The sequence below is a fragment of the Aegilops tauschii genome, chromosome 5, assembly GCF_002575655.3.
Source record: "Aegilops tauschii subsp. strangulata cultivar AL8/78 chromosome 5, Aet v6.0, whole genome shotgun sequence".
In the NCBI taxonomy this organism is placed as follows: Eukaryota; Viridiplantae; Streptophyta; class Magnoliopsida; order Poales; family Poaceae; genus Aegilops; species Aegilops tauschii.
Window position 1 is genome coordinate 153,997,635 of NC_053039.3, and position 72,089 is coordinate 154,069,723.

Consider the following 72,089-nt stretch of genomic DNA (forward strand, 5'->3'; position numbering starts at 1 on the left):
TCAACTCTAGTGTAAAATTATTTGTACTAGGCTATAGAGCTTGTTCAACTCTAGTGTAAAATTATTTGTACAAGCTTAGAGAGCTAGTTCAACTCTAGTGTAAAATTATTTGTACTAGGCTATAGAGCTAGTTCAACTCTAGTGTAAAATTATTTGAACTAAATTATAGAGCTAGTTCAACTCTAGTGTTAAATTATTTGAACTAGCTTATAGAGCTAGTTCAACTCTAGTGTAAAATTATTTGTACTAGCCAATAGAGCAAGTTCAACTCTAGTGTAAAATTATTTGTACATGGTTATAGAGCTTGTTTAACTCTAGTGTAAAATTATTTGAACTAGCTTATAGAGCTAGTTCAACTCTAGTGTAAAATTATTTGAAGTAGCTTACAGAGCTAGTTCAACTCGAGTGTAAAATTATTTGAAGTAGCGTACAGAGCTAGTTCAACTCTAGTGTAAAATTATTTGTACAACCTTATAAAGCTAGTTTAACTCTGGTGTAAAATTATTTGAACTAGCTTATTGAGCTAGTTCAACTCTAGTGTAAAAATATTTGAAGTAGCTTATAGAGCTAGTTCAACTCTAGTGTAAAATTATTTGTACTAGATTATAGAGCTAGTTCAACTCTAGTGTAAAATTATTTGAACTAGCTTATAGAGCTAGTTCAACTCTAGTGTAAAATTATTTGTACTAGCCTATAGAGCAAGTTCAACTCTAGTGTAAAATTATTTGTACAAGCTTATAGAGCTAGTTCAACTCTAGTGTAAAATTATTTGAACTAGCTTATAGAGCTAGGTCAACTCTAGTGTAAAATTATTTGAAGAAGCTTATAGAGCTAGTTCAACTCTAGTGTAAAATTATTTGAACTAGATTATAGAGCTAGTTTAACTCTAGTGTAAAATTATTTGAACTAGCTTATAGAGCTAGTTCAACTCTAGTGTAAAATTATTTGTACTAGCCTATAGAGCAAGTTCAACTCTAGTGTAAAATTATTTGTACAAGCTTATAGAGCTAGTTCAACTCTAGTGTAAAATTATATGATTTAGCTTATAGAGCTAGGGAAACTCTAGTGTAAAATTATTTGAAGTAGCTTATAGAGCTAGTTCAACTCTAGTGTAAAATTATTTGTACTCGATTATAGAGCTAGTTCAACTGTACTGTAAAATTATTTGTACAAGCTTATAGAGCTAGTTCAACTATAGTGTAAAATTATTTGTACTAGGGTATAGAGCTTGTTCAACTCTAGTGTAAAATTATTTGTACAAGCTTATAGAGCTAGTTGAACTCTAGTGTAAAATTATTTTTACTAGGCTATAGAGCTAGTTCAACTCGAGTGTAAAATTATTTGAACTAAATTAGAGCTAGTTCAACTCTAGTGTTAAATTATTTGAACTAGCTTATAGAGCTAGTTCAACTCTAGTGTAAAATTATTTGTACTAGCCTATAGAGCAAGGTCAACTCTAGTGTAAAATTATTTGTACAAGCTTATAGAGCTAGTTCAACTCTAGTGTAAAATTATTTGAACTAGCTTATAGAGCTAGTTCAACTCTAGTGTAAAATTATTTGAAGTAGCTTACAGAGCTAGTTCAACTCTAGTGTAAAATTATATGTACTAGTCTATAGGGCTAGTTCAACTCTACTGTAAAATTATTTGTACAACCTTATAAAGCTAGTTTAACTCTGGTGTAAAATTGTTTGAACTAGCTTATAGAGCTAGTTCAACTCTAGTGTAAAAATATTTGAAGTAGCTTATAGAGCCAGTTCAACTCTAGTGTAAAATTATTTGTACTAGATTATAGAGCTAGTTCAACTCTAGTGTAAAATTATTTGAACTAGCTTATAGAGCTAGTTCAACTCTAGTGTAAAATTATTTGTACTAGCCTATAGAGCAAGTTCAACTCTAGTGTAAAATTATTTGTACAAGCTTATAGAGCTAGTTCAACTCTAGTGTAAAATTATTTGAACTAGCTTATAGAGCTAGGTCAACTCTAGTGTAAAATTATTTGAAGTAGCTTATAGAGCTAGTTCAACTCTAGTGTAAAATTATTTGTACTCGATTATAGAGCTAGTTCAACTATACTGTAAAATTATTTGTACAAGCTTATAGAGCTAGTTCAACTCTAGTGTAAAATTATTTGTACTAGGCTATAGAGCTTGTTCAACTCTAGTGTAAAATTATTTGTACAAGCTTATAGAGCTAGTTCAACTCTAGTGTAAAATTATTTGTACTAGGCTATAGAGCTAGTTCAACTCGAGTGTAAAATTATTTGAACTAAATTATAGAGCTAGTTCAACTCTAGTGTTAAATTATTTGAACTAGCTTATAGAGCTAGTTCAACTCTAGTGTAAAAATATTTGTACTAGTCTATAGAGCAATGTCAACTCTAGTGTAAAATTATTTGTACAAGCTTATAGAGCGAGTTCAACTCTAGTGTAAAATTATTTGAACTAGCTTATAGAGCTAGTTCAACTCTAGTGTAAAATTATTTGAAGTAGCTTACAGAGCTAGTTCAACTCTAGTGTAAAATTATTTGTACTAGACTATAGGGCTAGTTCAACTCTACCGTAAAATTATTTGTACAACCTTATAAAGCTAGTTTAACTCTGGTGTAAAATTATTTGAACTAGCTTATAGAGCTAGTTCAACTCTAGTGTAAAAATATTTGAAGTAGCTTATAGAGCCAGTTCAACTCTAGTGTAAAATTATTTGTACTAGATTATAGAGCTAGTTCAACTCTAGTGTAAAATTATTTGAACTAGCTTATAGAGCTAGTTCAACTCTGGTGTAAAATTATTTGTACTAGCCTATAGAGCAAGTTCAACTCTAGTGTAAAATTATCTGTACAAGCTTATAGAGCTAGTTCAACTCTAGTGTAAAATTATTTGAACTAGCTTATAGAGCTAGGTCAACTCTAGTGTAAAATTATTTGAAGTAGCTTATAGAGCTAGTTCAACTCTAGTGTAAAATTATTTGTACTCGATTATAGAGCTAGTTCAACTGTACTGTAAAATTATTTGTACAAGCTTATAGAGCTAGTTCAACTCTAGTGTAAAATTATTTGTACTAGGCTATAGAGCTTGTTCAACTCTAGTGTAAAATTATTTGTACAAGCTTATAGAGCTAGTTCAACTCTAGTGTAAAATTATTTGTACTAGGCTATAGAGCTAGTTCAACTCGAGTGTAAAATTATTTGAACTAAATTATAGAGCTAGTTCAACTCTAGTGTTAAATTATTTGAACTAGCTTATAGAGCTAGTTCAACTCTAGTGTAAAAATATTTGTACTAGTCTATAGAGCAATGTCAACTCTAGTGTAAAATTATTTGTACAAGCTTATAGAGCTAGTTCAACTCTAGTGTAAAATTATTTGAACTAGCTTATAGAGCTAGTTCAACTCTAGTGTAAAATTATTTGAAGTAGCTTACAGAGCTAGTTCAACTCTAGTGTAAAATTATTTGTACTAGACTATAGGGCTAGTTCAACTCTACTGTAAAATTATTTGTACAACCTTATAAAGCTAGTTTAACTCTGGTGTAAAATTATTTGAACTAGCTTATAGAGCTAGTTCAACTCTAGTGTAAAAATATTTGAAGTAGCTTATAGAGCCAGTTCAACTCTAGTGTAAAATTATTTGTACTAGATTATAGAGCTAGTTCAACTCTAGTGTAAAATTATTTGAACTAGCTTATAGAGCTAGTTCAACTCTAGTGTAAAATTATTTGTACTAGCCTATAGAGCAAGTTCAACTCTAGTGTAAAATTATCTGTACAAGCTTATAGAGCTAGTTCAACTCTAGTGTAAAATTATTTGAACTAGCTTATAGAGCTAGGTCAACTCTAGTGTAAAATTATTTGAAGTAGCTTATAGAGCTAGTTCAACTCTAGTGTAAAATTATTTGTACTCGATTATAGAGCTAGTTCAACTCTACTGTAAAATTATTTGTACAAGCTTATAGAGCTAGTTCAACTCTAGTGTAAAATTATTTGTACTAGGCTATAGAGCTTGTTCAACTCTAGTGTAATATTATTTGTACAAGCTTATAGAGCTAGTTCAACTCTAGTGTAAAATTATTTGTACTAGGCTATAGAGCTAGTTCAACTCGAGTGTAAAATTATTTGAACTAAATTATAGAGCTAGTTCAACTCTAGTGTTAAATTATTTGAACTAGCTTATAGAGCTAGTTCAACTCTAGTGTAAAATTATTTGTACTAGCCTATAGAGCAAGGTCAACTCTAGTGTAAAATTATTTGTACAAGCTTATAGAGCTAGTTCAACTCTAGTGTAAAATTATTTGAACTAGCTTATAGAGCTAGTTCAACTCTAGTGTAAAATTATTTGAAGTAGCTTACAGAGCTAGTTCAACTCTAGTGTAAAATTATTTGTACTAGACTATAGGGCTAGTTCAACTCTACTGTAAAATTATTTGTACAACCTTATAAAGCTAGTTTAACTCTGGTGTAAAATTATTTGAACTAGCTTATAGAGCTAGTTCAACTCTAGTGTAAAAATATTTGAAGTAGCTTATAGAGCCAGTTCAACTCTAGTGTAAAATTATTTGTACTAGATTATAGAGCTAGTTCAACTCTAGTGTAAAATTATTTGAACTAGCTTATAGAGCTAGTTCAACTCTGGTGTAAAATTATTTGTACTAGCCTATAGAGCAAGTTCAACTCTAGTGTAAAATTATCTGTACAAGCTTATAGAGCTAGTTCAACTCTAGTGTAAAATTATTTGAACTAGCTTATAGAGCTAGGTCAACTCTAGTGTAAAATTATTTGAAGTAGCTTATAGAGCTAGTTCAACTCTAGTGTAAAATTATTTGTACTCGATTATAGAGCTAGTTCAACTGTACTGTAAAATTATTTGTACAAGCTTATAGAGCTAGTTCAACTCTAGTGTAAAATTATTTGTACTAGGCTATAGAGCTTGTTCAACTCTAGTGTAAAATTATTTGTACAAGCTTATAGAGCTAGTTCAACTCTAGTGTAAAATTATTTGTACTAGGCTATAGAGCTAGTTCAACTCGAGTGTAAAATTATTTGAACTAAATTATAAAGCTAGTTCAACTCTAGTGTTAAATTATTTGAACTAGCTTATAGAGCTAGTTCATCTCTAGTGTAAAAATATTTGTACTAGTCTATAGAGCAATGTCAACTCTAGTGTAAAATTATTTGTACAAGCTTATAGAGCTAGTTCAACTCTAGTGTAAAATTATTTGAACTAGCTTATAGAGCTAGTTCAACTCTAGTGTAAAATTATTTGAAGTAGCTTACAGAGCTAGTTCAACTCTAGTGTAAAATTATTTGTACTAGACTATAGGGCTAGTTCAACTCTACTGTAAAATTATTTGTACAACCTTATAAAGCTAGTTTAACTCTGGTGTAAAATTATTTGAACTAGCTTATAGAGCTAGTTCAACTCTAGTGTAAAAATATTTGAAGTAGCTTATAGAGCCAGTTCAACTCTAGTGTAAAATTATTTGTACTAGATTATAGAGCTAGTTCAACTCTAGTGTAAAATTATTTGAACTAGCTTATAGAGCTAGTTCAACTCTAGTGTAAAATTATTTGTACTAGCCTATAGAGCAAGTTCAACTCTAGTGTAAAATTATCTGTACAAGCTTATAGAGCTAGTTCAACTCTAGTGTAAAATTATTTGAACTAGCTTATAGAGCTAGGTCAACTATAGTGTAAAATTATTTGAAGTAGCTTATAGAGCTAGTTCAACTCTAGTGTAAAATTATTTGTACTCGATTATAGAGCTAGTTCAACTCTACTGTAAAATTATTTGTACAAGCTTATAGAGCTAGTTCAACTCTAGTGTAAAATTATTTGTACTAGGCTATAGAGCTTGTTCAACTCTAGTGTAATATTATTTGTACAAGCTTATAGAGCTAGTTCAACTCTAGTGTAAAATTATTTGTACTAGGCTATAGAGCTAGTTCAACTCGAGTGTAAAATTATTTGAACTAAATTATAGAGCTAGTTCAACTCTAGTGTTAAATTATTTGAACTAGCTTATAGAGCTAGTTCAACTCTAGTGTAAAATTATTTGTACTAGCCTATAGAGCAAGGTCAACTCTAGTGTAAAATTATTTGTACAAGCTTATAGAGCTAGTTCAACTCTAGTGTAAAATTATTTGAACTAGCTTATAGAGCTAGTTCAACTCTAGTGTAAAATTATTTGAAGTAGCTTACAGAGCTAGTTCAACTCTAGTGTAAAATTATTTGTACTAGACTATAGGGCTAGTTCAACTCTACTGTAAAATTATTTGTACAACCTTATAAAGCTAGTTTAACTCTGGTGTAAAATTATTTGAACTAGCTTATAGAGCTAGTTCAACTCTAGTGTAAAAATATTTGAAGTAGCTTATAGAGCCAGTTCAACTCTAGTGTAAAATTATTTGTACTAGATTATAGAGCTAGTTCAAATCTAGTGTAAAATTATTTGAACTAGCTTATAGAGCTAGTTCAACTCTGGTGTAAAATTATTTGTACTAGCCTATAGAGCAAGTTCAACTCTAGTGTAAAATTATCTGTACAAGCTTATAGAGCTAGTTCAACTCTAGTGTAAAATTATTTGAACTAGCTTATAGAGCTAGGTCAACTCTAGTGTAAAATTATTTGAAGTAGCTTATAGAGCTAGTTCAACTCTAGTGTAAAATTATTTGTACTCGATTATAGAGCTAGTTCAAATCTACTGTAAAATTATTTGTACAAGCTTATAGAGCTAGTTCAACTCTAGTGTAAAATTATTTGTACTAGGCTATAGAGCTTGTTCAACTCTAGTGTAATATTATTTGTACAAGCTTATAGAGCTAGTTCAACTCTAGTGTAAAATTATTTGTACTAGGCTATAGAGCTAGTTCAACTCGAGTGTAAAATTATTTGAACTAAATTATAGAGCTAGTTCAACTCTAGTGTTAAATTATTTGAACTAGCTTATAGAGCTAGTTCAACTCTAGTGTAAAATTATTTGTACTAGCCTATAGAGCAAGGTCAACTCTAGTGTAAAATTATTTGTACTAGGCTATAGAGCTTGTTCAACTCTAGTGTAAAATTATTTGTACAAGCTTATAGAGCTAGTTCAACTCTAGTGTAAAATTATTTGTACTAGGCTATAGAGCTAGTTCAACTCTAGTGTAAAATTATTTGAACTAAATTATAGAGCTAGTTCAACTCTAGTGTTAAATTATTTGTACTCGATTATAGAGCTAGTTCAACTCTAGTGTAAAATTATTTGTACTAGCCTATAGAGCAAGGTCAACTCTAGTGTAAAATTATTTGTACAAGCTTATAGAGCTAGTTCAACTCTAGTGTAAAATTATTTGTACTAGCCTATAGAGCAAGTTCAACTCTAGTGTAAAATTATTTGTACAAGCTTATAGAGCTAGTTCAACTCTAGTGTAAAATTATTTGAACTGGCTTATAGAGCTAGGTCAACTCTAGTGTAAAATTATTTGAAGTAGCTTATAGAGCTAGTTCAACTCTAGTGTAAAATTATTTGTACTCGATTATAGAGCTAGTTCAACTCTACTGTAAAATTATTTGTACAAGCTTATAGAGCTAGTTCAACTCTAGTGTAAAATTATTTGTACTAGGCTATAGAGCTTGTTCAACTCTAGTGTAAAATTATTTGTACAAGCTTATAGAGCTAGTTCAACTCTAGTGTAAAATTATTTGTACTAGGCTATAGAGCTAGTTCAACTCGAGTGTAAAATTATTTGAACTAAATTATAGAGCTAGTTCAACTCTAGTGTTAAATTATTTGAACTAGCTTATAGAGCTAGTTCAACTCTAGTGTAAAATTATTTGTACTAGCCTATAGAGCAAGGTCAACTCTAGTGTAAAATTATTTGTACAAGCTTATAGAGCTAGTTCAACTCTAGTGTAAAATTATTTGAACTAGCTTATAGAGCTAGGTCAACTCTAGTGTAAAATTATTTGAAGTAGCTTATAGAGCTAGTTCAACTCTAGTGTAAAATTATTTGTACTCGATTATAGAGCTAGTTCAACTGTACTGTAAAATTATTTGTACAAGCTTATAGAGCTAGTTCAACTCTAGTGTAAAATTATTTGTACTAGGCTATAGAGCTTGTTCAACTCTAGTGTAAAATTATTTGTACAAGCTTATAGAGCTAGTTCAACTCTAGTGTAAAATTATTTGTACTAGGCTATAGAGCTAGTTCAACTCGAGTGTAAAATTATTTGAACTAAATTATAGAGCTAGTTCAACTCTAGTGTTAAATTATTTGTACTCGATTATAGAGCTAGTTCAACTCTAGTGTAAAATTATTTGTACTAGCCTATAGAGCAAGGTCAACTCTAGTGTAAAATTATTTGTACTCGATTATAGAGCTAGTTCAACTCTACTGTAAAATTATTTGTACAAGCTTATAGAGCTAGTTCAACTCTAGTGTAAAATTATTTGTACTAGGCTATAGAGCTTGTTCAACTCTAGTGTAAAATTATTTGTACAAGCTTATAGAGCTAGTTCAACTCTAGTGTAAAATTATTTGTACTAGGCTATAGAGCTAGTTCAACTCTAGTGTAAAATTATTTGAACTAAATTATAGAGCTAGTTCAACTCTAGTGTTAAATTATTTGTACTCGATTATAGAGCTAGTTCAACTCTAGTGTAAAATTATTTGTACTAGCCTATAGAGCAAGGTCAACTCTAGTGTAAAATTATTTGTACAAGCTTATAGAGCTAGTTCAACTCTAGTGTAAAATTATTTGAACTAGCTTATAGAGCTAGTTCAACTCTAGTGTAAAATTATTTGTACTAGCCTATAGAGCAAGTTCAACTCTAGTGTAAATTATTTGTACAAGCTTATAGAGCTAGTTCAACTCTAGTGTTAAATTATTTGAACTAGCTTATAGAGCTAGTTCAACTCCAGTGTAAAATTATTTGTACTCGCCTATAGAGCAAGGTCAACTCTAGTGTAAAATTATTTGTACAAGCTTATAGAGCTAGTTCAACTCTAGTGTAAAATTATTTGAACTAGCTTATAGAGCTAGGTCAACTCTAGTGTAAAATTATTTGAAGTAGCTTATAGAGCTAGTTCAACTCTAGTGTAAAATTATTTGTACTCGATTATAGAGCTAGTTCAACTGTACTGTAAAATTATTTGTACAAGCTTATAGAGCTAGTTCAACTCTAGTGTAAAATTATTTGTACTAGGCTATAGAGCTTGTTCAACTCTAGTGTAAAATTATTTGTACAAGCTTATAGAGCTAGTTCAACTCTAGTGTAAAATTATTTGTACTAGGCTATAGAGCTAGTTCAACTCGAGTGTAAAATTATTTGAACTAAATTATAGAGCTAGTTCAACTCTAGTGTTAAATTATTTGTACTCGATTATAGAGCAAGTTCAACTCTAGTGTAAAATTATTTGTACTAGGCTATAGAGCTAGTTCAACTCTAGTGTAAAATTATTTGTACTCGATTATAGAGCTAGTTCAACTCTACTGTAAAATTATTTGTACAAGCTTATAGAGCTAGTTCAACTCTAGTGTAAAATTATTTGTACTAGGCTATAGAGCTTGTTCAACTCTAGTGTAAAATTATTTGTACAAGCTTATAGAGCTAGTTCAACTCTAGTGTAAAATTATTTGTACTAGGCTATAGAGCTAGTTCAACTCTAGTGTAAAATTATTTGAACTAAATTATAGAGCTAGTTCAACTCTAGTGTTAAATTATTTGTACTCGATTATAGAGCTAGTTCAACTCTACTGTAAAATTATTTGTACAAGCTTATAGAGCTAGTTCAACTCTAGTGTAAAATTATTTGTACTAGGCTATAGAGCTTGTTCAACTCTAGTGTAAAATTATTTGTACAAGCTTATAGAGCTAGTTCAACTCTAGTGTAAAATTATTTGTACTAGGCTATAGAGCTAGTTCAACTCGAGTGTAAAATTATTTGAACTAAATTATAGAGCTAGTTCAACTCTAGTGTTAAATTATTTGAACTAGCTTATAGAGCTAGTTCAACTCTAGTGTAAAATTATTTGTACTAGCCTATAGAGCAAGGTCAACTCTAGTGTAAAATTATTTGTACAAGCTTATAGAGCTAGTTCAACTCTAGTGTAAAATTATTTGAACTAGCTTATAGAGCTAGGTTAACTCTAGTGTAAAATTATTTGAAGTAGCTTATAGAGCTAGTTCAACTCTAGTGTAAAATTATTTGTACTCGATTATAGAGCTAGTTCAACTGTACTGTAAAATTATTTGTACAAGCTTATAGAGCTAGTTCAACTCTAGTGTTAAATTATTTGTACTAGGCTATAGAGCTTGTTCAACTCTAGTGTAAAATTATTTGTACAAGCTTATAGAGCTAGTTCAACTCTAGTGTAAAATTATTTGTACTAGGCTATAGAGCTAGTTCAACTCGAGTGTAAAATTATTTGAACTAAATTATAGAGCTAGTTCAACTCTAGTGTTAAATTATTTGAACTAGCTTATAGAGCTAGTTCAACTCTAGTGTAAAAATGTTTGTACTAGTCTATAGAGCAATGTCAACTCTAGTGTAAAATCATTTGTACAAGCTTATAGAGCTAGTTCAACTCTAGTGTAAAATTATTTGAACTAGCTTATAGAGCTAGTTCAACTCTAGTGTAAAATTATTTGAAGTAGCTTACAGAGCTAGTTCAACTCTAGTGTAAAATTATTTGTACTAGACTATAGGGCTAGTTCAACTCTACTGTAAAATTATTTGTACAACATTATAAAGCTCGTTTAACTCTGGTGTAAAATTATTTGAACTAGCTTATAGAGCTAGTTCAACTCTAGTGTAAAAATATTTGAAGTAGCTTATAGAGCCAGTTCAACTCTAGTGTAAAATTATTTGTACTAGATTATAAAGCTAGTTCAACTCTAGTGTAAAATTATTTGAACTAGCTTATAGAGCTAGTTCAACTCTAGTGTAAAATTATTTGTACTAGCCTATAGAGCAATTTCAACTCTAGTGTAAAATTATCTGTACAAGCTTATAGAGCTAGTTCAACTCTAGTGTAAAATTATTTGAACTAGCTTATAGAGCTAGGTCAACTCTAGTGTAAAATTATTTGAAGTAGCTTATATAGCTAGTTCAACTCTAGTGTAAAATTATTTGTACTCGATTATAGAGCTAGTTCAACTCTACTGTAAAATTATTTGTACAAGCTTATAGAGCTAGTTCAACTCTAGTGTAAAATTATTTGTACTAGGCTATAGAGCTTGTTCAACTCTAGTGTAATATTATTTGTACAAGCTTATAGAGCTAGTTCAACTCTAGTGTAAAATTATTTGTACTAGGCTATAGAGCTAGTTCAACTCGAGTGTAAAATTATTTGAACTAAATTATAGAGCTAGTTCAACTCTAGTGTTAAATTATTTGAACTAGCTTATAGAGCTAGTTCAACTCTAGTGTAAAATTATTTGTACTAGCCTATAGAGCAAGGTCAACTCTAGTGTAAAATTATTTGTACAAGCTTATAGAGCTAGTTCAACTCTAGTGTAAAATTATTTGAACTAGCTTATAGAGCTAGTTCAACTCTAGTGTAAATTTATTTGAAGTAGCTTACTGAGCTAGTTCAACTCTAGTGTAAAATTATTTGTACTAGACTATAGGGCTAGTTCAACTCTACTGTAAAATTATTTGTACAACCTTATAAAGCTAGTTCAACTCTGGTGTAAAATTATTTGAACTAAATTATAGAGCTAGTTCAACTCTAGTGTTAAATTATTTGTACTCGATTATAGAGCTAGTTCAACTCTAGTGTAAAATTATTTGTACTAGCCTATAGAGCAAGGTCAACTCTAGTGTAAAATTATTTGTACAAGCTTATAGAGCTAGTTCAACTCTAGTGTAAAATTATTTGAACTAGCTTATAGAGCTAGTTCAACTCTAGTGTAAAATTATTTGTACTAGCCTATAGAGCAAGTTCAACTCTAGTGTAAAATTATTTGTACAAGCTTATAGAGCTAGTTCAACTCTAGTGTAAAATTATTTGTACTAGGATATTGAGCTAGTTCAACTCTAGTGTAAAATTATTTGAACTAAATTATAGAGCTAGTTCAACTCTAGTGTTAAATTATTTGTACTCGATTATAGAGCTAGTTCAACTCTAGTGTAAAATTATTTGTACTAGCCTATAGAGCCAGTTCAACTCTAGTGTAAAATTATTTGTACAAGCTTATAGAGCTAGTTCAACTCTAGTGTAAAATTATTTGAACTGGCTTATAGAGCTAGGTCAACTCTAGTGTAAAATTATTTGAAGTAGCTTATAGAGCTACTTCAACTCTAGTGTAAAATTATTTGTACTCGATTATAGAGCTAGTTCAACTCTAGTGTAAAATTATTTGTACAAGCTTATAGAGCTAGTTCAACTCTAGTGTAAAATTATTTGTACTAGGCTATAGAGCTTGTTCAACTCTAGTGTAAAATTATTTGTACTCGATTATAGAGCTAGTTCAACTCTACTGTAAAATTATTTGTACAAGCTTATAGAGCTAGTTCAACTCTAGTGTAAAATTATTTGTACTAGGCTATAGAGCTTGTTCAACTCTAGTGTAAAATTATTTGTACAAGCTTATAGAGCTTGTTCAACTCTAGTGTAAAATTATTTGTACTAGGCTATAGAGCTAGTTCAACTCGAGTGTAAAATTATTTGAACTAAATTATAGAGCTAGTTCAACTCTAGTGTAAAATTATTTGAACTAAATTATAGAGCTAGTTCAACTCTAGTGTTAAATTATTTGTACTCGATTATAGAGCTAGTTCAACTCTAGTGTAAAATTATTTGTACTAGCCTATAGAGCAAGGTCAACTCTAGTGTAAAATTATTTGTACAAGCTTATAGAGCTAGTTCAACTCTAGTGTAAAATTATTTGAACTAGCTTATAGAGCTAGTTCAACTCTAGTGTAAAATTATTTGTACTAGCCTATAGAGCAAGTTCAACACTAGTGTAAAATTATTTGTACAAGCTTATAGAGCTAGTTCAACTCTAGTGTAAAATTATTTGAACTAGCTTATAGAGCTAGGTCAACTCTAGTGTAAAATTATTTGAAGTAGCTTATAGAGCTAGTTCAACTCTAGTGTAAAATTATTTGTACTCGATTATAGAGCTAGTTCAACTCTACTGTAAAATTATTTGTACAAGCTTATAGAGCTAGTTCAACTCTAGTGTAAAATTATTTGTACTAGCCTATAGAGCAAGTTCAACTCTAGTGTAAAATTATTTGTACAAGCTTATAGAGCTAGTTCAACTCTAGTGTAAAATTATTTGTACTAGGCTATAGAGCTAGTTCAACTCTAGTGTAAAATTATTGGAACTAAATTATAGAGCTAGTTCAACTCTAGTGTTAAATTATTTGTACTCGATTATAGAGCTAGTTCAACTCTAGTGTAAAATTATTTGTACTAGCCTATAGAGCAAGGTCAACTCTAGTGTAAAATTATTTGTACAAGCTTATAGAGCTAGTTCAACTCTAGTGTAAAATTATTTGAACTAGCTTATAGAGCTAGTTCAACTCTAGTGTAAAATTATTTGAAGTAGCTTACAGAGCTAGTTCAACTCTAGTGTAAAATTATTTGTACTAGACTATAGGTCTAGTTCAACTCTACTGTAAAATTATTTGTACAACCTTATAAAGCTAGTTTAACTCCGGTGTAAAATTATTTGAACTAGCTTATAGAGCTAGTTCAACTCTAGTGTAAAAATATTTGAAGTAGCTTATAGAGCTAGTTCAACTCTAGTGTAAATTTATTTGAACTAGCTTATAGAGCTAGTTCAACTCTAGTGTAGAAATATTTGAAGTAGCTTATAGAGCTAGTTCAACTCTAGTGTAAAATTATTTGTACTAGATTATAGAGCTAGTTCAACTCTAGTGTAAAATTATTTGAACTAGCTTATAGAGCTAGTTCAACTCTAGTGTAAAATTATTTGTACTAGCCTATAGAGCAAGTTCAACTCTAGTGTAAAATTATTTGTACAAGCTTATAGAGCTAGTTCAACTCTAGTGTAAAATTATTTGAACTAGCTTATAGAGCTAGGTCAACTCTAGTGTAAAATTATTTGAAGTAGCTTATAGAGCTAGTTCAACTCTAGTGTAAAATTATTTGTACTAGCCTATAGAGCAAGGTCAACTCTAGTGTAAAATTATTTGTACAAGCTTATAGAGCTAGTTCAACTCTAGTGTAAAATTATTTGAACTAGCTTATAGAGCTAGTTCAACTCTAGTGTAAATTTATTTGAAGTAGCTTACAGAGCTAGTTCAACTCTAGTGTAAAATTATTTGTACTAGACTATAGGGCTAGTTCAACTCTACTGTAAAATTATTTGTACAACCTTATAAAGCTAGTTTAACTCTGGTGTAAAATTATTTGAACTAGCTTATAGAGCTAGTTCAACTCTAGTGTAAAATTATTTGTACTAGATTATAGAGCTAGTTCAACTCTAGTGTAAAATTATTTGAACTAGCTTATAGAGCTAGTTCAACTCTAGTGTAAAATTATTTGTACTAGCCTATAGAGCAAGTTCAACTCTAGTGTAAAATTATTTGTACAAGCTTATAGAGCTAGTTCAACTCTACTGTAAAATTATTTGAACTAGCTTATAGAGCTAGGTCAACTCTAGTGTAAAATTATTTGAAGTAGCTTATAGAGCTAGTTCAACTCTAGTGTAAAATTATTTGTACTCGATTATAGAGCTAGTTCAACTCTACTGTAAAATTATTTGTACAAGCTTATAGAGCTATTTCCACTCTAGTGTAAAATTATTTGTACTAGGCTATAGAGCTTGTTCAACTCTAGTGTAAAATTATTTGTACAAGCTTATAGAGCTAGTTCAACTCTAGTGTAAAATTATTTGTACTAGGCTATAGAGCTAGTTCAACTCTAGTGTAAAATTATTTGAACTAAATTATAGAGCTAGTTCAACTCTAGTGTTAAATTATTTGTACTCGATTATAGAGCTAGTTCAACTCTAGTGTAAAATTATTTGTACTAGCCTATAGAGCAAGTTCAACTCTAGTGTAAAATTATTTGTACAAGCTTATAGAGCTTGTTCAACTCTAGTGTAAAATTATTTGAACTAGCTTATAGAGCTAGGTCAACTCTAGTGTAAAATTATTTGAAGTAGCTTATAGAGCTAGTTCAACTCTAGTGTAAAATTATTTGTACTCGATTATAGAGCTAGTTCAACTCTACTGTAAAATTATTTGTACAAGCTTATAAAGCTAGTTCAACTCTAGTGTAAAATTATTTGTACTAGGCTATAGAGCTTGTTCAACTCTAGTGTAAAATTATTTGTACAAGCTTATAGAGCTAGTTCAACTCTAGTGTAAAATTATTTGTACTAGGCTATAGAGCTAGTTCAACTCTAGTGTAAAATTATTTGAACTAAATTATAGAGCTAGTTCAACTCTAGTGTTAAATTATTTGTACTCGATTATAGAGCTAGTTCAACTCTAGTGTAAAATTATTTGTACTCGATTATAGAGTTAGTTCAACTCCACTGTAAAATTATTTGAACTAGCTTATAGAGCTAGTTCAACTCTAGTGTAAAATTATTTGAACTAGCTTATAGAGCTAGTTCAACTCTAGTGTAAAATTATTTGAAGTAGCTTACAGAGCTAGTTCAACTCTAGTGTAAAATTATTTGTACTAGACTATAGGGCTAGTTCAACTCTACTGTAAAAATATTTGTACAACCTTATAAAGCTAGTTTAACTCCGGTGTAAAATTATTTGAACTAGCTTATTGAGCTAGTTCAAATCTAGTGTAAAAATATTTGAAGTAGCTTATAGAGCTAGTTCAACTCTAGTGTAAATTTATTTGAACTAGCTTATAGAGCTAGTTCAACTCTAGTGTAAAAATATGTGAAGTAGCTTATAGAGCTAGTTCAACTCTAGTGTAAAATTATTTGTACTAGATTATAGAGCTAGTTCAACTCTAGTGTAAAATTATTTGAACTAGCTTATAGAGCTTGTTCAACTCTAGTGTAAAATTATTTGTACTAGCCTATAGAGCAAGTTCAACTCTAGTGTAAAATTATTTGTACAAGCTTATAGAGCTAGTTCAACTCTAGTGTAAAATTATTTGAACTAGCTTATAGAGCTAGGTCAACTCTAGTGTAAAATTATTTGAAGTAGCTTATAGAGCTAGTTCAACTCTAGTGTAAAATTATTTGTACTCGATTATAGAGCTAGTTCAACTCTATTGTAAAATTATTTGTACAAGCTTATAGAGCTAGTTCAACTCTAGTGTAAAATTATATGTACTAGGCTATAGAGCTTGTTCAACTCTAGTGTAAAATTATTTGTACAAGCTTATAGAGCTAGTTCAACTCTAGTGTAAAATTATTTGTACTCGATTATAGAGCTAGTTCAACTCTATTGTAAAATTATTTGTACAAGCTTATAGAGCTAGTTCAACTCTAGTGTAAAATTATTTGTACTAGCCTATAGAGCAAGGTCAACTCTAGTGTAAAATTATTTGTACAAGCTTATAGAGCTAGTTCAACTCTAGTGTAAAATTATTTGAACTAGCTTATAGAGCTAGTTCAACTGTAGTGTAAAATTATTTGTACTAGACTATAGGGCTAGTTCAACTCTACTGTAAAATTATTTGTACAACCTTATAAAGCTAGTTTAACTCCGGTGTAAAATTATTTGAACTAGCTTATAGAGCTAGTTCAACTCTAGTGTAAAAATATTTGAAGTAGCTTATAGAGCTAGTTCAACTCTAGTGTAAATTTATTTGAACTAGCTTATAGAGCTAGTTCAACTCTAGTGTAGAAATATTTGAAGTAGCTTATAGAGCTAGTTCAACTCTAGTGTAAAATTATTTGTACTAGATTATAGAGCTAGTTCAACTCTAGTGTAAAATTATTTGAACTAGCTTATAGAGCTAGTTCAACTCTAGTGTAAAATTATTTGTACTAGCCTATAGAGCAAGTTCAACCCTAGTGTAAAATTATTTGTACAAGCTTATAGAGCTAGTTCAACTCTAGTGTAAAATTATTTGAACTAGCTTATAGAGCTAGGTCAACTCTAGTGTAAAATTATTTGAAGTAGCTTATAGAGCTAGTTCAACTCTAGTGTAAAATTATTTGTACTAGCCTATAGAGCAAGGTCAACTCTAGTGTAAAATTATTTGTACAAGCTTATAGAGCTAGTTCAACTCTAGTGTAAAATTATTTGAACTAGCTTATAGAGCTAGTTCAACTCTAGTGTAAATTTATTTGAAGTAGCTTACAGAGCTAGTTCAACTCTAGTGTAAAATTATTTGTACTAGACTATAGGGCTAGTTCAACTCTACTGTAAAATTATTTGTACAACCTTATAAAGCTAGTTTAACTCTGGTGTAAAATTATTTGAACTAGCTTATAGAGCTAGTTCAACTCTAGTGTAAAATTATTTGTACTAGATTATAGAGCTAGTTCAACTCTAGTGTAAAATTATTTGAACTAGCTTATAGAGCTAGTTCAACTCTAGTGTAAAATTATTTGTACTAGCCAATAGAGCAAGTTCAACTCTAGTGTAAAATTATTTGTACAAGCTTATAGAGCTAGTTCAACTCTAGTGTAAAATTATTTGAACTAGCTTATAGAGCTAGGTCAACTCTAGTGTAAAATTATTTGAAGTAGCTTATAGAGCTAGTTCAACTCTAGTGTAAAATTATTTGTACTCGATTATAGAGCTAGTTCAACTCTACTGTAAAATTATTTGTACAAGCTTATAGAGCTAGTTCAACTCTAGTGTAAAATTATTTGTACTAGGCTATAGAGCTTGTTCAACTCTAGTGTAAAATTATTTGTACAAGCTTATAGAGCTAGTTCAACTCTAGTGTAAAATTATTTGTACTAGGCTATAGAGCTAGTTCAACTCTAGTGTAAAATTATTTGAACTAAATTATAGAGCTAGTTCAACTCTAGTGTTAAATTATTTGTACTCGATTATAGAGCTAGTTCAACTCTAGTGTAAAATTATTTGTACTAGCCTATAGAGCAAGTTCAACTCTAGTGTAAAATTATTTGTACAAGCTTATAGAGCTTGTTCAACTCTAGTGTAAAATTATTTGAACTAGCTTATAGAGCTAGGTCAACTCTAGTGTAAAATTATTTGAAGTAGCTTATAGAGCTAGTTCAACTCTAGTGTAAAATTATTTGTACTCGATTATAGAGCTAGTTCAACTCTACTGTAAAATTATTTGTACAAGCTTATAAAGCTAGTTCAACTCTAGTGTAAAATTATTTGTACTAGGCTATAGAGCTTGTTCAACTCTAGTGTAAAATTATTTGTACAAGCTTATAGAGCTAGTTCAACTCTAGTGTAAAATTATTTGTACTAGGCTATAGAGCTAGTTCAACTCTAGTGTAAAATTATTTGAACTAAATTATAGAGCTAGTTCAACTCTAGTGTTAAATTATTTGTACTCGATTATGGAGCTAGTTCAACTCTAGTGTAAAATTATTTGTACTCGATTATAGAGTTAGTTCAACTCCACTGTAAAGTTATTTGAACTAGCTTATAGAGCTAGTTCAACTCTAGTGTAAAATTATATGAACTAGCTTATAGAGCTAGTTCAACTCTAGTGTAAAATTATTTGAAGTAGCTTACAGAGCTAGTTCAACTCTAGTGTAAAATTATTTGTACTAGACTATAGGGCTAGTTCAACTCTACTGTAAAAATATTTGTACAACCTTATAAAGCTAGTTTAACTCCGGTGTAAAATTATTTGAACTAGCTTATTGAGTTAGTTCAAATCTAGTGTAAAAATATTTGAAGTAGCTTATAGAGCTAGTTCAACTCTAGTGTAAATTTATTTGAACTAGCTTATAGAGCTAGTTCAACTCTAGTGTAAAAATATGTGAAGTAGCTTATAGAGCTAGTTCAACTCTAGTGTAAAATTATTTGTACTAGATTATAGAGCTAGTTCAACTCTAGTGTAAAATTATTTGAACTAGCTTATAGAGCTAGTTCAACTCTAGTGTAAAATTATTTGTACTAGCCTATAGAGCAAGTTCAACTCTAGTGTAAAATTATTTGTACAAGCTTATAGAGCTAGTTCAACTCTAGTGTAAAATTATTTGAACTAGCTTATAGAGCTAGGTCAACTCTAGTGTAAAATTATTTGAAGTAGCTTATAGAGCTAGTTCAACTCTAGTGTAAAATTATTTGTACTCGATTATAGAGCTAGTTCAACTCTATTGTAAAATTATTTGTACAAGCTTATAGAGCTAGTTCAACTCTAGTGTAAAATTATTTGTACTAGGCTATAGAGCTTGTTCAACTCTAGTGTAAAATTATTTGTACAAGCTTATAGAGCTAGTTCAACTCTAGTGTAAAATTATTTGTACTCGATTATAGAGCTAGTTCAACTCTATTGTAAAATTATTTGTACAAGCTTATAGAGCTAGTTCAACTCTAGTGTAAAATTATTTGTACTAGGCTATAGAGCTTGTTCAACTCTAGTGTAAAATTATTTGTACAAGCTTATAGAGCTAGTTCAACTCTAGTGTAAAATTATTTGTACAAGCTTATAGAGCTAGTTCAACTCTAGTGTAAAATTATTTGAACTAGATAATAGAGCTAGTTCAACTCTAGTGTAAAATTATTTGAACTAGCTTATAGAGCTAGTTCAACTCTAGTGTAAAATTATTTGTACTAGCCTATAGAGCAAGTTCAACTCTAGTGTAAAATTATTTGTACAAGCTTATAGAGCTAGTTCTACTCTAGTGTAAAATTATTTGAACTAGCTTATAGAGCTAGGGCAACTCTAGTGTAAAATTATTTGAAGTAGCTTGTAGAGCTAGTTCAACTCTAGTGTAAAATTATTTGTACTCGATTATAGAGCTAGTTCAACTGTACTGTAAAATTATTTGTACAAGCTTATAGAGCTAGTTCAACTATAGTGTAAAATTATTTGTACTAGGCTATAGAGCTTGTTCAACTCTAGTGTAAAATTATTTGTACAAGCTTATAGAGCTAGTTCAACTCTAGTGTAAAATTATTTGTACTAGGCTATAGAGCTAGTTCAACTCGAGTGTAAAATTATTTGAACTAAATTATAGAGCTAGTTCAACTCTAGTGTTAAATTATTTGAACTAGCTTATAGAGCTAGTTCAACTCTAGTGTAAAATTATTTGTACTAGCCTATAGAGCAAGGTCAACTCTATTGTAAAATTATTTGTACAAGCTTATAGAGCTAGTTCAACTCTAGTGTAAAATAATTTGAACTAGCTTATAGAGCTAGTTCAACTCTAGTGTAAAATTATTTGAAGTAGCTTACAGAGCTAGTTCAACTCTAGTGTAAAATTATTTGTACTAGACTATAGGGCTAGTTCAACTCTATTGTAAAATTATTTGTACAACCTTATAAAGCTAGTTTAACTCTGGTGTAAAATTATTTGAACTAGCTTATAGAGCTAGTTCAACTCTAGTGTAAAAATATTTGAAGTAGCTTATAGAGCTAGTTCAATTCTAGTGTAAAATTATTTGTACTAGATTATAGAGCTAGTTCAACTCTAGTGTAAAATTATTTGAACTAGCTTATAGAGCTAGTTCAACTCTAGTGTAAAATTATTTGTACTAGCCTATAGAGCAAGTTCAACTCTAGTGTAAAATTATTTGTACAAGCTTATAGAGCTAGTTCAACTCTAGTGTAAAATTATTTGAACTAGCTTATAGAGCTAGGTCAACTCTAGTGTAAAATTATTTGAAGTAGCTTATAGAGCTAGTTCAACTCTAGTGTAAAATTATTTGTACTCGATTATAGAGCTAGTTCAACTCTACTGTAAAATTATTTGTACAAGCTTATAGAGCTAGTTCAACTCTAGTGTAAAATTATTTGTACTAGGCTATAGAGCTTGTTCAACTCTAGTGTAAAATTATTTGTACAAGCTTATAGAGCTAGTTCAACTCTAGTGTAAAATTATTTGTACTAGGCTATAGGGCTAGTTCAACTCGAGTGTAAAATTATTTGAACTAAATTATAGAGCTAGTTCAACTCTAGTGTTAAATTATTTGAACTAGCTTATAGAGCTAGTTCAACTCTAGTGTAAAATTATTTGTACTAGCCTATAGAGCAAGGTCAACTCTAGTGTAAAATTATTTGTACAAGCTTATAGAGCTAGTTCAACTCTAGTGTAAAATTATTTGAACTAGCTTATAGAGCTAGTTCAACTCTAGTGTAAAATTATTTGAAGTAGCTTACAGAGCTAGTTCAACTCTAGTGTAAAATTATTTGTAGTAGACTATAGGGCTAGTTCAACTCTACTGTAAAATTATTTGTACAACCTTATAAAGCTAGTTTAACTCTGGTGTAAAATTATTTGAACTAGCTTATAGAGCTAGTTCAACTCTAGTATAAAAATATTTGAAGTAGCTTATAGAGCTAGTTCAACTCTAGTGCAAAATTATTTGTACTAGATTATAGAGCTAGTTCAACTCTAGTGTAAAATTATTTGAACTAGCTTATAGAGCTAGTTCAACTCTAGTGTAAAATTATTTGTACTAGCCTATAGAGCAAGTTCAACTCTAGTGTAAAATTATTTGTACAAGCTTATATAGCGAGTTCAACTCTAGTGTAAAATTATTTGTACTAGCTTATAGAGCTAGGTCAACTCTAGTGTAAAATTATTTGAAGTAGCTTATAGAGCTAGTTCAACTCTAGTGTAAAATTATTTGTACTCGATTATAGAGCTAGTTCAACTCTAGTGTAAAATTATTTGAACTAGCTTATAGAGCTAGTTCAACTCTAGTGTAAAATTATTTGTACTAGCCTATAGAGCAAGTTCAGCTCTAGTGTAAATTTATTTGTACAAGCTTATAGAGCTAGTTCAACTCTAGTGTAAAATTATTTGAACTAGCTTATAGAGCTAGGTCAACTCTAGTGTAAAATTATTTGAAGTAGCTTATAGAGCTAGTTCAACTCTAGTGTAAAATTATTTGTACTCGATTATAGAGCTAGTTCAATTCTACTGTAATATTATTTGTACAAGCTTATAGAGCTAGTTCAACTCTAGTGTAAAATTGTTTGTACTAGCTTATAGAGCTAGGTCAACTCTAGTGTAAAATTATTTGAAGTAGCTTATAGAGCTAGTTCAACTCTAGTGTAAAATTATTTGTACTCGATTATAGAGCTAGTTCAACTCTATTGTAAAATTATTTGTACAAGCTTATAGAGCTAGTTCAACTCTAGTGTAAAATTATTTGTACTAGGCTATAGAGCTTGTTCAACTCTAGTGTAAAATTATTTGTACAAGCTTATAGAGCTAGTTCAACTCTAGTGTAAAATTATTTGTACTCGATTATAGAGCTAGTTCAACTCTATTGTAAAATTATTTGTACAAGCTTATAGAGCTAGTTCAACTCTAGTGTAAAATTATTTGTACTAGGCTATAGAGCTTGTTCAACTCTAGTGTAAAATTATTTGTACAAGCTTATAGAGCTAGTTCAACTCTAGTGTAAAATTATTTGTACAAGCTTATAGAGCTAGTTCAACTCTAGTGTAAAATTATTTGAACTAGATAATAGAGCTAGTTCAACTCTAGTGTAAAATTATTTGAACTAGCTTATAGAGCTAGTTCAACTCTAGTGTAAAATTATTTGTACTAGCCTATAGAGCAAGTTCAACTCTAGTGTAAAATTATTTGTACAAGCTTATAGAGCTAGTTCTACTCTAGTGTAAAATTATTTGAACTAGCTTATAGAGCTAGGGCAACTCTAGTGTAAAATTATTTGAAGTAGCTTGTAGAGCTAGTTCAACTCTAGTGTAAAATTATTTGTACTCGATTATAGAGCTAGTTCAACTGTACTGTAAAATTATTTGTACAAGCTTATAGAGCTAGTTCAACTATAGTGTAAAATTATTTGTACTAGGCTATAGAGCTTGTTCAACTCTAGTGTAAAATTATTTGTACAAGCTTATAGAGCTAGTTCAACTCTAGTGTAAAATTATTTGTACTAGGCTATAGAGCTAGTTCAACTCGAGTGTAAAATTATTTGAACTAAATTATAGAGCTAGTTCAACTCTAGTGTTAAATTATTTGAACTAGCTTATAGAGCTAGTTCAACTCTAGTGTAAAATTATTTGTACTAGCGTATAGAGCAAGGTCAACTCTATTGTAAAATTATTTGTACAAGCTTATAGAGCTAGTTCAACTCTAGTGTAAAATTATTTGAACTAGCTTATAGAGCTAGTTCAACTCTAGTGTAAAATTATTTGAAGTAGCTTACAGAGCTAGTTCAACTCTAGTGTAAAATTATTTGTACTAGACTATAGGGCTAGTTCAACTCTATTGTAAAATTATTTGTACAACCTTATAAAGCTAGTTTAACTCTGGTGTAAAATTATTTGAACTAGCTTATAGAGCTAGTTCAACTCTAGTGTAAAAATATTTGAAGTAGCTTATAGAGCTAGTTCAACTCTAGTGTAAAATTATTTGTACTAGATTATAGAGCTAGTTCAACTCTAGTGTAAAATTATTTGAACTAGCTTATAGAGCTAGTTCAACTCTAGTGTAAAATTATTTGTACTAGCCTATAGAGCAAGTTCAACTCTAGTGTAAAATTATTTGTACAAGCTTATAGAGCTAGTTCAACTCTAGTGTAAAATTATTTGAACTAGCTTATAGAGCTAGGTCAACTCTAGTGTAAATTTTTTTTGAAGTAGCTTATAGAGCTAGTTCAACTCTAGTGTAAAATTATTTGTACTCGATTATAGAGCTAGTTCAACTCTACTGTAAAATTATTTGTACAAGCTTATAGAGCTAGTTCAACTCTAGTGTAAAATTATTTGTACTAGGCTATAGAGCTTGTTCAACTCTAGTGTAAAATTATTTGTACAAGCTTATAGAGCTAGTTCAACTCTAGTGTAAAATTATTTGTACTAGGCTATAGAGCTAGTTCAACTCGAGTGTAAAATTATTTGAACTAAATTATAGAGCTAGTTCAACTCTAGTGTAAAATTATTTGTACTAGATTATAGAGCTAGTTCAACTCTAGTGTAAAATTATTTGAACTAGCTTATAGAGCTAGTTCAACTCTAGTGTAAAATTATTTGTACTAGCCTATAGAGCAAGTTCAACTCTAGTGTAAAATTATTTGTACAAGCTTATAGAGCTAGTTCAACTCTAGTGTAAAATTATTTGAACTAGCTTATAGAGCTAGGTCAACTCTAGTGTAAATTTTTTTTGAAGTAGCTTATAGAGCTAGTTCAACTCTAGTGTAAAATTATTTGTACTCGATTATAGAGCTAGTTCAACTCTACTGTAAAATTATTTGTACAAGCTTATAGAGCTAGTTCAACTCTAGTGTAAAATTATTTGTACTAGGCTATAGAGCTTGTTCAACTCTAGTGTAAAATTATTTGTACAAGCTTATAGAGCTAGTTCAACTCTAGTGTAAAATTATTTGTACTAGGCTATAGAGCTAGTTCAACTCGAGTGTAAAATTATTTGAACTAAATTATAGAGCTAGTTCAACTCTAGTGTTAAATTATTTGAACTAGCTTATAGAGCTAGTTCAACTCTAGTGTAAAATTATTTGTACTAGCCTATAGAGCAAGGTCAACTCTAGTGTAAAATTATTTGTACAAGCTTATAGAGCTAGTTCAACTCTAGTGTAAAATTATTTGAACTAGCTTATAGAGCTAGTTCAACTCTAGTGTAAAATTATTTGAAGTAGCTTACAGAGCTAGTTCAACTCTAGTGTAAAATTATTTGTACTAGACTATAGGGCTAGTTCAACTCTACTGTAAAATTATTTGTACAACCTTATAAAGCTAGTTTAACTCTGGTGTAAAATTATTTGAACTAGCTTATAGAGCTAGTTCAACTCTAGTATAAAAATATTTGAAGTAGCTTATAGAGCTAGTTCAACTCTAGTGCAAAATTATTTGTACTAGATTATAGAGCTAGTTCAACACTAGTGTAAAATTATTTGAACTAGCTTATAGAGCTAGTTCAACTCTAGTGTAAAATTATTTGTACTAGCCTATAGAGCAAGTTCAACTCTAGTGTAAAATTATTTGTACAAGCTTATATAGCGAGTTCAACTCTAGTGTAAAATTATTTGTACTAGCTTATAGAGCTAGGTCAACTCTAGTGTAAAATTATTTGAAGTAGCTTATAGAGCTAGTTCAACTCTAGTGTAAAATTTTTTGTACTCGATTATAGAGCTAGTTCAACTCTAGTGTAAAATTATTTGAACTAGCTTATAGAGCTAGTTCAACTCTAGTGTAAAATTATTTGTACTAGCCTATAGAGCAAGTTCAGCTCTAGTGTAAAATTATTTGTACAAGCTTATAGAGCTAGTTCAACTCTAGTGTAAAATTATTTGAACTAGCTTATAGAGCTAGGTCAACTCTAGTGTAAAATTATTTGAAGTAGCTTATAGAGCTAGTTCAACTCTAGTGTAAAATTATTTGTACTCGATTATAGAGCTAGTTCAATTCTACTGTAAAATTATTTGTACAAGCTTATAGAGCTAGTTCAACTCTAGTGTAAAATTATTTGTACTAGGCTATAGAGCTTCTTCAACTCTAGCGTAAAATTATTTGTACAAGCTTATAGAGCTAGTTCAACTCTAGTGTAAAATTATTTGTACTAGGCTATAGAGCTAGTTCAACTCGAGTGTAAAATTATTTGAACTAAATTATAGAGCTAGTTCAACTCTAGTGTTAAATTATTTGAACTAGCTTATAGAGCTAGTTCAACTCTAGTGTAAAATTATTTGTACTAGCCTATAGAGCAAGGTCAACTCTAGTGTAAAATTATTTGTACAAGCTTATAGAGCTAGTTCAACTCTAGTGTAAAATTATTTGAACTAGCTTATAGAGCTAGTTCAACTCTAGTGTAAAATTATTTGAAGTAGCTTACAGAGCTAGTTCAACTCTAGTGTAAAATTATTTGTACTAGACTATAGGGCTAGTTCAACTCTACTGTAAAATTATTTGTACAACCTTATAAAGCTAGTTTAACTCTGGTGTAAAATTATTTGAACTAGCTTATAGAGCTAGTTCAACTCTAGTATAAAAATATTTGAAGTAGCTTATAGAGCTAGTTCAACTCTAGTGCAAAATTATTTGTACTAGATTATAGAGCTAGTTCAACTCTAGTGTAAAATTATTTGAACTAGCTTATAGAGCTAGTTCAACTCTAGTGTAAAATTATTTGTACTAGCCTATAGAGCAAGTTCAACTCTAGTGTAAAATTATTTGTACAAGCTTATATAGCGAGTTCAACTCTAGTGTAAAATTATTTGTACTAGCTTATAGAGCTAGGTCAACTCTAGTGTAAAATTATTTGAAGTAGCTTATAGAGCTAGTTCAACTCTAGTGTAAAATTTTTTGTACTCGATTATAGAGCTAGTTCAACTCTAGTGTAAAATTATTTGAACTAGCTTATAGAGCTAGTTCAACTCTAGTGTAAAATTATTTGTACTAGCCTATAGAGCAAGTTCAGCTCTAGTGTAAAATTATTTGTACAAGCTTATAGAGCTAGTTCAACTCTAGTGTAAAATTATTTGAACTAGCTTATAGAGCTAGGTCAACTCTAGTGTAAAATTATTTGTACTAGCCTATAGAGTAGGTTCAACTCTAGTGTAAAATTATTTGTACAAGCTTATAGAGCTAGTTCAATTCTACTGTAAAATTATTTGTACAAGCTTATAGAGCTAGTTCAACTCTAGTGTAAAATTATTTGTACTAGGCTATAGAGCTTCTTCAACTCTAGCGTAAAATTATTTGTACAAGCTTATAGAGCTAGTTCAACTCTAGTGTAAAATTATTTGTACTAGGCTATAGAGCTAGTTCAACTCGAGTGTAAAATTATTTGAACTAAATTATAGAGCTAGTTCAACTCTAGTGTTAAATTATTTGAACTAGCTTATAGAGCTAGTTCAACTCTAGTGTAAAATTATTTGTACTAGCCTATAGAGCTAGGTCAACTCTAGTGTAAAATTATTTGAAGTAGCTTATAGAGCTAGTTCAACTCTAGTGTAAAATTATTTGTACTCGATTATAGAGCTAGTTCAACTCTACTGTAAAATTATTTGTACAAGCTTATAGAGCTAGTTCAACTCTAGTGTAAAATTATTTGTACTAGGCTATAGAGCTTGTTCAACTCTAGTGTAAAATTATTTGTACAAGCTTATAGAGCTAGTTCAACTCTAGTGTAAAATTATTTGTACTAGGCTATAGAGCTAGTTCAACTCGAGTGTAAAATTATTTGAACTAAATTATAGAGCTACTTCAACTCTAGTGTTAAATTATTTGAACTAGCTTATAGAGCTAGTTCAACTCTAGTGTAAAATTATTTCTACTAGCCTATAGAGCAAGGTCAACTCTAGTGTAAAATTATTTGTACAAGCTTATAGAGCTAGTTCAACTCTAGTGTAAAATTATTTGAACTAGCTTATAGAGCTAGTTCAACTCTAGTGTAAAATTATTTGAAGTAGCTTACAGAGCTAGTTCAACTCTAGTGTAAAATTATTTGTACTAGACTATAGGGCTAGTTCAACTCTACTGTAAAATTATTTGTACAACCTTATAAAGCTAGTTTAACTCTGGTGTAAAATTATTTGAACTAGCTTATAGAGCTAGTTCAACTCTAGTATAAAAATATTTGAAGTAGCTTATAGAGCTAGTTCAACTCTAGTGCAAAATTATTTGTACTAGATTATAGAGCTAGTTCAACTCTAGTGTAAAATTATTTGAACTAGCTTATAGAGCTAGTTCAACTCTAGTGTAAAATTATTTGTACTAGCCTATAGAGCAAGTTCAACTCTAGTGTAAAATTATTTGTACAAGCTTATATAGCGAGTTCAACTCTAGTGTAAAATTATTTGTACTAGCTTATAGAGCTAGGTCAACTCTAGTGTAAAATTATTTGAAGTAGCTTATAGAGCTAGTTCAACTCTAGTGTAAAATTTTTTGTACTCGATTATAGAGCTAGTTCAACTCTAGTGTAAAATTATTTGAACTAGCTTATAGAGCTAGTTCAACTCTAGTGTAAAATTATTTGTACTAGCCTATAGAGCAAGTTCAGCTCTAGTGTAAAATTATTTGTACAAGCTTATAGAGCTAGTTCAACTCTAGTGTAAAATTATTTGAACTAGCTTATAGAGCTAGGTCAACTCTAGTGTAAAATTATTTGAAGTAGCTTATAGAGCTAGTTCAACTCTAGTGTAAAATTATTTGTACTCGATTATAGAGCTAGTTCAATTCTACTGTAAAATTATTTGTACAAGCTTATAGAGCTAGTTCAACTCTAGTGTAAAATTATTTGTACTAGGCTATAGAGCTTCTTCAACTCTAGCGTAAAATTATTTGTACAAGCTTATAGAGCTAGTTCAACTCTAGTGTAAAATTATTTGTACTAGGCTATAGAGCTAGTTCAACTCGAGTGTAAAATTATTTGAACTAAATTATAGAGCTAGTTCAACTCTAGTGTTAAATTATTTGAACTAGCTTATAGAGCTAGTTCAACTCTAGTGTAAAATTATTTGTACTAGCCTATAGAGCAAGGTCAACTCTAGTGTAAAATTATTTGTACAAGCTTATAGAGCTAGTTCAACTCTAGTGTAAAATTATTTGAACTAGCTTATAGAGCTAGTTCAATTCTAGTGTAAAATTATTTGAAGTAGCTTACAGAGCTAGTTCAACTCTAGTGTAAAATTATTTGTACTAGACTATAGGGCTAGTTCAACTCTACTGTAAAATTATTTGTACAACCTTATAAAGCTAGTTTAACTCTGGTGTAAAATTATTTGAACTAGCTTATAGAGCTAGTTCAACTCTAGTGTAAAAATATTTGAAGTAGCTTATAGAGCTAGTTCAACTCTAGTGCAAAATTATTTGTACTAGATTATAGAGCAAGTTCAACTCTAGTGTAAAATTATTTGAACTAGCTTATAGAGCTAGTTCAACTCTAGTGTAAAATTATTTGTACTAGCCTATAGAGCAAGTTCAACTCTAGTGTAAAATTATTTGTACAAGCTTATAGCGCTAGTTCAACTCTAGTGTAAAATTATTTGAACTAGCTTATAGAGCTAGGTCAACTCTAGTGTAAAATTATTTGAAGTAGCTTATAGAGCTAGTTCAACTCTAGTGTAAAATTATTTGTAGTCGATTATAGAGCTAGTTCAACTCTACTGTAAAATTATTTGTACAAGCTTATAGAGTTAGTTCAACTCTAGTGTAAAATTATTTGTACTAGGCTATAGAGCTTGTTCAACTCTAGTGTAAAACTATTTGTACAAGCTTATAGAGCTAGTTCAACTCTAGTGTAAAATTATTTGTACTAGGCTATAGAGCTAGTTCAACTCTAGTGTAAAATTATTTGAACTAAATTATAGAGCTAGTTCAACTCTAGTGTTAAATTATTTGTACTCGATTATAGAGCTAGTTCAACTCTAGTGTAAAATTATTTGTACTAGCCTATGGAGCAAGGTCAACTCTAGTGTAAAATTATTTGTACAAGCTTATAGAGCTAGTTCAACTCTAGTGTAAAATTATTTGAACTAGCTTATAGAGCTAGTTCAACTCTAGTGTAAAATTATTTGAAGTAGCTTACAGAGCTAGTTCAACTCTAGTGTAAAATTATTTGTACTAGACTATAGGGCTAGTTCAACTCTACTGTAAAATTATTTGTACAACCTTATAAAGCTAGTTTAACTCTGGTGTAAAATTATTTGAACTAGCTTATAGAGCTAGGTCAACTCTAGTGTAAAATTATTTGTACTCGATTATAGAGCTAGTTCAACTCTAGTGTAAAATTATTTGTACTCGATTATAGAGCTAGTTCAACTCTACTGTAAAATTAATTGAACTAGCTTATAGAGCTAGTTCAACTCTAGTGTAAAATTATTTGTACTAGCCTATAGAGCAAGTTCAACTCTAGTGTAAAATTATTTGTACAAGCTTATAGAGCTAGTTCAACTCTAGTGTAAAAATATTTGAAGTAGCTTATAGAGCTAGTTCAACTCTAGTGTAAAATTATTTGTACTAGATTATAGAGCTAGTTCAACTCTAGTGTAAAATTATTTGAACTCGCTTAATGAGCTAGTTCAACTCTAGTGTAAAATTATTTGTACTAGCCTATAGAGTAGGTTCAACTCTAGTGTAAAATTATTTGTACAAGCTTATAGAGCTAGTTCAACTCTAGTGTAAAATTATTTGAACTAGCTTATAGAGCTAGTTCAATTCTAGTGTAAAATTATTTGAAGTAGCTTACAGAGCTAGTTCAACTCTAGTGTAAAATTATTTGTACTAGACTATAGGGCTAGTTCAACTCTACTGTAAAATTATTTGTACAACCTTATAAAGCTAGTTTAACTCTGGTGTAAAATTATTTGAACTAGCTTATAGAGCTAGTTCAACTCTAGTGTAAAAATATTTGAAGTAGCTTATAGAGCTAGTTCAACTCTAGTGCAAAATTATTTGTACTAGATTATAGAGCAAGTTCAACTCTAGTGTAAAATTATTTGAACTAGCTTATAGAGCTAGTTCAACTCTAGTGTAAAATTATTTGTACTAGCCTATAGAGCAAGTTCAACTCTAGTGTAAAATTATTTGTACAAGCTTATAGAGCTAGTTCAACTCTAGTGTAAAATTATTTGAACTAGCTTATAGAGCTAGGTCAACTCTAGTGTAAAATTATTTGAAGTAGCTTATAGAGCTAGTTCAACTCTAGTGTAAAATTATTTGTACTCGATTATAGAGCTAGTTCAACTCTACTGTAAAATTATTTGTACAAGCTTATAGAGCTAGTTCAACTCTAGTGTAAAATTATTTGTACTAGGCTATAGAGCTTGTTCAACTCTAGTGTAAAACTATTTGTACAAGCTTATAGAGCTAGTTCAACTCTAGTGTAAAATTATTTGTACTAGGCTATAGAGCTAGTTCAACTCTAGTGTAAAATTATTTGAACTAAATTATAGAGCTAGTTCAACTCTAGTGTTAAATTATTTGTACTCGATTATAGAGCTAGTTCAACTCTAGTGTAAAATTATTTGTACTAGCCTATAGAGCAAGTTCAACTCTAGTGTAAAATTATTTGTACAAGCTTATAGAGCTAGTTCAACTCTAGTGTAAAATTATTTGAACTAGCTTATAGAGCTAGGTCAACTCTAGTGTAAAATTATTTGAAGTAGCTTATAGAGCTAGTTCAACTCTAGTGTAAAATTATTTGTACTCGATTATAGAGCTAGTTCAACTCTACTGTAAAATTATTTGTACAAGCTTATATAGCTTGTTCAACTCTAGTGAAAAATTATTTGTACAAGCTTATAGAGCTAGGTCAACTCTAGTGTAAAATTATTTGTACAAGCTTATAGAGCTAGTTCAACTCTAGTGCAAAATTATTTGTACTCGATTATAGAGCTAGTTCAACTCTACTGTAAAATTATTTGAACTAGCTTATAGAGCTAGTTCAAGTCTAGTGTAAAATTATTTGTACTACCCTATAGAGCAAGTTCAACTCTAGTGTAAAATTATTTGTACAAGCTTATAGAGCTAGTTCAACTCTAGTGTAAAATTATTTGTACTAGCCTATAGAGCAAGTTCAACTCTAGTGCAAAATTATTTGTACAAGCTTATAGAGCTAGTTCAACTCTAGTGTAAAATTATTTGTACAAGCTTATAGAGCTAGTTCAACTCTAGTGTAAAATTATTTGTACTAGCCTATAGAGAAAGTTCAACTCTAGTGTAAAATTATTTGTACAAGCTTATAGAGCTAGTTCAACTCTAGTGTAAAATTATTTGTACAAGCTTATAGAGCTAGTTCAACTCTAGTGCAAAATTATTTGAACTAGCTTATAGAGCTAGGTCAACTCTAGAGTAAAATTATTTGAAGTAGCTTATAGAGCTAGTTCAACTCTAGTGTAAAATTATTTGTACTAGCCTATAGAGCAAGTTCAACTCTAGTGTGAAATTATTTGTACAAGCTTATAGAGCTAGTTCAACTCTAGTGTAAAATTATTTGAACTAGCTTATAGAGCTAGTCAACTCTAGTGTAAAATTATTTGAACTAGCTTATAGAGCTAGGTCAACTCTAGTGTAAAATTATTTGAAGTAGCTTATAGAGCTAGTTCAACTCTAGTGTAAAATTATTTGTACAAGCTTATAGAGCTAGTTCAACTCTAGTGTAAAATTATTTGTACTAGGCTATAGAGCTTGTTCAAGTCTAGTGTAATATTATTTGTACAAGCTTATAGAGCTAGTTCAACTCTAGTGTAAAATTATTTGTACTAGATTATAGAGCTAGTTCAACTCTAGTGTAAAATTATTTGAACCAAATTATAGAGCTAGTTCAACTCTAATGTAAAATTATTTGAACTAGCTTATAGAGCTAGTTCAACTCTAGTGTAAAATTATTTGTACTAGCCTATAGAGCAAGTTCAACTCTAGTGTAAAATTATTTGAACTAGCTTATAGAGCTAGTTCAACTCTAGTGTAAAATTATTTGAACTAGCTTATAGAGCTAGGTCAACTCTAGTGTAAAATTATTTGAACTAGCTTATAGAGCTAGGTCAACTCTAGTGTAAAATTATTTGAAGTAGCTTATAGAGCTAGTTCAACTCTAGTGTAAAATTATTTGTACAAGCTTATAGAGCTAGTTCAACTCTAGTGTAAAATTATTTGTACTAGGCTATAGAGCTTGTTCAACTCTAGTGTAATATTATTTGTACAAGCTTATAGAGCTAGTTCAACTCTAGTGCAAAATTATTTGTACTAGATTATAGAGCTAGTTAAACTCTAGTGTAAAATTATTTGAACTAAATTATAGAGCTAGTTCAACTCTAATGTAAAATTATTTGAACTAGCTTATAGAGCTAGTTCAACTCTAGTGTAAAATTATTTGTAATAGCCTATAGAGCAAGTTCAACTCTAGTGTAAAATTATTTGAACTAGCTTATAGAGCTAGGTCAACTCTAGTGTAAAATTATTTGAAGAAACTTATAGAGCTAGTTCAACTCTAGTGTAAACTTATTTGAACTAGATTATAGAGCTTGTTCAACTCTAGTGTAAAATTATTTGAACTAGCTTATAGAGCTAGTTCAACTCTAGTGTAAAATTATTTGTACTAGCCTATAGAGCAAGTTCAACTCTAGTGTAAAATTATTTGTACAAGCTTATAGAGCTAGTTCAACTCTAGTGTAAAATTATTTGAACTAGCTTATAGAGCTAGGTCAACTCTAGTGTAAAATTATTTGAACTAGCTTATAGAGCGAGGTCAACTCTAGTGTAAAATTATTTGAAGTAGCTTATAGAGCTAGTTCAACTCTAGTGTAAAATTATTTGTACAAGCTTATAGAGCTAGTTCAACTCTAGTGTAAAATTATTTGTACTAGGCTATAGAGCTTGTTCAACTCTAGTGTAAAATTATTTGTACAAGCTTATAGAGCTAGTTCAACTCTAGTGTAAAATTATTTGTACTAGGCTATAAAGCTAGTTCAACTCTAGTGTAAAATTATTTGAACTAAATTATAGAGCTAGTTCAACTCTAGTGTTAAATTATTTGAACTAGCTTATAGAGCTAGTTCAACTCTAGTGTAAAATTATTTGAACTAGCTTATAGAGCTAGTTCAACTCTAGTGTAAAATTATTTGTACTAGCCTATAGAGCAAGTTCAACTCTAGTGTAAAATTATTTGTACAAGGTTATAGAGCTAGTTCAACTCTAGGGTAAAATAATTTGAACTAGCTTATAGAGCTAGTTCAACTCTAGTGTAAAATTATTTGAAGTAGCTTACAGAGCTAGTTCAGCTCTAGTGTAAAATTATTTGTACTAGACTATAGAGATAGTTCAACTCTAGTGTAAAATTATTTGTACAAGCTTATAGAGCTAGTTCAACTCTAGTGTAAAATTATTTGAACTAGCTTATAGAGCTAGGTCAACTCTAGTGTAAAATTATTTGAAGTAGCTTATAGAGCTAGTTCAACTCTAGTGTAAAATTATTTGTACTCGATTATAGAGCTAGTTCAACTCTACTGTAAAATTATTTGTACAAGCTTATAGAGCTAGTTCAACTCTAGTGTAAAATTATTTGTACTAGGCTATAGAGCTTGTTCAACTCTAGTGTAAAACTATTTGTACAAGCTTATAGAGCTAGTTCAACTCTAGTGTAAAATTATTTGTACTAGGCTATAGAGCTAGTTCAACTCTAGTGTAAAATTATTTGAACTAAATTATAGAGCTAGTTCAACTCTAGTGTTAAATTATTTGTACTCGATTATAGAGCTAGTTCAACTCTAGTGTAAAATTATTTGTACTAGCCTATAGAGCAAGGTCAACTCTAGTGTAAAATTATTTGTACAAGCTTATAGAGCTAGTTCAACTCTAGTGTAAAATTATTTGAACTAGCTTATAGAGCTAGTTCAACTCTAGTGTAAAATTATTTGAAGTAGCTTACAGAGCTAGTTCAGCTCTAGTGTAAAATTATTTGTACTAGACTATAGGGCTAGTTCAACTCTACTGTAAAATTATTTGTACAACCTTATAAAGCTAGTTTAACTCTGGTGTAAAATTATTTGAACTAGCTTATAGAGCTAGTTCAACTCTAGTGTAAAAATATTTGAAGTAGCTTATAGAGCAAGTTCAACTCTAGTGTAAAATTATTTGTACTAGATTATAGAGCTAGTTCAACTCTAGTGTAAAATTATTTGAACTAGCTTAATGAGCTAGTTCAACTCTAGTGTAAAATTATTTGTACTAGCCTATAGAGTAAGTTCAACACTAGTGTAAAATTATTTGTATAAGCTTATAGAGCTAGTTCAACTCTAGTGTTAAATTATTTGAACTAGCTTATAGAGCTAGGTCAACTCTAGTGTAAAATTATTTGTACTAGGCTATAGAGCTTGTTCAACTCTAATGTAAAATTATTTGAACTAAATTATAGAGTTAGTTCAACTCTAATGTAAAATTATTTGTACAAGCTTATAGAGCTAGTTCAACTCTAGTGTAAAATTATTTGTACTAGCCTATAGAGCAAGTTCAACTCTAGTGTAAAATTATTTGTACAAGCTTATAGAGCTAGTTCAACTCTAGTGCAAAATTATTTGAACTATCTTATAGAGCTAGTTCAACTCTAGTGTAAAATTATTTGTACTAGCCTATAGAGCAAGTTCAACTCTAGTGTAAAATTATTTGAACTAGCCTATAGAGCAAGGTCAACTCTAGTGTAAAATTATTTGAAGAAGCTGATAGAGCTAGTTCAACTCTAGTGTAAAATTATTTGAACTAGCTTATAGAGCTAGTTCAACTCTAGTGTAAAATTATTTGAACTAGCTCATAGAGCTAATTCAACTCTAGTGTAAAATTATTTGTACTAGCCTATAGAGCAAGTTCAACTCTAGTGTAAAATTATTTGTACAAGCTTATAGAGCTAGTTCAACTCTAGTGTAAAATTATTTGAACTAGCTTATAGAGCTAGGTCAACTCTATTGTAAAATTATTTGAACTAGCTTATAGTGCTAGGTCAACTCTATTGTAAAATTATTTGTACAAGCTTATAGAGCTGGTTCAACTCTAGTGTAAAATTATTTGTACTAGGCTATAGAGCTTGTTCAACTCTAGTGTAAAATTATTTGTACAAGCTTATAGAGCTGGTTCAACTCTAGTGTAAAATTATTTCTACTAGGCAATAGAGCTAGTTCAACTCTAGTGTAAAATTATTTGAACTAAATTATAGAGCTAGTTCAACTCTAATGTAAAATTATTTGAACTAGCTTATAGAGCTAGTTCAACTCTAGTGTAAAATTATTTGTACTAGCCTATAGAGCAAGTTCAACTCTAGTGTAAAATTATTTGAACTAGCTTATAGAGCTAGGTCAACTCTAGTGTAAAATTATTTGAACTAGATTATAGAGCTAGTTCAACTCTAGTGTAAAATTATTTGAACTAGCTAATAGAGCTAGTTCAACTCTAGTGTAAAATTATTTGTACTAGCCTATAGAGCTAGTTCAACTCTAGTTTAAAATTATTTGAACTAGCTTATAGAGCAAGTTTTACTCTAGTGTGAAATTATTTTTACAAGTTTATAGAGCAAGTTCAACTCTCGTGTAAAATTATTTGTACAAGCTTATAGAGCTAGTTCAACTCTAGTGTAAAATTATTTGAACTAGATTATAGAGCTAGTTCAACTCTAGTGTAAAATTATTTGAACTAGCTTATAGAGCTAGTTCAACTCTAGTGTAAAATTATTTGTACTAGCCTATAGAGCAAGTTCAACTCTAGTGTAAAATTATTTGTACAAGCTTATAGAGCTAGTTCAACTCTAGTGTAAAATTATTTGAACTAGCTTATAGAGCTAGGTCAACTCTAGTGTAAAATTATTTGAACCAGCTTATAGAGCTAGGTCATCTCTAGTGTAAAATTATTTGAAGTAGCTTATAGAGCTAGTTCAACTCTAGTGTAAAATTATTTGTACAAGCTTATAGAGCTAGTTCAACTCTAGTGTAAAATTATTTGTACTAGGCTATAGGGCTAGTTCAACTCTAGTGTAAAATTATTTGTACTAGACTATAGGGCTAGTTCAACTCTACTGTAAAATTATTTGTACAACCTTATAAAGCTAGTTTAACTCTGGTGTAAAATTATTTGAACTAGCTTATAGAGCTAGTTCAACTCTAGTGTAAAAATATTTGAAGTAGCTTATAGAGCAAGTTCAACTCTAGTGTAAAATTATTTGTACTAGATTATAGAGCTAGTTCAACTCTAGTGTAAAATTATTTGAACTAGCTTAATGAGCTAGTTCAACTCTAGTGTAAAATTATTTGTACTAGCCTATAGAGTAAGTTCAACACTAGTGTAAAATTATTTGTATAAGCTTATAGAGCTAGTTCAACTCTAGTGTAAAATTATTTGAACTAGCTTATAGAGCTAGGTCAACTCTAGTGTAAAATTATTTGTACTAGGCTATAGAGCTTGTTCAACTCTAATGTAAAATTATTTGAACTAAATTATAGAGCTAGTTCAACTCTAATGTAAAATTATTTGTACAAGCTTATAGAGCTAGTTCAACTCTAGTGTAAAATTATTTGTACTAGCCTATAGAGCAAGTTCAACTCTAGTGTAAAATTATTTGTACAAGCTTATAGAGCTAGTTCAACTCTAGTGCAAAATTATTTGAACTAGCTTATAGAGCTAGTTCAACTCTAGTGTAAAATTATTTGTACTAGCCTATAGAGCAAGTTCAACTCTAGTGTAAAATTATTTGAACTAGCTTATAGAGCTAGGTCAACTCTAGTGTAAAATTATTTGAAGAAGCTTATAGAGCTAGTTCAACTCTAGTGTAAAATTATTTGAACTAGATTATAGAGCTAGTTCAACTCTAGTGTAAAATTATTTGAACTAGCTCATAGAGCTAATTCAACTCTAGTGTAAAATTATTTGTACTAGCCTATAGAGCAAGTTCAACTCTAGTGTAAAATTATTTGTACAAGCTTATAGAGCTAGTTCAACTCTAGTGTAAAATTATTTGAACTAGCTTATAGAGCTAGGTCAACTCTATTGTAAAATTATTTGAACTAGCTTATAGTGCTAGGTCAACTCTAGTGTAAAATTATTTGTACAAGCTTATAGAGCTGGTTCAACTCTAGTGTAAAATTATTTGTACTAGGCTATAGAGCTTGTTCAACTCTAGTGTAAAATTATTTGTACAAGCTTATAGAGCTGGTTCAACTCTAGTGTAAAATTATTTGTACTAGGCAATAGAGCTAGTTCAACTCTAGTGTAAAATTATTTGAACTAAATTATAGAGCTAGTTTAACTCTAATGTAAAATTATTTGAACTAGCTTATAGAGCTAGTTCAACTCTAGTGTAAAATTATTTGTACTAGCCTATAGAGCAAGTTCAACTCTAGTGTAAAATTATTTGAACTAGCTTATAGAGCTAGGTCAACTCTAGTGTAAAATTATTTGAACTAGATTATAGAGCTAGTTCAACTCTAGTGTAAAATTATTTGAACTAGCTAATAGAGCTAGTTCAACTCTAGTGTAAAATTATTTGTACTAGCCTATAGAGCTAGTTCAACTCTAGTTTAAAATTATTTGTACAAGCTTATAGAGCTAGTTCAACTCTAGTGTAAAATTATTTGAACTAGATTATAGAGCTAGTTCAACTCTAGTGTAAAATTATTTGAACTAGCTTATAGAGCTAGTTCAACTCTAGTGTAAAATTATTTGTACTAGCCTATAGAGCAAGTTCAACTCTAGTGTAAAATTATTTGTACAAGCTTATAGAGCTAGTTCAACTCTAGTGTAAAATTATTTGAACTAGCTTATAGAGCTAGGTCAACTCTAGTGTAAAATTATTTGAACCAGCTTATAGAGCTAGGTCAACTCTAGTGTAAAATTATTTGAAGTAGCTTATAGAGCTAGTTCAACTCTAGTGTAAAATTATTTGTACAAGCTTATAGAGCTAGTTCAACTCTAGTGTAAAATTATTTGTACTAGGCTATAGAGCTTGTTCAACTCTAGTGTAAAATTATTTGTAAAAGCTTATAGAGCTAGTTCAACTCTAGGGTAAAATTATTTGTACTAGGCTATAGAGGTAGTTCAACTCTAGTGTAAAATTATTTGAACTAAATTATAGAGCTAGTTCAACTCTAGTGTTAAATTATTTGAACTAGCTTATAGAGCAAGTTCAACTCTAGTGTAAAATTATTTGAACTAGCTTATAGAGCTAGTTCAACTCTAGTGTAAAATTATTTGTACTAGCCTATAGAGCAAGTTCAACTCTAGTGTCAAATTATTTGTACAAGGTTATAGAGCTAGTTCAACTCTAGTGTAAAATTATTTGAACTAGCTTATAGAGCTAGTTCAACTCTAGTGTAAAATTATTTGTACTAGCCTATAGAGCAAGTTCAACTCTAGTGTAAAATTATTTGTACAAGGTTATAGAGCTAGTTCAACTCTAGTGTAAAATTATTTGAACTAGCTTATAGAGCTAATTCAACTCTCGTGTAAAATTATTTGAAGTAGCTTACAGAGCTAGTTCAACTCTAGTGTAAAATTATTTGTACTAGACTATAGAGCTAGTTCAACTCTACTGTAAAATTATTTGTACAACCTTATAAAGCTAGTTTAACTCTGGTGTAAAATTATTTGAACTAGCTTATAGAGCTAGTTCAACTCTAGTGTAAAAATATTTGAAGTAGCTTATAGAGCTAGTTCAACTCTAGTGTAAAATTATTTGTACTAGATTATAGAGCTAGTTCAACTCTAGTGTAAAATTATTTGATCTAGCTTATAGAGCTAGTTCAACTCTAGTGTAAAATTATTTGTACTAGCCTATAGAGTAAGTTCAACTCTAGTGTAAAATTATTCGTACAAGCTTATAGAGCTAGTTCAACTCTAGTGTAAAATTATTTGTACAAGCTTATAGAGCTTGTTCAACTCTAGTGTAAAATTATTTGTAAAAGCTTATAGAGCTAGTTCAACTCTAGTGTAAAATTATTTGTACTAGGCTATAGAGGTAGTTCAACTCTAGTGTAAAAATTTTTGAACTAAATTATAGAGCTAGTTCAACTCTAGTGTTAAATTATTTGAACTAGCTTATAGAGCAAGTTCAACTCTAGTGTAAAATTATTTGAACTAGCTTATAGAGCTAGTTCAACTCTAGTGTAAAATTATTTGTACTAGCCTATAGAGCAAGTTCAACTCTAGTGTAAAATTATTTGTACAAGCTTATAGAGCTAGTTCAACTCTAGTGTAAAATTATTTGAACTAGCTTATAGAGCTAGGTCAACTCTATTGTAAAATTATTTGAACTAGCTTATAGTGCTAGGTCAACTCTAGTGTAAAATTATTTGTACAAGCTTATAGAGCTGGTTCAACTCTAGTGTAAAATTATTTGTACTAGGCTATAGAGCTTGTTCAACTCTAGTGTAAAATTATTTGTACAAGCTTATAGAGCTGGTTCAACTCTAGTGTAAAATTATTTGTACTAGGCAATAGAGCTAGTTCAACTCTAGTGTAAAATTATTTGAACTAAATTATAGAGCTAGTTTAACTCTAATGTAAAATTATTTGAACTAGCTTATAGAGCTAGTTCAACTCTAGTGTAAAATTATTTGTACTAGCCTATAGAGCAAGTTCAACTCTAGTGTAAAATTATTTGAACTAGCTTATAGAGCTAGGTCAACTCTAGTGTAAAATTATTTGAACTAGATTATAGAGCTAGTTCAACTCTAGTGTAAAATTATTTGAACTAGCTAATAGAGCTAGTTCAACTCTAGTGTAAAATTATTTGTACTAGCCTATAGAGCTAGTTCAACTCTAGTTTAAAATTATTTGTACAAGCTTATAGAGCTAGTTCAACTCTAGTGTAAAATTATTTGAACTAGATTATAGAGCTAGTTCAACTCTAGTGTAAAATTATTTGAACTAGCTTATAGAGCTAGTTCAACTCTAGTGTAAAATTATTTGTACTAGCCTATAGAGCAAGTTCAACTCTAGTGTAAAATTATTTGTACAAGCTTATAGAGCTAGTTCAACTCTAGTGTAAAATTATTTGAACTAGCTTATAGAGCTAGGTCAACTCTAGTGTAAAATTATTTGAACCAGCTTATAGAGCTAGGTCAACTCTAGTGTAAAATTATTTGAAGTAGCTTATAGAGCTAGTTCAACTCTAGTGTAAAATTATTTGTACAAGCTTATAGAGCTAGTTCAACTCTGGTCTAAAATTATTTGTACTAGGCTATAGAGCTTGTTCAACTCTAGTGTAAAATTATTTGTAAAAGCTTATAGAGCTAGTTCAACTCTAGGGTAAAATTATTTGTACTAGGCTATAGAGGTAGTTCAACTCTAGTGTAAAATTATTTGAACTAAATTATAGAGCTAGTTCAACTCTAGTGTTAAATTATTCGAACTAGCTTATAGAGCAAGTTCAACTCTAGTGTAAAATTATTTGAACTAGCTTATAGAGCTAGTTCAACTCTAGTGTAAAATTATTTGTACTAGCCTATAGAGCAAGTTCAACTCTAGTGTCAAATTATTTGTACAAGGTTATAGAGCTAGTTCAACTCTAGTGTAAAATTATTTGAACTAGCTTATAGAGCTAGTTCAACTCTAGTGTAAAATTATTTGTACTAGCCTATAGAGCAAGTTCAACTCTAGTGTAAAATTATTTGTACAAGGTTATAGAGCTAGTTCAACTCTAGTGTAAAATTATTTGAACTAGCTTATAGAGCTAATTCAACTCTAGTGTAAAATTATTTGAAGTAGCTTACAGAGCTAGTTCAACTCTAGTGTAAAATTATTTGTACTAGACTATAGAGCTAGTTCAACTCTACTGTAAAATTATTTGTACAACCTTATAAAGCTAGTTTAACTCTGCTGTAAAATTATTTGAACTAGCTTATAGAGCTAGTTCAACTCTAGTGTAAAAATATTTGAAGTAGCTTATAGAGCTAGTTCAACTCTAGTGTAAAATTATTTGTACTAGATTATAGAGCTAGTTCAACTCTAGTGTAAAATTATTTGATCTAGCTTATAGAGCTAGTTCAACTCTAGTGTAAAATTATTTGTACTAGCCTATAGAGTAAGTTCAACTCTAGTGTAAAATTATTCGTACAAGCTTATAGAGCTAGTTCAACTCTAGTGTAAAATTATTTGTACAAGCTTATAGAGCTTGTTCAACTCTAGTGTAAAATTATTTGTAAAAGCTTATAGAGCTAGTTCAACTCTAGTGTAAAATTATTTGTACTAGGCTATAGAGGTAGTTCAACTCTAGTGTAAAAATTTTTGAACTAAATTATAGAGCTAGTTCAACTCTAGTGTTAAATTATTTGAACTAGCTTATAGAGCAAGTTCAACTCTAGTGTAAAATTATTTGAACTAGCTTATAGAGCTAGTTCAACTCTAGTGTAAAATTATTTGTACTAGCCTATAGAGCAAGTTCAACTCTAGTGTCAAATTATTTGTACAAGGTTATAGAGCTAGTTCAACTCTAGTGTAAAATTATTTGAACTAGCTTATAGAGCTAGTTCAACTCTAGTGTAAAATTATTTGTACTAGCCTATAGAGCAAGTTCAACTCTAGTGTAAAATTATTTGTACAAGGTTATAGAGCTAGTTCAACTCTAGTGTAAAATTATTTGAACTAGCTTATAGAGCTAGTTCAACTCTAGTGTAAAATTATTTGAAGTAGCTTACAGAGCTAGTTCAACTCTAGTGTAAAATTATTTGTACTAGACTATAGAGCTAGTTCAACTCTACTGTAAAATTATTTGTACAACCTTATAAAGCTAGTTTAACTCTGGTGTAAAATTATTTGAACTAGCTTATAGAGCTAGTTCAACTCTAGTGTAAAAATATTTGAAGTAGCTTATAGAGCTAGTTCAACTCTAGTGTAAAATTATTTGTACGAGATTATAGAGCTAGTTCAACTCTAGTGTAAAATTATTTGATCTAGCTTATAGAGCTAGTTCAACTCTAGTGTAAAATTATTTGTACTAGCCTATAGAGTAAGTTCAACTCTAGTGTAAAATTATTTGTACAAGCTTATAGAGCTAGTTCAACTCTAGTGTAAAATTATTTGTACTAGATTATAGAGCTAGTTCAACTCTAGTGTAAAATTATTTGAACTAGCTTATAGAGCTAGTTCAACTCTAGTGTAAAATTATTTGTACTAGGCTATAGAGCTTGTTCAACACTAGTGTAAAATTATTTGAACTAGATTATAGAGCTAGTTCAACTCTAGTGTAAAATTATTTGAACTAGCTTATAGAGCTAGTTCAACTCTAGTGTAAAATTATTTGTACTAGCCTATAGAGCAAGTTCAACTGTAGTGTAAAATTATTTGTACAAGCTTATAGAGCTAGTTCAACTCTAGTGTAAAATTATTTGAACTAGCTTATAGAGCTAGGTCAACTATAGTGTAAAATTATTTGAACCAGCTTATAGAGCTAGGTCAACTCTAGTGTAAAATTATTTGAAGTAGCTTATAGAGCTAGTTCAACTCTAGTGTAAAATTATTTGTACAAGCTTATAGAGCTAGTTCAACTCTAGTGTAAAATTATTTGTACTAGGCTATAGAGCTTGTTCAACTCTAGTGTAAAATTATTTGTAAAAGCTTATAGAGCTAGTTCAACTCTAGTGTAAAATCATTTGTACTAGGCTATAGAGGTAGTTCAACTCTAGTGTAAAATTATTTGAACTAAATTATAGAGCTAGTTCAACTCTAGTGTTAAATTATTTGAACTAGCTTATAGAGCAAGTTCAACTCTAGTGTAAAATTATTTGAACTAGCTTATAGAGCTAGTTCAACTCTAGTGTAAAATTATTTGTACTAGCCTATAGAGCAAGTTCAACTCTAGTGTAAAATTATTTGTACAAGGTTATAGAGCTAGTTCAACTCTAGTGTAAAATTATTTGAACTAGCTTATAGAGCTAGTTCAACTCTAGTGTAAAATTATTTGAAGTAGCTTACAGAGCTAGTTCAACTCTAGTTTAAAATTATTTGTACTAGACTATAGAGCTAGTTCAACTCTACTGTAAAATTATTTGTACAACCTTATAAAGCTAGTTTAACTCTGGTGTAAAATTATTTGAACTAGCTTATAGAGCTAGTTCAACTCTAGTGTAAAAATATTTGAAGTAGCTTATAGAGCTAGTTCAACTCTAGTGTAAAATTATTTGTACTAGATTATAGAGCTAGTTCAACTCTAGTGTAAAATTATTTGATCTAGCTTATAGAGCTAGTTCAACTCTAGTGTAAAATTATTTATACTAGCCTATAGAGTAAGTTAAACTCTAGTGTAAAATTATTTGTACAAGCTTATAGAGCTAGTTCAACTCTAGTGTAAAATTATTTGTACTAGATTATAGAGCTAGTTCAACTCTAGTGTAAAATTATTTGAACTAGCTTATAGAGCTAGTTCAACTCTAGTGTAAAATTATTTGTACTAGCCTATGGAGCAAGTTCAACTCTAGTGTAAAATTATTTATACAAGCTTATAGAGCTAGTTCAACTCTAGTGTAAAATTATTTGAACTAGCTTATAGAGCTAGGTCAACTCTAGTGTAAAATTATTTGAACTAGCTTATAGAGCTAGGTCAACTGTAGTGTAAAATTATTTGAGGTAGCTTATAGAGCTAGTTCAACTCTAGTGTATAATTATTTGTACAAGGTTATAGAGCTAGTTCAACTCTAGTGTAAAATTATTTGAACTAGCTTATAGAGCTAGTTCAACTCTAGTGTAAAATTATTTGTACTAGCCTATAGAGCAAGTTCAACTCTAGTGTAAAATTATTTATACAAGCTTATAGAGCTAGTTCAACTCTAGTGTAAAATTATTTGAACTAGCTTATAGAGCTAGGTCAACTCTAGTGTAAAATTATTTGAAGTAGCTTATAGAGCTAGTTCAACTCTAGTGTAAAATTATTTGTACTCGATTATAGAGCTAGTTCAACTCTACTGTAAAATTAATTGTACAAGCTTATAGAGCTAGTTCAACTCTAGTGTAAAATTATTTGTACTAGGCTATAGAGCTAGTTCAACTCTAGTGTAAAATTATTTGTACAAGCATACAGAGCTAGTTCAACTCTAGTGTAAAATTATTTTTACTAGGCTATAGAGCTAGTTCAACTCTAGTGTAAAATTATTTGAACTAAATTATAGAGCTAGTTCAACTCTAGTGTAAAATTATTTGAACTAGCTTATAGAGCTAGTTCAACTCTAGTGTAAAATTATTTGTACTAGCCTATAGAGCAAGTTCAACTCTAGTGTAAAATTATTTGTACAAGGTTATAGAGCTAGTTCAACTCTAGTGTAAAATTATTTGAACTAGCTTATAGAGCTAGCTCAACTCTAGTGTAAAATTATTTGAACTAGCTTACAGAGCTAGTTCAACTCTAGTGTAAAATTATTTGTACTAGACTATAGAGCTAGTTCAACTCGACTGTAAAATTATTTGTACAACCTTATAAAGCTAGTTTAACTCTGGTGTAAAATTATTTGAACTAGCTTATAGAGCTAGTTCAACTCTAGTGTAAAAATATTTGAAGTAGCTTATAGAGCTAGTTCAACTCTAGTGTAAAATTATTTGTACTAGATTATAGAGCTAGTTCAACTCTAGTGTAAAATTATTTGAACTAGCTTATAGAGCTAGTTCAACTCTAGTGTAAAATTATTTGTACTAGCCTATAGAGCCAGTTCAACTCTAGTGTAAAATTATTTATACAAGCTTATAGAGCTAGTTCAACTCTAGTGTAAAATTATTTGAACTAGCTTATAGAGCTAGGTCAACTCTAGTGTAAAATTATTTGAAGTAGCTTATAGAGCTAGTTCAACTCTAGTGTAAAATTATTTGTACTCGATTATAGAGCTAGTTCAACTCTACTGCAAAATTATTTGAACTAGCTTATAGAGCTAGTTCAACTCTAGTGTAAAATTATTTGTACTAGCCTATAGAGCAAGTTCAACTCTAGTGTAAAATTATTTGTACAAGCTTATAGAACTAGTTCAACTCTAGTGTAAAATTATTTGAACTAGCTTATAAAGCTAGGTCAACTCTAGTGTAAAATTATTTGAAGTAGCTTATAGAGCTAGTTCAACTCTAGTGTAAAATTATTTGTACTCGATTATAGAGCTAGTTCAACTCTAGTGTAAAATTATTTGTACAAGCTTATAGAGCTAGTTCAACTCTAGTGTAAAATTATTTGTACAAGGTTATAGAGCTAGTTCAACTCTAGTGTAAAATTATTTGTACTAGGCTATAGAGCTAGTTCAACTCTAGTGTAAAATTATTTGAACTAAATTATAGAGCTAGTTCAACTCTAATGTAAAATTATTTGAACTAGCTTATAGAGCTAGTTCAACTCTAGTGTAAAATTATTTGTACTAGCCTATAGAGCAAGTTCAACTCTAGTGTAAAATTATTTGTACAAGGTTATAGAGCTAGTTCAACTCTAGTGTAAAATTATTTGAACTAGCTTATAGAGCTAGGTCAACTCTAGTGTAAAATTATTTGAACTAGCTTATAGAGCTAGTTCAACTCTAGTGTAAAATTATTTGTACTAGCCTATAGAGCAAGTTCAACTCTAGTGTAAAATTATTTGTACAAGGTTATAGAGCTAGTTCAACTCTAGTGTAAAATTATTTGAACTAGCTTATAGAGCTAGCTCAACTCTAGTGTAAAATTATTTGAAGTAGCTTACAGAGCTAGTTCAACTCTAGTGTAAAATTATTTGTACTAGACTATAGAGCTAGTTCAACTCTACTGGAAAATTATTTGTACAACCTTATAAAGCTAGTTTAACTCTGGTGTAAAATTATTTGAACTAGCTTATAGAGCTAGTTCAACTCTAGTGTAAAAATATTTGAAGTAGCTTATAGAGCTAGTTCAACTCTAGTGTAAAATTATTTGTACTAGATTATAGAGCTAGTTCAACTCTAGTGTAAAATTATTTGAACTAGCTTATAGAGCTAGTTCAACTCTAGTGTAAAATTATTTGTACTAGCCTATAGAGCCAGTTCAACTCTAGTGTAAAATTATTTATACAAGCTTATAGAGCTAGTTCAACTCTAGTGTAAAATTTTTTGAACTAGCTTATAGAGCTAGGTCAACTCTAGTGTAAAATTATTTGAAGTAGCTTATAGAGCTAGTTCAACTCTAGTGTAAAATTATTTGTACTCGATTATAGAGCTAGTTCAACTCTACTGCAAAATTATCTGAACTAGCTTATAGAGCTAGTTCAACTCTAGTGTAAAATTATTTGTACTAGCCTATAGAGCAAGTTCAACTCTAGTGTAAAATTATTTGTACAAGCTTATAGAGCTAGTTCAACTCTAGTGTAAAATTATTTGAACTAGCTTATAAAGCTAGGTCAACTCTAGTGTAAAATTATTTGAAGTAGCTTATAGAGCTAGTTCAACTCTAGTGTAAAATTATTTGTACTCGATTATAGAGCTAGTTCAACTCTAGTGTAAAATTATTTGTACAAGCTTATAGAGCTAGTTCAACTCTAGTGTAAAATTATTTGTACAAGGTTATAGAGCTAGTTCAACTCTAGTGTAAAATTATTTGTACTAGGCTATAGAGCTAGTTCAACTCTAGTGTAAAATTATTTGAACTAAATTATAGAGCTAGTTCAACTCTAATGTAAAATTATTTGAACTAGCTTATAGAGCTAGTTCAACTCTAGTGTAAAATTATTTGTACTAGCCTATAGAGCAAGTTCAACTCTAGTGTAAAATTATTTGAACTAGCTTATAGAGCTAGGTCAACTCTAGTGTAAAATTATTTGAAGAAGCTTATAGAGCTAGTTCAACTCTAGTGTAAAATTATTTGTACTAGATTATAGAGCTAGTTCAACTCTAGTGTAAAATTATTTGTACTAGACTATAGGGCTAGTTAAACTCTAGTGTAAAATTATTTGTACAACCTTATAAAGCTAGTTTAACTCTAGTGTAAAATTATTTGAACTAGTTTATAGAGCTAGTTCAACTCTACTATAAAATTATTTGAACTAGCTTATAGAGCTAGGTCAACTCTAGTGTAAAATTATTTGAACTAGATTATACAGCTAGGTCAACTCTAGTGTAAAATTATTTGAACTAGCTTATAGAGCTAGGTCAACTCTAGTGTAAAATTATTTGAACTAGATTATACAGCTAGGTCAACTCTAATGTAAAATTATTTGAACTAGCTTATAGAGCTAGTTCAACTCTAGTGTAAAATTATTTGTACTAGCCTATAGAGCAAGTTCAACTCTAGTGTAAAATTATTTGTACAAGGTTATAGAGCTAGTTCAACTCTAGTGTAAAATTATTTGAACTAGCTTATAGAGCTAGGTCAACTCTAGTGTAAAATTATTTGAACTAGCTTATAGAGCTAGTTCAACTCTAGTGTAAAATTATTTGTACTAGCCTATAGAGCAAGTTCAACTCTAGTGTAAAATTATTTGTACAAGGTTATAGAGCTAGTTCAACTCTAGTGTAAAATTATTTGAACTAGCTTATAGAGCTAGCTCAACTCTAGTGTAAAATTATTTGAAGTAGCTTACAGAGCTAGTTCAACTCTAGTGTAAAATTATTTGTACTAGACTATAGAGCTAGTTCAACTCTACTGTAAAATTATTTGTACAACCTTATAAAGCTAGTTTAACTCTGGTGTAAAATTATTTGAACTAGCTTATAGAGCTAGTTCAACTCTAGTGTAAAAATATTTGAAGTAGCTTATAGAGCTAGTTCAACTCTAGTGTAAAATTATTTGTACTAGATTATAGAGCTAGTTCAACTCTAGTGTAAAATTATTTGAACTAGCTTATAGAGCTAGTTCAACTCTAGTGTAAAATTATTTGTACTAGCCTATAGAGCAAGTTCAACTCTAGTGTAAAATTATTTATACAAGCTTATAGAGCTAGTTCAACTCTAGTGTAAAATTATTTGAACTAGCTTATAGAGCTAGGTCAACTCTAGTGTAAAATTATTTGAAGTAGCTTATAGAGCTAGTTCAACTCTAGTGTAAAATTATTTGTACTCGATTATAGAGCTAGTTCAACTCTACTGCAAAATTATTTGAACTAGCTTATAGAGCTAGTTCAACTCTAGTGTAAAATTATTTGTACTAGCCTATAGAGCAAGTTCAACTCTAGTGTAAAATTATTTGTACAAGGTTATAGAGCTAGTTCAACTCTAGTGTAAAATTATTTGAACTAGCTTATAGAGCTAGGTCAACTCTAGTGTAAAATTATTTGAAGTAGCATATAGAGCTTGTTCAACTCTAGTGTAAAATTATTTGTACTCGATTATAGAGCTAGTTCAACTCTAGTGTAAAATTATTTGTACAAGCTTATAGAGCTAGTTCAACTCTAGTGTAAAATTATTTGTACAAGGTTATAGAGCTAGTTCAACTCTAGTGTAAAATTATTTGTACTAGGCTATAGAGCTAGTTCAACTCTAGTGTAAAATTATTTGAACTAAATTATAGAGCTAGTTCAACTCTAATGTAAAATTATTTGAACTAGCTTATAGAGCTAGTTCAACTCTAGTGTAAAATTATTTGTACTAGCCTATAGAGCAAGTTCAACTCTAGTGTAAAATTATTTGAACTAGCTTATAGAGCTAGGTCAACTCTAGTGTAAAATTATTTGAAGAAGCTTATAGAGCTAGTTTAACTCTAGTGTAAAATTATTTGAACTAGTTTATAGAGCTAGTTCAACTCTACTGTAAAATTATTTGAACTAGCTTATAGAGCTAGGTCAACTCTAGTGTACAATTATTTGAACTAGATTATACAGCTAGGTCAACTCTAGTGTAAAATTATTTGAAGTAGCTTATAGAGCTAGTTCAACTCTAGTGTAAAATTATTTGTACTAGCCTATAGAGCAAGTTCAACTCTAGTGTAAAATTTTTTGTACAAGCTTATAGAGGTAGTTCAACTCTAGTGTAAAATTATTTGTACTCAATTATAGAGCTAGTTCAACTCTACTATAAAATTATTTGTACAAGCTTATAGAGCTAGTTCAACTCTAGTGTAAAATTATTTGTACTAGGCTATAGAGCTTCTTCAACTCTAGTCTAAAATTATTTGTACAAGCTTATAGAGCTAGCTCAACTCTAGTGTAAAATTATTTGTACTAGGCTATAGAGCTAGTTCAACTCTAGTGTAAAATTATTTGAACTAAATTATAGAGCTAGTTCAACTCTAGTGTTAAATTATTTGAACTAGCTTATAGAGCTAGTTCAACTCTAGTGTAAAATTATTTGTACAAGCTTATAGAGCTAGTTCAACTCTAGTGTAAAATTATTTGTACAAGCTTATAGAGCTAGTTCAACTCTAGTGTAAAATTATTTGAACTAAATTATAGAGCTAGTTCAACTCTAATGTAAAATTATTTGAACTAGCTTATAGAGCTAGTTCAACTCTAGTGTAAAATTATTTGTACTAGCCTATAGAGCAAGTTCAACTCTAGTGTAAAATTATTTGAACTAGCTTATAGAGCTAGGTCAACTCTAGTGTAAAATTATTTGAACTAGATTATACAGCTAGGTCAACTCTAGTGTAAAATTATTTGAACTAGCTTATAGAGCTAGGTCAACTCTAGTGTAAAATTATTTGAACTAGATTATACAGCTAGGTCAACTCTAATGTAAAATTATTTGAACTAGCTTATAGAGCTAGTTCAACTCTAGTGTAAAATTATTTGTACTAGCCTATAGAGCAAGTTCAACTCTAGTGTAAAATTATTTGTACAAGGTTATAGAGCTAGTTCAACTCTAGTGTAAAATTATTTGAACTAGCTTATAGAGCTAGGTCAACTCTAGTGTAAAATTATTTGAACTAGATTATATAGCTAGGTCAACTCTAGTGTAAAATTATTTGAACTAGCTTATAGAGCTAGGTCAACTCTAGTGTAAAATTATTTGAACTAGATTATACAGCTAGGTCAACTCTAATGTAAAATTATTTGAACTAGCTTATAGAGATAGTTCAACTCTAGTGTAAAATTATTTGTACTAGCCTATAGAGCAAGTTCAACTCTAGTGTAAAATTATTTGTACAAGGTTATAGAGCTAGTTCAACTCTAGTGTAAATTATTTGAACTAGCTTATAGAGCTAGGTCAACTCTAGTGTAAAATTATTTGAACTAGCTTATAGAGCTAGTTCAACTCTAGTGTAAAATTATTTGTACTAGCCTATAGAGCAAGTTCAACTCTAGTGTAAAATTATTTGTACAAGGTTATAGAGCTAGTGCAACTCTAGTGTAAAATTATTTGAACTAGCTTATAGAGCTAGCTCAACTCTAGTGTAAAATTATTTGAAGTAGCTTACAGAGCTAGTTCAACTCTAGTGTAAAATTATTTGTACTAGACTATAGAGCTAGTTCAACTCTACTGTAAAATTATTTGTACAACCTTATAAAGCTAGTTTAACTCTGGTGTAAAATTATTTGAACTAGCTTATAGAGCTAGTTCAACTCTAGTGTAAAAATATTTGAAGTAGCTTATAGAGCTAGTTCAACTCTAGTGTAAAATTATTTGTACTAGATTATAGAGCTAGTTCAACTCTAGTGTAAAATTATTTGAACTAGCTTATAGAGCTAGTTCAACTCTAGTGTAAAATTATTTGTACTAGCCTATAGAGCAAGTTCAACGCTAGTGTAAAATTATTTATACAAGCTTATAGAGCTAGTTCAACTCTAGTGTAAAATTATTTGAACTAGCTTATAGAGCTAGGTCAACTCTAGTGTAAAATTATTTGAAGTAGCTTATAGAGCTAGTTCAACTCTAGTGTAAAATTATTTGAACTTGCTTATAAAGCTAGGTCAACTCTAGTGTAAAATTATTTGAAGTAGCTTATAGAGCTAGTTCAACTCTAGTGTAAAATTATTTGTACTCGATTATAGAGCTAGTTCAACTCTAGTGTAAAATTATTTGTACAAGCTTATAGAGCTAGTTCAACTCTAGTGTAAAATTATTTGTACAAGGTTATAGAGCTAGTTCAACTCTAGTGTAAAATTATTTGTACTAGGCTATAGAGCTAGTTCAACTCTAGTGTAAAATTATTTGAACTAAATTATAGAGCTAGTTCAACTCTAATGTAAAATTATTTGAACTAGCTTATAGAGCTAGTTCAACTCTAGTGTAAAATTATTTGTACTAGCCTATAGAGCAAGTTCAACTCTAGTGTAAAATTATTTGTACAAGGTTATAGAGCTAGTTCAACTCTAGTGTAAAATTATTTGAACTAGCTTATAGAGCTAGGTCAACTCTAGTGTAAAATTATTTGAACTAGCTTATAGAGCTAGTTCAACTCTAGTGTAAAATTATTTGTACTAGCCTATAGAGCAAGTTCAACTCTAGTGTAAAATTATTTGTACAAGGTTATAGAGCTAGTTCAACTCTAGTGTAAAATTATTTGAACTAGCTTATAGAGCTAGCTCAACTCTAGTGTAAAATTATTTGAAGTAGCTTACAGAGCTAGTTCAACTCTAGTGTAAAATTATTTGTACTAGACTATAGAGCTAGTTCAACTCTACTGTAAAATTATTTGTACAACCTTATAAAGCTAGTTTAACTCTGGTGTAAAATTATTTGAACTAGCTTATAGAGCTAGTTCAACTCTAGTGTAAAATTATTTGAACTAGCATATAGAGCTAGGTCAACTCTAGTGTAAATTATTTGAAGTAGCTTATAGAGCTAGTTCAACTCTAGTGTAAAATTATTTGTACTCGATTATAGAGCTAGTTCAACTCTAGTGTAAAATTATTTGTACAACCTTATCGAGCTAGTTCAACTCTAGTGTAAAATTATTATTTGTACTAGGCTATAGACCTAGTTCAACTCTAGTGTAAAATTATTTGAACTAGCTTATAAAGCTAGTTCAACTCTAGTGTAAAATTATTTGTACTAGGCTATAGAGCTTGTTCAACTCTAGTGTAAAATTAGTTGAACTAGATTATAGAGCTAGTTCAACTCTAGTGTAAAATTATTTGAAGTAGCTTATAGAGCTAGTTCATCTCTAGTGTAAAATTATTTGTACTAGATTATAGAGCTAGTTCAACTCTAGTGTAAAATTATTTGTACTAGCCTATAGAGCAAGGTCAACTCTAGTGTAAAATTATTTGTACAAGCTTATAGAGCTAGTTCAACTCTAGTGTGAAATTATTTGAACTAGCTAATAGAGCTAGTTCAACTCTAGTGTAAAATTATTTGAAGTAGCTTACAGAGCTAGTTCAACTCTAGTGTAAAATTATTTGTACTAGACTATAGAGCTAGTTCAACTCTAGTGTAAAATTATTTGTACAAGCTTATAGAGCTAGTTCAAATCTAGTGTAAAATTATTTGAACTAGCTTATAGAGCTAGTTCAACTCTAGTGTAAAATTATTTGTACAAGCTTATAGAGCTAGTTCAACTCTAGTGTAAAATTATTTGTACAAGCTTATAGAGCTAGTTCAAATCTAGTGTAAAATTATTTGAAGTAGCTTATAGAGGTAGTTCAACTCTAGTGTAAAATTATTTGTACTCAATTATAGAGCTAGTTCAACTCTACTGTAAAATTATTTGTACAAGCTTATAGAGCTAGTTCAACTCTAGTGTAAAATTATTTGTACTAGGCTATAGAGCTTCTTCAACTCTAGTCTAAAATTATTTGTACAAGCTTATAGAGCTAGCTCAACTCTAGTGTAAAATTATTTGTACTAGGCTATAGAGCTAGTTCAACTCTAGTGTAAAATTATTTGAACTAAATTATAGAACTAGTTCAACTCTAGTGTTAAATTATTTGAACTAGCTTATAGAGCTAGTTCAACTCTAGTGTAAAATTATTTGTACTAGCCTATAGAGCAAGGTCAACTCTAGTGTAAAATTATTTGTACAATCTTATAGAGCTAGTTCAACTCTAGTATAAAATTACTTGAACTAGCTTATAGAGCTAGTTCAACTCTACTGTAAAATTATTTGAAGTAGCTTACAGAGCTAGTTCAACTCTAGTGTAAAATTATTTGTACTAGACTATAGGGCTAGTTCAACTCTACTGTAAAATTATTTGTACAACCTTATAAAGCTAGTTTAACTCTGGTGTAAAATTATTTGAACTAGCTTATAGAGCTAGTTCAACTCTAGTGTAAAAATATTTGAAGTAGCTTATAGAGCTAGTTCAACTCTAGTGTAAAATTATTTGTACTAGGCTATAGAGCTAGTTCAACTCTAGTGTAAAATTATTTGTACAATCTTATATAGCTAGTTCAACTCTAGTGTAAAATTATTTGAACTAGATTATAGAGCTAGTTCTACTCTAGTGTTAAAATATTTGAACTAGATTATAGAGCTAGTTCAACTCTAGTGTAAAATTATTTGTACTAGCCTATAGAGCAAGGTCAACTCTAGTGTAAAATTATTTGTACAAGCTTATAGAGCTAGTTCAACTCTAGTGTAAAATTATTTGAACTAGCTTATAGAGCTAGTTCAACTCTAGTGTAAAATTATTTGAAGTAGGTTACAGAGCTAGTTCAACTCTAGTGTAAAATTATTTTTACTAGGCTATAGTGCTAGTTCAACTCTAGTGTAAAATTATTTGAACTAGATTATGGAGCTAGTTCAACTCTAGTGTAAAATTATTTGAACTTGCTTATAGAGCTAGTTCATCTCTAGTGTAAAATTATTTTACTAGCCTATAGAGCAAGGTCAACTGTAGTGTAAAATTATTTGTACAAGCTTATAGAGCTAGTTCAACTCTAGTGTAAATTTTTTGAAATAGCTTATAGAGCTAGTTCAACTCTAGTGTAAAATTATTTGAAGTAGCTTATAGAGCTAGTTCAACTCTAGTGTAAAATTATTTGTACTAAACTATAGAGCTAGTTCAACTCTAGTGTAAAATTATTTGTACAAGCTTATAGAGCTAGTTCAACTCTAGTGTAAAATTATTTGAACTAGCTTATAGAGCTAGTTCAACTCTAGTGTAAAATTATTTGTGCTAGACTATAGAGATAGTTCAACTCTAGTGTAAAATTATTTGTACAAGCTTATAGAGCTAGTTCAACTCTAGTGTAAAATTATTTGAACTAGCTTATAGAGCTAGTTCAACTCTAGTGTAAAATTATTTGAAGTAGCTTACAGAGCTAGTTCAACTCTAGTGTAAAATTATTTGTACTAGACTATAGGGCTAGTTCAACTCTACTGTAAAATTATTTGTACAATCTTATAAAGCTAGTTTAACTCTGGTGTAAAATTATTTGAACTAGCTTATAGAGCTAGTTCAACTCTAGTGTAAAAATATTTGAAGTAGCTTATAGAGCTAGTTCAACTCTAGTGTAAAATTATTTATACTAGATTATAGAGCTAGTTCAACTCTAGTGTAAAATTATTTGAACTAGCTTATAGAGCTAGTTCAACTCTAGTGTAAAATTATTTGTACTAGCCTATAGAGCAAGTTCAACTCTAGTGTAAAATTATTTGTACAAGCTTATAGGGCTAGTTCAACTCTAGTGTAAAATTATTTGAACTAGCTTATAGAGCTAGGTCAACTCTAGTGTAAAATTATTTCAAGAAGCTTATAGAGCTAGTTCAACTCTAGTGTAAAAATTTTTGTACTAGCCTATAGAGAAAGTTCAACTCTAGTGTAAAATTATTTGTACAAGCTTATAGAGCTAGTTCAACTCTAGTGTAAAATTATTTGAACTAGCTTATAGAGCTAGGTCAACTCTAGTGTAAAATTATTTGTACAAGCTTATAGAGCTAGTTCAACTCTAGTGTAAAAAATTTGAACTAGCTTATAGAGCTAGTTCAACTCTAGTGTAAAATTATTTGAAGTAGCTTATAGAGCTAGTTCAACTCTAGTGTAAAATTATTTGTACTAGACTATAGAGCTAGTTCAACTCTAGTGTAAAATTATTTGTACAAGCTTATAGAGCTAGTTCAACTCTAGTGTAAAATTTTCTGTACTAGGCTAGAGAGCTAGTTCAACTGTAGTGTAAAATTATTTGAACTAGATTATAGAGCTAGTTCCACTCTAGTGTAAAATTATTTGAACTAGCTAATAGAGCTAGTTCAAGTCTAGTGTAAAATTATTTGTACTAGCCTATAGAGTTGGGTCAACTCTAGTGTAAAATTATTTGTACAAGCTTATAGAGCTAGTTCAACTCTAGTGTAAAATTATTTGGACTAGCTTATAGAGCTAGTTCAACTCTAGTGTAAAATTATTTGAACTAGCTTATAGAGCAAGTTTTACTCTAGTGTGAAATTATTTTTACAAGTTTATAATGCTAGTTCAACTCTCGTGTAAAATTATTTGTACTAGGCTATAGAGCTAGTTCAACTCTAGTGTAAAATTATTTGTACTAGCCTATATAGCAAGGTCAACTCTAGTGTAAAATTATTTGTACAAGCTTATAGAGCTAGTTCAACTCTAGTGTAAAATTATTTGAACTAGCTTATAGAGCTAGTTCAACTCTAGTGTAAAATTATTTGAAGTAGCTTACAGAGCTAGTTCAACTCTAGTTTAAAATTATTTGTACTAGACTATAGGGCTAGTTCAACTCTACTGTAAAATTATTTGTACAACCTTATAAAGCTAGTTTAACTCTGGTGTAAAATTATTTGTACTAGCTTATAGAGCTAGTTCAACTCTAGTGTAAAAATATTTGAAGTAGCTTATAAAGCTAGTTCAACTCTAGTGTAAAATTATTTGTACTAGATTATTGAGCTAGTTCAACTCTAGTGTAAAATTATTTGTACAAGGTTATAGAGCTAGTTAAACTTAAGTGTAAAATTATTTGTACAACCTTATAAAGCTAGTTTAACTCTGGTGTAAAATTATTTGAACTAGCTTATAGAGCTAGTTCAACTCTAGTGTAAAATTATTTGAACTAGCCTATAGAGCAAGTTCAACTCTAGTGTAAAATTATTTGTACGAGCTTATAGAGCTAGTTCAACTCTAGTGTAAAATTATTCGAACTAGCTTATAGAGCTAGGTCAACTCTAGTGTAAAATTATTTGAAGAAGCTTATTGAGCTAGTTCAACTCTAGTGTAAAATTATTTGAACTAGATTATAGAGCTAGTTCAACTCTAGTGTAAAATTATTTGAACTAGCTTATAGAGCTAGTTCAACTCTAGTGTAAAATTATTTGTACTAGCCGATAGAGCAAGTTCAACTCTAGTGTAAAATTATTTGTACAAGCTTATGGAGCTAGTTCAACTCTAGTGTAAAATTATTTGAACTAGGTTATAGAGCTAGGTCAACTCTAGTGTAAAATTATTTGAAATAGCTTATAGAGCTAGTTCAACTCTAGTGTAAAATTATTTGTACTAGGCTATAGAGCTAGTTCAACTCTAGTGTAAAATTATTTGTACTAGCCTATATAGCAAGGTCAACTCTAGTGTAAAATTATTTGAAATAGCTTATAGAGCTAGTTCAACTCTCGTGTAAAATTATTTGTACTAGGCTATAGAGCTAGTTCAACTCTAGTGTAAAATTATTTGTACTAGCCTATATAGCAAGGTCAACTCTAGTGTAAAATTATTTGTACAAGCTTATAGAGCTAGTTCAACTCTAGTGTAAAATTATTTGAACTAGCTTATAGAGCTAGTTCAACTCTAGTGTAAAATTATTTGAAGTAGCTTACAGAGCTAGTTCAACTCTAGTGTAAAATTATTTGTACTAGACTATAGGGCTAGTTCAACTCTACTGTAAAATTATTTGTACAACCTTATAAAGCTAGTTTAACTCTGGTGTAAAATTATTTGTACTAGCTTATAGAGCTAGTTCAACTCTAGTGTAAAATTATTTGAAGTAGCTTACAGAGCTAGTTCAACTCTAGTGTAAAATTATTTGTACTAGACTATAGGGCTAGTTCAACTCTACTGTAAAATTATTTGTACAACCTTATAAAGCTAGTTTAACTCTGGTGTAAAATTATTTGTACTAGCTTATAGAGCTAGTTCAACTCTAGTGTAAAAATATTTGAAGTAGCTTATAGAGCTAGTTCAACTCTAGTGTAAAATTATTTGTACTAGATTATTGAGCTAGATCAACTCTAGTGTAAAATTATTTGAACTAGCTTATAGAGCTAGTTCAACTCTAGTGTAAAATTATTTGAACTAGCCTATAGAGCAAGTTCAACTCTAGTGTAAAATTATTTGTACGAGCTTATAGAGCTAGTTCAACTCTAGTGTAAAATTATTCGAACTAGCTTATAGAGCTAGGTCAACTCTAGTGTAAAATTATTTGAAGAAGCTTATTGAGCTAGTTCAACTCTAGTGTAAAATTATTCGAACTAGATTATAGAGCTAGTTCAACTCTAGTGTAAAATTATTTGAACTAGCTTATAGAGCTAGTTCAACTCTAGTGTAAAATTATTTGTACTAGCCGATAGAGCAAGTTCAACTCTAGTGTAAAATTATTTGTACAAGCTTATGGAGCTAGTTCAACTCTAGTGTAAAATTATTTGAACTAGGTTATAGAGCTAGGTCAACTCTAGTGTAAAATTATTTGAAATAGCTTATAGAGCTAGTTCAACTCTAGTGTAAAATTATTTGTACTCAATTATAGAGCTAGTTCAACTCTACTGTAAAATTATGTGTACAAGCTTATAGAGCTAGTTCAACTCTAGTGTAAAATTATTTGTACTAGGCTATAGAGCTTGTTCAACTCTAGTGTAAAATTATTTGTACAAGCTTATAGAGCTAGTTCAACTAAAGTGTAAAATTATTTGTACTAGGCTATAGAGCTAGTTCAACTCTAGTGTCAAATTATTTGAACTAAATTATAGAGCTAGTTCAACTCTAGTGTAAAATTATTTGAACTAGCTTATAGAGCTATTTCAACTCTAGTGTAAAATTATTTGTACAAGTTTATAGAGCTAGTTCAACTCTAGTGTAAAATTATTCGAACTAGCTTATAGAGCTAGGTCAACTCTAGTGTAAAATTATTTGAAGAAGCTTATTGAGCTAGTTCAACTCTAGTGTAAAATTATCTGAACTAGATTATAGAGCAAGTTCAACTCTAGTGTAAAATTATTTGAACAAGCTTATAGAGCTAGTTCAACTCTAGTGTAAAATTATTTGTACTAGCCTATAGAGCAAGTTCAACTCTAGTGTAAAATTATTTGTACAAGCTTATGGAGCTAGTTCAACTCTAGTGTAAAATTATTTGAACTAGCTCATAGAGCTAGGTCAACTCTAGTGTAAAATTATTTGAAGTAGCTTATAGAGCTAGTTCAACTCTAGTGTAAAATTATTTGTACTCAATTATAGAGCTAGTTCAACTCTACTGTAAAATTATGTGTACAAGCTTATAGAGCTAGTTCAACTCTAGTGTAAAATTATTTGTACAAGCTTATAGAGCTAGTTCAACTCTAGTGTAAAATTATTTGTACTAGGCTATAGAGCTAGTTCAACTCTAGTGTCAAATTATTTGAACTAAATTATAGAGCTAGTTCAACTCTAGTGTAAAATTATTTGAACTAGCTTATAGAGCTATTTCAACTCTAGGTTAAAATTATTTGTGCTAGCCTATAGAGCAAGGTCAACTCTAGTGTAAAATTATTTGTACAAGGTTATAAAGCTAGTTCAGCTCTAGTGTAAAATTATTTGAACTAGCTTATAGAGCTAGTTCAACTCTAGTGTAAAATTATTTGAAGTAGCTTACAGAGCTAGTTCAACTCTAGTGTAAAATTATTTGTACTAGACTATAGAGCTAGTTCAACTCTACTGTAAAATTATTTGTACAACCTTATAAAGCTAGTTTAACTCTGGTGTAAAATTATTGGAACTAGCTTATAGAGCTAGTTCAACTCTAGTGTAAACATATTTGAAGTAGCTTATAGAGCTAGTTCAACTCTAGTGTAAAATTATTTGTACTAGATTATAGAGCTAGTTCAACTCTAGTGTAAAATTATTTGAACTAGCTTATAGAGCTAGTTCAACTCTAGTGTAAAATTATTTGTACTAGCCTATAGAGCAAGTTCAACTCTAGTGTAAAATTATTTGTACAAGCTTATAGAGATACTTCAACTCTAGTGTAAAATTATTTGAACTAGCTTATAGAGTTAGGTCAACTCTAGTGTAAAATTATTTGAACTAGCTTATAGAGCTAGTTCAACTCTAGTGTAAAATTATTTGAACTAGCTTATAGAGCTAGTTCAACTCTTGTGTAAAATTATTTGTACTAGCCTATAGAGCAAGTTCAACTCTAGTGTAAAATTATTTGTACAAGCTTATAGAGCTAGTTAAACTCTAGTGTAAAATTATTTGAACTAGCTTATAGAGCTAGGTCAACTATAGTGTAAAATTATTTGAACTAGCTTATAGAGCTAGGTCAACTCTAGTGTAAAATTATTTGAAGTAGCTTATAGAGCTAGTTCAACTCTAGTGTAAAATTATTCGTACAAGCTTATAGAGCTAGTTCAACTCTAGTGTAAAATTATTTGTACTAGGCTATAGAGCTTGTTCAACTCTAGTGTAAAATTATTTGTACAAGCTTATAGTGCTAGTTCAACTCTAGTGTAAAATTATTTGTACTAGGCTATAGAGCTAGTTCAACTCTAGTGTAAAATTATTTGAACTAAATTATAGAGCTAGTTCAACTCTAGTGTTAAATTATTTGAACTAGCTTATGGAGCTAGTTCAACTCTAGTGTAAAATTATTTGAAGTAGCTTACAGAGCTAGTTCAACTCTAGTGTAAAAATATTTGTACTAGACTATAGGGCTAGTTCAACTCTACTGTAAAATTATTTGTACAACCTTATAAAGCTAGTTTAACTCTGGTGTAAAATTATTTGTACTAGCTTATAGAGCTAGTTCAACTCTAGTGTAAAAATATTTGAAGTAGCTTATAGAGCTAGTTCAACTCTAGTGTAAAATTATTTGTACTAGCTTATAGAGCTAGTTCAACTCTAGTGTAAAATTATTTGAAGTAGCTTATAGAGCTAGTTCAACTCTAGTGTAAAATTATTTGTACTAGACTATAGGGCTAGTTCAACTCTACTGTAAAATTATTTGTACAACCTTATAAAGCTAGTTTAACTCTGGTGTAAAATTATTTGTACTAGCTTATAGAGCTAGTTCAACTCTAGTGTAAAAATATTTGAAGTAGCTTATAGAGCTAGTTCAACTCTAGTGTAAAATTATTTGTACTAGATTATTGAGCTAGTTCAACTCTAGTGTAAAATTATTTGTACAAGGTTATAGAGCTAGTTAAACTTAAGTGTAAAATTATTTGTACAACCTTATAAAGCTAGTTTAACTCTGGTGTAAAATTATTTGAACTAGCTTATAGAGCTAGTTCAACTCTAGTGTAAAATTATTTGAACTAGCCTATAGAGCAAGTTCAACTCTAGTGTAAAATTATTTGTACGAGCTTATAGAGCTAGTTCAACTCTAGTGTAAAATTATTCGAACTAGCTTATAGAGCTAGGTCAACTCTAGTGTAAAATTATTTGAAGAAGCTTATTGAGCTAGTTCAACTCTAGTGTAAAATTATCTGAACTAGATTATAGAGCAAGTTCAACTCTAGTGTAAAATTATTTGAACTAGCTTATAGAGCTAGTTCAACTCTAGTGTAAAATTATTTGTACTAGCCTATAGAGCAAGTTCAACTCTAGTGTAAAATTATTTGTACAAGCTTATGGAGCTAGTTCAACTCTAGTGTAAAATTATTTGAACTAGCTCATAGAGCTAGGTCAACTCTAGTGTAAAATTATTTGAAGTAGCTTATAGAGCTAGTTCAACTCTAGTGTAAAATTATTTGTACTCAATTATAGAGCTAGTTCAACTCTACTGTAAAATTATGTGTACAAGCTTATAGAGCTAGTTCAACTCTAGTGTAAAATTATTTGTACAAGCTTATAGAGCTAGTTCAACTCTAGTGTAAAATTATTTGTTCTAGGCTATAGAGCTAGTTCAACTCTAGTGTCAAATTATTTGAACTAAATTATAGAGCTAGTTCAACTCTAGTGTAAAATTATTTGAACTAGCTTATAGAGCTATTTCAACTCTAGTGTAAAATTATTTGTGCTAGCCTATAGAGCAAGGTCAACTCTAGTGTAAAATTATTTGTACAAGGTTATAAAGCTAGTTCAGCTCTAGTGTAAAATTATTTGAACTAGCTTATAGAGCTAGTTCAACTCTAGTGTAAAATTATTTGAAGTAGCTTACAGAGCTAGTTCAACTCTAGTGTAAAATTATTTGTACTAGACTATAGAGCTAGTTCAACTCTACTGTAAAATTATTTGTACAACCTTATAAAGCTAGTTTAACTCTGGTGTAAAATTATTGGAACTAGCTTATAGAGCTAGTTCAACTCTAGTGTAAACATATTTGAAGTAGCTTATAGAGCTAGTTCAACTCTAGTGTAAAATTATTTGTACTAGATTATAGAGCTAGTTCAACTCTAGTGTAAAATTATTTGAACTAGCTTATAGAGCTAGTTCAACTCTAGTGTAAAATTATTTGTACTAGCCTATAGAGCAAGTTCAACTCTGGTGTAAAATTATTTGTACAAGCTTATAGAGATACTTCAACTCTAGTGTAAAATTATTTGAACTAGCTTATAGAGTTAGGTCAACTCTAGTGTAAAATTATTTGAACTAGCTTATAGAGCTAGTTCAACTCTAGTGTAAAATTATTTGAACTAGCTTATAGAGCTAGTTCAACTCTTGTGTAAAATTATTTGTACTAGCCTATAGAGCAAGTTCAACTCTAGTGTAAAATTATTTGTACAAGCTTATAGAGCTAGTTAAACTCTAGTGTAAAATTATTTGAACTAGCTTATAGAGCTAGGTCAACTATAGTGTAAAATTATTTGAACTAGCTTATAGAGCTAGGTCAACTCTAGTGTAAAATTATTTGAAGTAGCTTATAGAGCTAGTTCAACTCTAGTGTAAAATTATTCGTACAAGCTTATAGAGCTAGTTCAACTCTAGTGTAAAATTATTTGTACTAGGCTATAGAGCTTGTTCAACTCTAGTGTAAAATTATTTGTACAAGCTTATAGAGCTAGTTCAACTCTAGTGTAAAATTATTTGTACTAGGCTATAGAGCTAGTTCAACTCTAGTGTAAAATTATTTGAACTAAATTATAGAGCTAGTTCAACTCTAGTGTTAAATTATTTGAACTAGCTTATGGAGCTAGTTCAACTCTAGTGTAAAATTATTTGAACTAGCTTATAGAGCTAGTTCAACTCTAGTGTAAAATTATTTGTACTAGCCAATAGAGCAAGTTCAACTCTAGTGTAAAATTATTTGTTCAAGGTTATAGAGCTAGTTCGACTCTAGTGTAAAATTATTTGAACTAGCTTATAGATCTAGTTCAACTCTAGTGTAAAATTATTTGTACTAGACTATAGAGCTAGTTCAACTCTACTGTAAAATTATTTGTACAACCTTATAAAGCTAGTTTAATTCTGGTGTAAAATTATTTGAACTAGCTTATAGAGCTAGTTCAACTCTAGTGTAAAAATATTTGAAGTAGCTTATAGAGCTAGTTCAACTCTAGTGTAAAATTATTTGTACTAGATTATAGAGCTAGTTCAACTCCAGTGTAAAATTATTTGAACTAGCTTATAGAGCTAGTTCAACTCTATTGTAAAATTATTTGTACTAGCCAATAGAGCAAGTTCAACTCTAGTGTAAAATTATTTGAACTAGCTTATAGAGCTAGTTCAACTCTAGTGTAAAATTATTTGTACTAGCCTATAGAGCAAGTTCAACTGTAGTGTAAAATTATTTGTACAAGCTTATAGAGCTAGTTCAACTCTAGTGTAAAATTATTTGAACTAGCTTATAGAGCTAGGTCAACTATAGTGTAAAATTATTTGAACTAGCTTATAGAGCTAGGTCAACTCTAGTGTAAAATTATTTGAAGTAGCTTATAGAGCTAGTTCAACTCTAGTGTAAAATTATTCGTACAAGCTTATAGAGCTAGTTCAACTCTAGTGTAAAATTATTTGGACTAGGCTATAGAGCTTGTTCAACTCTAGTGTAAAATTATTTGTACAAGCTTCTATAGCTAGTTCAACTCTAGTGTAAAATTATTTGTACTAGGCTATAGAGCTAGTTCAACTCTAGTGTAAAATTATTTGAACTAAATTATAGAGCTAGTTCAACTCTAGTGTTAAATTATTTGAACTAGCTTATGTAGCTAGTTCAACTCTAGTGTAAAATTATTTGAACTAGCTTATAGAGCTAGTTCAACTTTAGTGTAAAATTATTTGTACTAGCCAATAGAGCAAGTTCAACTCTAGTGTAAAATTATTTGTTCAAGGTTATAGAGCTAGTTCGACTCTAGTGTAAAATTATTTGAACTAGCTTATAGAGCTAGTTCAACTCTAGTGTAAAATTATTTGTACTAGACTATAGAGCTAGTTCAACTCTACTGTAAAATTATTTGTACAACCTTATAAAGCTAGTTTAATTCTGGTGTAAAATTATTTGAACCAGCTTATAGAGCTAGTTCAACTCTAGTGTAAAAATATTTGAAGTAGCTTATAGAGCTAGTTCAACTCTAGTGTAAAATTATTTGTACTAGATTATAGAGCTAGTTCAACTCTAGTGTAAAATTATTTGAACTAGCTTATAAAGCTAGTTCAACTCTAGTGTAAAATTATTTGTACTAGCCTATAGAGTAAGTTCAACTCTAGTGTAAAACTATTTGTACAAGCTTATAGAGCTAGTTCAACTCTAGTGTAAAATTATTTGAACTAGCTTATAGAGCTAGGTCAACTGTAGTGTAAAATTATTTGAAGTAGCTTATAGAGCTAGTTCAACTCTTGTGTAAAATTATTTGTACTAGCTTATAGAGCTAGTTCAACTCTAGTGTAAAATTATTTGTACTAGGCTATAGAGCTAGTTTAACTCTAGTGTAAAATTATTTGAACTATATTATAGAGCTAGCTCAACTCTAGTGTAAAATTATTTGAACTAGCTTATAGAGCTAGTTCAACTCTAGTGTAAAATTATTTGTACTAGCCTATAGAGCAAGTTCAACTCTAGTGTAAAATTATTTGTACAAGCTTATAGAGCTAGTTCAACTCTAGTGTAAAATTATTTGAACTAGCTTATAGAGCTAGGTCAACTCTAGTGTAAAATTATTTGAAGTAGTTTATAGAGCTAGTTCAACTCTAGTGTAAAATTATTTGTACTAGCTTATAGAGCTAGTTCAACTCTAGTGTAAATTTATTTGTACTAGGCAATAGAGCTAGTTCAACTCTAGTGTAAAATTATTTGAACTAAATTATAGACCTAGTTCAACTCGAGTGTTAAATTATTTGAACTAGCTTATAGAGCTAGTTCAACTCTAGTGTAAAATTATTTGAACTAGCTTATAGAGCTAGTTCAACTCTAGTGAAAAATTATTTGAACTAGCTGATAGAGCTAGTTCAACTCTAGTGTAAAATTATTTGTACTAGCCTATAGAGCAAGTTCAACTCTAGTGTAAAATTATTTGTACAAGCTTATAGAGCTAGTTCAACTCTAGTGTAAAATTATTCGAACTAGCTTATAGAGCTAGGTCAACTATAGTGTAAAATTATTTGAACTAGCTTATAGAGCATGTTTTACTCTAGTGTGAAATTATTTTTACAAGTTTATAATGCTAGTTCAACTCTCGTGTAAAATTATTTGTACCAGGCTATAGAGCTAGTTCAACTCTAGGGTAAAATTATTTGTACTAGCCTATAGAGCAAGGTCAACTCTAGTGTAAAATTATTTGTACAAGCTTATAGAGCTAGTTCAACTCTAGTGTAAAATTATTTGAACTAGCTTATAGAGCTAGTTCAACTCTAGTGTAAAATTATTTGAAGTAGCTTACAGAGCTAGTTCAACTCTAGTGTAAAATTATTTGTACTAGACTATAGGGCTAGTTCAACTCTACTGTAAAATTATTTGTACAACCTTATAAAGCTAGTTTAACTCTGGTGTAAAATTATTTGAACTAGCTTATGGAGCTAGTTCAACTCTAGTGTAAAAATATTTGAAGTAGCTTATAGAGCTAGTTCAACTCTAGTGTAAAATTATTTGTACTAGATTATAGAGCTAGTTCAACTCTAGTGTAAAATTATTTGAACTAGCTTATAGAGCTAGTTCAACTCTAGTGTAAAATTATTTGTACTAGCCTATAGACCAAGTTCAACTCTAGTGTAAAATTATTTGTACAAGCTTATAGAGCTAGTTCAACTCTAGTGTAAAATTATTCGAACTAGCTTATAGAGCTAGGTCAACTCTAGTGTAAAATTATTTGAAGAAGCTTATTGAGCTAGTTCAACTCTAGTGTAAAATTATTTGAAGAAGCTTATTGAGCTAGTTCAACTCTAGTGTAAAATTATTTGAACTAGATTATAGAGCTAGTTCAACTCTAGTGTAAAATTATTTGAACTAGCTTATAGAGCTAGTTCAACTCTACTGTAAAATTATTTGTACTAGCCTATAGAGCAAGTTCAACTCTAGTGTAAAATTATTTGTACAAGCTTATAGAGCTAGTTCAACTCTAGTGTAAAATTATTCAAACTAGCTTATAGAGCTAGGTCAACTCTAGTGTAAAATTATTTGAAGAAGCTTATTGAGCTAGTTCAACTCTAGTGTAAAATTATTTGAACTAGATTATAGAGCTAGTTCAACTCTAGTGTAAAATTATTTGAACTAGCTTATAGAGCTAGTTCAACTCTACTGTAAAATTATTTGTACTAGCCTATAGAGCAAGTTCAACTCCAGTGTAAAATTATTTGTACAAGCTTATAGAGCTACTTCAACTCTAGTGTAAAATTTTTTGAACTAGCTTATAGAGCTAGGTCAACTCTAGTGTAAAATTATTTGAAGTAGCTTATAGAGCTAGTTCAACTCTAGTGTAAAATTATTTGTACTCGATTATAGAGCTAGTTCAACTCTACTGTAAAATTATGTGTACAAGCTTATAGAGCTAGTTCAACTCTAGTGTAAAATTATTTGTACTAGGCTATAGAGCTTGTTCAACTCTAGTGTAAAATTATTTGTACAAGCTTATAGAGCTAGTTCAACTCTAGTGTAAAATTATTTGTATTAGGCTATAGAGCTAGTTCAACTCTAGTGTCAAATTATTTCAACTAAATTATAGAGCTAGTTCAATTCTAGTGTAAAATTATTTGAACTAGCTTATAGAGCTAGTTCAACTCTAGTGTAAAATTATTTGTGCTAGCCTATAGAGCAAGGTCAACTCTAGTGTAAAATTATTTGTACAAGGTTATAGAGCTAGTTCAACTCTAGTGTAAAATTATTTGAACTAGCCTATAGAGCTAGTTCAACTCTAGTGTAAAATTATTTGAAGTAGCTTACAGAGCTAGTTCAACTCTAGTGTAAAATTATTTGTGCTAGACTATAGAGCTAGTTCAACTCTACTGTAAAATTATTTGTACAACCTTATAAAGCTAGTTTAACTCTGGTGTAAATTATTGGAACTAGCTTATAGAGCTAGTTCAACTCTAGTGTAAACATATTTGAAGTAGCTTATAGAACTAGTTCAACTCTAGTGTAAAACTATTTGTACTAGATTATAGAGCTAGTTCAACTCTAGTGTAAAATTATTTGAACTAGTTTATAGAGCTAGTTCAACTCTAGTGTAAAATTATTTGTACTAGCCTATAGAGCAAGTTCAACTCTAGTGTAAAATTATTTGTACAAGCTTATAGAGATAGTTCAACTCTAGTGTAAAATTATTTGAACTAGCTTATAGAGTTAGGTCAACTCTAGTGTAAAATTATTTGAACTAGCTTATAGAGCTAGTTCAACTCTAGTGTAAAATTATTTGAACTAGCTTATAGAGCTAGATCAACTCTAGTGTAAAATTATTTGTACTAGCCTATAGAGCAAGTTCAACTCTAGTGTAAAATTATTTGTACAAGCTTATAGAGCTAGTTCAACTCTAGTGTAAAATTATTTGAACTAGCTTATAGAGCTAGGTCAACTATAGTGTAAAATTATTTGAACTAGCTTATAGAGCTAGGTCAACTCTAGTGTAAAATTATTTGAAGTAGCTTATAGAGCTAGTTCAACTCTAGTGTAAAAATATTTGTACAAGCTTATAGAGTTAGGTCAACTCTAGTGTAAAATTATTTGAACTAGCTTATAGAGCTAGTTCATCTCTAGTGTCAAATTATTTGAACTAGCTTATAGAGCTAGTTCAACTCTAGTGTAAAATTATTTGTACTAGCCTATAGAGCCTGTTCAACTCTAGTGTAAAATTATTTGTACAAGCTTATAGAGCTAGTTCAACTCTAGTGTAAAATTATTTGAACTAGCTTATAGAGCTGGGTCAACTCTAGTGTAAAATTATTTGAAGTAGCTTATAGAGCTAGTTCAACTCTAGTGTAAAATTATTTGTACTAGCTTATAGAGCTAGTTCAACTCTAGTGTAAAATTATTTGTACTAGGCTATAGAGCTAGTTCAACTCTAGTGTAAAATTATTTGAACTAAATTATAGACCTTGTTCAACTCTAGTGTTAAATTATTTGAACAAGCTTGTAGAGCTAGTTCAACTCTAGTGTAAACATATTTGAAGTAGCTTATAGAGCTAGTTCAACTCTAGTGTAAAACTATTTGTACTAGATTATAGAGCTAGTTCAACTCTAGTGTAAAATTATTTGAACTAGCTTATAGAGCTAGTTCAACTCTAGTGTAAAATTATTGTACTAGCCTATAGAGCAAGTTCAACTCTAGTGTAAAATTATTTGTACAAGCTTATAGAGATAGTTCAACTCTAGTGTAAAATTATTTGAACTAGCTTATAGAGTTAGGTCAACTCTAGTGTAAAATTATTTGAACTAGCTTATAGAGCTAGTTCAACTCTAGTGTAAAATTATTTGAACTAGCTTATAGAGCTAGTTCAACTCTAGTGTAAAATTATTTGTACTAGCCTATAGAGCTAGTTCAACTCTAGTGTAAAATTATTTGTACAAGCTTATAGAGCTAGTTCAACTCTAGTGTAAAATTATTTGAACTAGCTTATAGAGCTAGGTCAACTATAGTGTAAAATTATTTGAACTAGCTTATAGAGCTAGGTCAACTCTAGTGTAAAATTATTTGAAGTAGCTTATAGAGCTCGTTCAACTCTAGTGTAAAAATATTTGTACAAGCTTATAGAGTTAGGTCAACTCTAGTGTAAAATTATTTGAACTAGCTTATAGAGCTAGTTCAACTCTAGTGTAAAATTATTTGAACTAGCTTATAGAGCTAGTTCAACTCTAGTGTAAAATTACTTGTACTAGCCTATAGATCCTGTTCAACTCTAGTGTAAAATTATTTGTACAAGCTTATAGAGCTAGTTCAACTCTAGTGTAAAATTATTTGAACTAGCTTATAGAGCTGGGTCAACTCTAGTGTAAAATTATTTGAAGTAGCTTATAGAGCTAGTTCAACTCTAGTGTAAAATTATTTGTACTAGCTTATAGAGCTAGTTCAACTCTAGTGTAAAATTATTTGTGCTAGACTATAGAGCTAGTTCAACTCTACTGTAAAATTATTTGTGCTAGGCTATAGAGCTAGTTCAACTCTAGTGTAAAATTATTTGAACTAAATTATAGACCTAGTTCAACTCTAGTGTTAAATTATTTGAACAAGCTTATAGAACTAGTTCAACTCTAGTGTAAAATTATTTGAACTAGCTTATAGAGCTAGTTCAACTCTAGTGTAAAATTATTTGAACTAGCTTAGAGAGCTAGTTCAACTCTAGTGTAAAATTATTTGTACTAGCCTATAGAGCAAGTTCAACTCTAGTGTAAAATTATTTGTACAAGCTTATAGAGCTAGTTCAACTCTAGTGTAAAATTATTTGAACTAGCTTATAGAGCTAGGTCAACTATAGTGTAAAATTATTTGAACTAGCTTATAGAGCAAGTTTTACTCTAGTGTGAAATTATTTTTACAAGTTTATAATGCTAGTTCAACTCTCGTGTAAAATTATTTGTACTAGGCTATAGAGCTAGTTCAACTCTAGTGTAAAATTATTTGTACTAGCCTATAGGGCTAGTTCAACTCTACTGTAAAATTATTTGTACAACCTTATAGAGCTAGTTTAACTCTGGTGTAAAATTATTTGAACTAGCTTATAGAGCTAGTTCAAATCTAGTGTAAAAATATTTGAAGTAGCTTATAGAGCTAGTTCAACTCTAGTGTAAAATTATTTGTACTAGATTACAGAGCTAGTTCAACTCTAGTGTAAAATTATTTGAACTAGCTTATAGAGCTAGTTCAACTCTAGTGTAAAATTATTTGTACTAGCCTATAGAGCAAGTTCAACTCTAGTGTAAAATTATTTGTACAAGCTTATACAGCTAGTTCAACTCTAGTGTAAAATTATTCCAACTAGCTTATAGAGCTAGGTCAACTCTAGTGTAAAATTATTTGAAGAAGCTTATTGAGCTAGTTCAACTCTAGTGTAAAATTATTTGAACTAGATTATAGAGCTAGTTCAACTCTGGTGTAAAATTATTTGAACTAGCTTATAGAGCTAGTTCAACTCTACTGTAAAATTATTTGTACTAGCCTATAGAGCAAGTTCAACTCTAGTGTAAAATTATTTGTACAAGCTTATAGAGCTAGTTCAACTCTAGTGTAAAATTATTTGAACTAGCTTATAGAGCTAGGTCAACTCTAGTGTAAAATTATTTGAAGTATCTTATAGAGCTAGTTCAACTCTAGTGTAAAATTATTTGTACTCGATTATAGAGCTAGTTCAACTCTACTGTAAAATTATGTGTACAAGCTTATAGAGCTAGTTCAACTCTAGTGTAAAATTATTTGTACTAGGCTATAGAGCTTGTTCAACTCTAGTGTAAAATTATTTGTACAAGCTTATAGAGCTAGTTCAACTCTAGTGTAAAATTATTTGTACTAGGCTATAGAGCTAGTTCAACTCTAGTGTCAAATTATTTGAACTAAATTATAGAGCTAGTTCAATTCTAGTGTAAAATTATTTGAACAAGCTTATAGAGCTAGTTCAACTCTAGTGTAAAATTATTTGTGCTAGCCTATAGAGCAAGGTCAACTCTAGTGTAAAATTATTTGTACAAGGTTATAGAGCTAGTTCAACTCTAGTGTAAAATTATTTGAACTAGCTTATAGAGCTAGTTCAACTCTAGTGTAAAATTATTTGAAGTAGCTTACAGAGCTAGTTCAACTCTAGTGTAAAATTATTTGTACTAGACTATAGAGCTAGTACAACTCTACTGTAAAATTATTTGTACAACCTTATAAAGCTAGTTTAACTCTGGTGTAAAATTATTGGAACTAGCTTATAGAGCTAGTCCAACTCTAGTGAAAACATATTTGAAGTAGCTTATAGAGCTAGTTCAACTCTAGTGTAAAACTATTTGTACTAGATTATAGAGCTAGTTCAACTCTAGTGTAAAATTATTTGAACTAGCTTATAGAGCTAGTTCAACTCTAGTGTAAAATTATTTGTACTAGCCTATAGAGCAAGTTCAACTCTAGTGTAAAATTATTTGTACAAGCTTATAGAGATAGTTCAACTGTAGTGTAAAATTATTTGAACTAGCTTATAGAGTTAGGTCAACTCTAGTGTAAAATTATTTGAACTAGCTTATAGAGCTAGTTCAACTCTAGTGTAAAATTATTTGTACTAGCCTATAGAGCAAGTTCAACTCTAGTGTAAAATTATTTGTACAAGCTTATAGAGATAGTTCAACTCTAGTGTAAAATTATTTGAACTAGCTTATAGAGTTAGGTCAACTCTAGTGTAAAATTATTTGAACTAGCTTATAGAGCTAGTTCAACTCTAGTGTAAAATTATTTGAACTAGCTTATAGAGCTAGTTCAACTCTAGTGTAAAATTATTTGTACTAGCCTATAGAGCAAGTTCAACTCTAGTGTAAAATTATTTGTACAAGCTTATAGAGATAGTTCAACTCTAGTGTAAAATTATTTGTACAAGCTTATAGAGCTAGTTCAACTCTAGTGTAAATTTTTTTGTACTAGGCTATAGAGCTTGTTCAACTCTAGTGTAAAATTATTTGTACAAGCTTATAGAGCTAGTTCGACTCTAGTGTAAAATTATTTGTACTAGGCTATAGAGCTTGTTCAACTCTAGTGTAAAATTATTTGTACAAGCTTATAGAGCTAGTTCAACTCTAGTGTAAAATTATTTGAACTAGCTTATAGAGCTAGGTCAACTCTAGTGTAAAATTACTTGAAGTAGCTTATAGAGCTAGTTCAACTCTAGTGTAAAATTATTTGTACTCGATTATAGAGCTAGTTCAACTCTACTGTAAAATTATTTGTACAAGCTTATAGAGCTAGTTCAACTCTAGTGTAAATTTTTTTGTACTAGGCTATAGAGCTTGTTCAACTCTATTGTAAAATTATTTGTACAAGCTTATAGAGCTAGTTCAACTCTAGTGTAAAATTATTTGTACTAGGCTATAGAGCTAGTTCAACTCTAGTGTAAAATTATTTGAACTAAATTATAGAGCTAGGTCAACTCTAGTGTAAAATTATTTGAAGAATCTTATTGAGCTAGTTCAACTCTAGTGTAAAATTATTTGAACTAGATTATAGAGCTAGTTCAACTCTAGTGTAAAATTATTTGAACTAGCTTATAGAGCTAGTTCAACTCTACTGTAAAATTATTTGTACTAGCCTATAGAGCAAGTTCAACTCTAGTGTTAAATTATTT